General features: G+C 44.9%; 1 protein-coding gene across 1 annotated transcript; it reads right to left on the bottom strand.

The window, feature by feature from the left end:
• Nucleotides 1–19,325: 19,325 nt before the first annotated feature.
• Nucleotides 19,326–43,424, bottom strand: MRPL58 (mitochondrial ribosomal protein L58). Its single transcript, XM_069752151.1, has 6 exons — nucleotides 43,223–43,424; nucleotides 39,822–39,855; nucleotides 35,965–36,024; nucleotides 22,350–22,432; nucleotides 20,586–20,755; nucleotides 19,326–19,623 (listed from the first exon to the last, which is right to left on the bottom strand). The coding sequence occupies exons 1-6, from the start codon at nucleotides 43,358–43,360 to the stop codon at nucleotides 19,539–19,541; spliced, it is 570 nt and encodes a 189-aa protein (XP_069608252.1). The 5' UTR covers nucleotides 43,361–43,424; the 3' UTR covers nucleotides 19,326–19,538.
• Nucleotides 43,425–55,395: the final 11,971 nt, after the last annotated feature.

The raw sequence follows: 55,395 nt of genomic DNA, 5'->3' as shown, positions 1-55,395 counted from the left end.
GGCTGGGCGGCTGCAGCTGACATATATATATATATACTACAGCAGCCGCCCAGCCCAGGCCCCCAGCACAGCCTGTATAGATACAGTGTATATAATATATATACAGGACAGGTGCTGGGGGCCTGGTCTGGGTGGCTGTTGAAGTATATACACCGCACAGTGCCTCTCCCCTGTATATATACACTGCACAGTACCTCTCCCCTGTATATATACACTGCACAGTACCTCTCCCCTGTATATATACACTGCACAGTACCTCTCCCCTGTATATATACACTGCACAGTACCACTCCCCTCTATATATACACCGCGCAGTACCTCTCCCCTGTATATATACACTGCACAGTACCACTCCCCTCTATATATACTCCGCACAGTACCACTCCTCCTGTCCTGTATATATACACCACACAGTACCTCTCTCCTGTATATATACACTGCACAGTACCACTCGCCTCTATATATACTCCGCACAGTACCTCTCCCCTGTATATATACACCGCACAGTACCACTACTCCTGTCCTGTATATATACACTGCAGAATTTACAATAGCTATCACTCATGTAAGAAGTGAATTATGGCATTGGACTATACCTATATTTCTCTGCTGTATCTGGGCATCATGAATCGTGGTATGTGTTAAAGGGGGGGGGCACTGAGACTCTTTCGCCCGGGACCCTTAAAAACCTGGAACCGGCCCTGCCCATGGAGTATATAGCACAGCCCATGGAGTATATAGCACAGCCCACGGAGTATATAGCACAGCCCACGGAGTATATAGCACAGCCAACGCAGTATATTGCACAGCCCACGTAGTATATTGCACAGCCCGCGTAGTATATTACACAGCCCGCACAGTACCATGCATGCAGTATATAACACAGGCCACGTAGTGTATAACACAGGCCACGTAGTGTATAACACAGGCCACGTAGTGTATAGCACAGCCCACGCAGTATATTGCACAGCCCGCGTAGTACATTGCACAGCCCGCGCACTATATTGCACAGCCCGCGCAATACAGTGCACAGCCCGCGCAGTACATTGCACAGCCCGCGCAGTACATTGCACAGCCCGCGCAGTACGTTGCACAGCCCGCGCAGTACGTTGCACAGCCCGCGTAGTATATAGCACAGCCCATGTAATATATAGCACAGCCCACGCAGTATATTGTACAGCCCACGTACAGCCCACGTAATATATTGCACAGCCCACGCAGTATATAGCAATGTGGGCACCACATCCCTGTTAAAAAAAAGAATTAAAATAAAAAATAGTTATATACTCACCTTCCGTTGGCCCCCGGATCGAAGCGGTTACCGACGCTCCTCGTGCGCTCCAGTCTGAAAAGTGCATTGCGGTCTCGCGAGACTGCTACGTCATCATCTTGCGAGACAGCAATGCATGGAGCGGTCACTGGGGCATCGCGAGGAGCGGGAGAGGCCTGTTCCTGATCCGGGGGGGGGGGGGGATGGCGACGGACGGTGAGTATCTAACTATTTTTTATTTTTTTTAACATTAGATCTTTTTACTATTGATGCTGCATAGGTAGCATGAATAGTAAAAAGTTGGTCGCACAGGGTTAATAGCAGCGTTAACCGAGTGCGTTACACCGCGGTCAACGCTGCCATTAACCCTGTGTGAGCGCTGACTGGACGGGATTATGGAGCGGGCACTGACTGCAGGGAGGAAGTAGCGGCCATTTTTCCACCGGACTGTGCCCGTTGCTGATTGGTCGTGGCTGTTTTGCCACGACCAATCAGCGACTTGGATTTCCATCACAGACAGAGGCCGCGACCAATGAATATCCGTGACTGACAGACAGAAAGACAGACAGAAAGACAGACAGACGGAAGTGACCCTTAGAGAATTATATAGTAGAAGAGAAAAGTCAGGCGGCCGTATAACTTGGACGGGGCTTGCATCACAATCCTCGGACTGGCTGGCCGCTCTCCCGACCTGAGAGTGGCAGTTGCCTAGAAATAAATGCTGTTATGCTCGGGAGAGCCGCTGGACAGTCCGAGCATTGCTTTGTGATCCCTGTCTGACTCTTCCTTTAGGATGCTTTAGCACAGCAGCCTGTTGTGAATTCTGTTGTCGAACTCCCTCCTGTGGTCATGAATGGTACTTCGGCGAGTTCTGTCCATGGACTCCCTCTGGTGGCTGTGAGTGAAGCTGCTGCTTCTGAGGTTCCTTACACAGGTGACATGGTTTATCCTTTGGTTGGCTGCTCTATTTAACTCCACTCAGATTGTTACTCCTTGCCAGCTGTCAATGTTCCTGCATTTGTTCAGTTCGCTCTTGGATCTTTCTGGTGACCCATCTTCTCCAGCAGAAGCTAAGTTCCTGATAGTTATTATTTGTTCATTGTTTCCTTGTCCAGCTGGTTATCATGATTTTGTCTTGCTAGCTGGAAGCTCTGGGATGCAGAGTGGCATCTCCGCACCGTTAGTCGGTGCGGAGGTCTTTTTGCACACTCTGCGTGGTCTTTTGTAGTTTTTGTGCTGATCGCAAAGATACCTTTCCTATCCTCTGTCTATTTAGTAAGTCTGGCCTCCCTTTGCTGAAACCGGTTTCATTTCTGCGTTTGTGACTTTCATCTTTACTCACAGTCAATATATGTGGGGGGCTGCCTTTTCCTTTGGGGAATTTCTCTGAGGCAAGGTAGGCTTTATTTTCTATCTCTAGGGCTAGCTAGCTCTTAGGCTGTGAAGAGGCGTCTAGGGAGAGTCAGGAACGCTCCACGGCTATTTCTAGTTGTTGTGATAGGATTAGGGCCTGCGGTCAGCAGAGCTCCCACATCCCAGAGCTTGTCCTGTGTGAGTTTAACTATCAGGTCATGCTGGGTGCTCCTAACCACCAGGTCATAACAGTACAGCTGGCCAAAAAGTATTAATGCATCTCAATAGAGGGATAAGAGAAGCTCTGAGACCATTTTTTTTCTTTGCACTGTGTTTTGTCTATCTTTTCCCCTAAACCTTTGGGTGGTTCAGGACACAGGTGTAGGTATGGATATTCAAGGTCTGTCCTCTTGTGTGGATCATCTCACTGCAAGGGTACAAAACATTCAAGATTTTGTGGTTCAGAATCCTATGTTAGAGCCTAGAATTCCTATTCCTGATTTATTTTCTGGGGATAGATCTAAGTTTCTGAATTTCAAAAATAATTGTAAACTGTTTCTAGCTTTGAAATCCCGCTCCTCTGGTGACCCCGTTCAACAAGTAAAAATCATTATTTCTTTGTTGCGTGGTGACCCTCAAGACTGGGCATTTTCCCTTGCGCCAGGAGATCCTGTATTGCGTGATGTTGATGTGTTTTTTCTGGTGCTTGGATTGCTTTATGATGAACCAAATTCAGTGGATCAGGCAGAGAAAATCTTGCTGGCTTTGTGTCAGGGTCAGGATGAAGCGGAGGTGTACTGTCAGATGTTTAGAAAGTGGTCTGTGCTTACTCAGTGGAATGAGTGTGCCCTGGCGACAATTTTTTTGATAGGGTCTTTCTGAAGCCCTTAAGGATGTCATGGTGGGATTTCCCACGCCTGCTGGTCTGAATGAGTCTATGTCCTTGGCCATTCAGATCGATCGGCGCTTGCGTGAGCGCAAAGCTGTGCACCATCTGGCGGTATTCTCTGAGCATAGGCCTGAGCCTATGCAGTGTGATAGGACTTTGACCAGAGCTGAACGGCAAGAACACGGACGTCGGAATGGGCTGTGTTTTTACTGTGGTGAATCCACTCATGCTAAGCGCACTAAGCAGTTCGCTAGGTCTGCCACCATTGGTACAGTACAGTCTAAATTTCTTTTGTCCGTTACTCTGATTTGCTCTCTGTCGTCCTATTCTGTTATGGCATTTGTGGATTCAGGCGCTGCCCTGAATTTGATGGACTTGGAGTTTACCAGGCGCTGTGGTTTTTTCTTGGAGCCCTTGCAGTATCCTATTCCATTGAGAGGAATTGATGCTACGCCGTTGGCCAAGAATAAGCCTCAGTACTGGACTCAATTGACCATGTGCATGGCTCCTGCACATCAGGAGGATATTCACTTTTTGGTGTTGCATAATCTGCATGATGTGGTCGTTTTGGGGTTGCCATGGCTACAGGTCCATAATCCAGTGTTAGATTGGAAATCTATGTCTGTGTCCGGCTGGGGTTGTCAGGAGGTACATGGTGATGTTCCATTATTGTCAATTTCGCCTTCCACTCCTTCTGAAGTCCCTGAGTTTTTATCAGATTACCGGGATGTATTTCAAGAGCCCAAATCCGGTGCCCTACCTCCTCATAGGGATTGCGATTGTGCTATTAATTTGATTCCTGGTAGTAAGTTTCCTAAGGGCCGTCTGTTTAATTTATCTGTGCCAGAGCACGCCGCTATGCGGAGTTATATTAAGGAATCCTTGGAGAAGGGTCATATTCGCCCGTCGTCGTCACCATTGGGAGCAGGGTTCTTTTTTGTGGCCAAGAAGGATGGCTCTTTGAGACCTTGTATTGATTACCGCCTTCTTAATAAGATCACAGTCAAATTTCAGTATCCTTTGCCGCTGCTGTCTGATTTGTTTGCTCGGATTAAGGGGGCTAGTTGGTTCACCAAGATAGATCTTCGAGGGGCGTATAATCTTGTGCGAATTAAACAGGGCGATGAATTGAAAACAGCATTTAATACGCCCGAGGGCCATTTTGAGTACCTGGTTATGCCATTCGGGCTTTCTAATGCTCCATCTGTGTTTCAGTCCTTTATGCATGACATCTTTCAAAGAGTACCTGGATAGATTCATGATTGTATATTTGGATGACATTTTGGTCTTTTCAGATGATTGGGAGTCTCATGTGAAGCAGGTCAGAATGGTGTTCCAGGTCCTTCGTGCGAATTCCTTGTTTGTGAAGGGGTCAAAGTGTCTTTTTGGAGTTCAGAAGGTTTCATTTTTGGGTTTCATTTTTTCCCCTTCTACTATCGAGATGGACCCTGTTAAAGTTCAGGCCATTTATGATTGGACTCAGCCGACATCTGTGAAGAGCCTGCAGAAGTTCCTGGGCTTTGCTAATTTTTACCGTCGCTTCATCGCTAATTTTTCTAGTATTGCTAAACCGTTGACTGATTTGACCAAGAAACGTGCTGATGTGGTTAATTGGTCCTCTGCGGATGTAAAGGCTTTTCAGGAGTTGAAGCGTCGTTTTTCTTCTGCCCCTGTGTTGTGCCAGCCAGATGTTTCGCTCCCGTTTCAGGTCGAGGTTGATGCTTCTGAGATTGGAGCAGGGGCTGTTTTGTCGCAAAGAAGTTCTGATGGCTCGGTGATGAAACCATGTGCCTTCTTTTCTAGAAAATTCTCGCCTGCTGAGCGCAATTATGATGTTGGCAATCGAGAGTTGTTGGCCATGAAGTGGGCATTCGAGGAGTGGCGACATTGGCTTGAAGGAGCTAAACATCGCGTGGTGGTCTTGACGGATCACAAGAATTTGACTTATCTCGAGTCTGCCAAACGGTTGAATCCTAGACAGGCTCGATGGTCGCTCTTTTTCTCCCGTTTTGATTTTGTGGTTTCATACCTTCCGGGATCTAAGAATGTGAAGGCTGATGCCCTGTCAAGGAGTTTTGTGCCTGACTCTCCGGGTGTTCCGGAGCCGGCGGGTATTCTTAAAGAGGGGGTAATTTTGTCTGCCATCTCCCCTGATTTGCGGCGCGTGCTGCAGAAGTTTCAGGCTGATAGACCTGACCGTTGTCCAGCGGAGAGACTGTTTGTCCCTGATAGATGGACTAGTAGAGTTATCTCTGAGGTTCATTGTTCGGTGTTGGCTGGTCATCCTGGAATCTTTGGTACCAGAGATTTGGTGGCTAGATCCTTTTGGTGGCCTTCTTTGTCACGGGATGTGCGTTCTTTTGTGCAGTCCTGTGGGACTTGTGCTCGGGCTAAGCCCTGCTGTTCTCGTGCCAGTGGGTTGCTTTTGCCCTTGCCGGTCCCGAAGAGGCCCTGGACGCATATTTCCATGGATTTTATTTCTGATCTCCCTGTTTCTCAGAGGATGTCGGTCATTTGGGTGGTTTGTGATCGCTTCTATAAGATGGTCCATTTGGTACCCTTGTCTAAATTGCCTTCCTCCTCTGATTTGGTGCCATTGTTTTTCCAGCATGTGGTTCGTTTGCATGGCATTCCAGAGAACATCGTCTCGGACAGAGGTTCCCAGTTTGTTTCGAGGTTTTGGCGGTCCTTTTCTGCTAAGATGGGCATTGATTTGTCTTTTTCTTCGGCTTTCCATCCTCAGACTAATGGCCAAACCGAACGAACTAATCAGACTTTGGAAACATATCTGAGATGCTTTGTTTCTGCTGATCAGGATGATTGGGTGTCCTTCTTGCCTTTGGCTGAGTTCGCCATTAATAATCGGGCCAGCTCGGCTACTTTAGTTTCTCCTTTTTTCTGTAATTCTGGTTTCCATCCTCGTTTCTCTTCAGGGCAGGTTGAGCCTTCGGACTGTCCTGGTGTGGATACGGTGGTGGACAGGTTGCAGCAGATTTGGACTCATGTGGTGGACAATTTGACATTGTCCCAGGAGAAGGCTCAACGTTTCGCTAACCGCCGGTGCTGTGTTGGTCCCCGACTTCGTGTTGGGGATTTGGTTTGGTTGTCATCTCGTCATGTTCCTATGAAGGTTTCCTCTCCTAAATTTAAGCCTCGTTTCATTGGGCCATATAAGATTTCTGAAGTTCTTAATCCTGTGTCATTTCGTTTGGACCTTCCAGCTTCTTTTGCCATCCATAATGTGTTCCATAGGTCGTTGTTGCGGAGATACGTGGCGCCTATGGTTCCCTCCGTTGATCCTCCTGCCCCGGTGTTGGTCGAGGGGGAGTTGGAGTATGTGGTGGAGAAGATTTTGGATTCTCGTGTTTCGAGACGGAAACTCCAGTACCTGGTCAAGTGGAAGGGTTATGGTCAGGAAGATAATTCCTGGGTTTTTGCCTCTGATGTTCATGCTGCTGATCTAGTTCGTGCCTTTCATTTGGCTCATCCTGATCGGCCTGGGGGCTCTGGTGAGGGTTCGGTGACCCCTCCTCAAGGGGGGGTACTGTTGTGAATTCTGTTGTCGAACTCCCTCCTGTGGTTATGAATGGTACTTCGGCGAGTTCTGTCCATGGACTCCCTCTGGTGGCTGTGAGTGAAGCTGCTGCTTCTGAGGTTCCTTACACAGGTGACGTGGTTTATCCTTTGGTTGGCTGCTCTATTTAACTCCACTCAGATCGTTACTCCTTGCCAGCTGTCAATGTTCCTGCATTTGTTCAGTTCGCTCTTGGATCTTTCTGGTGACCCGTCTTCTCCAGCAGAAGCTAAGTTCCTGATAGTTATTATTTGTTCATTGTTTCCTTGTCCAGCTGGTTATCATGATTTTGTCTTGCTAGCTGGAAGCTCTGGGATGCAGAGTGGCATCTCCGCACCGTTAGTCGGTGCGGAGGTCTTTTTGCACACTCTGCGTGGTCTTTTGTAGTTTTTGTGCTGATCGCAAAGATACCTTTCCTATCCTCTGTCTATTTAGTAAGTCTGGCCTCCCTTTGCTGAAACCGGTTTCATTTCTGCGTTTGTGACTTTCATCTTTACTCACAGTCAATATATGTGGGGGGCTGCCTTTTCCTTTGGGGAATTTCTCTGAGGCAAGGTAGGCTTTATTTTCTATCTCTAGGGCTAGCCAGCTCTTAGGCTGTGAAGAGGCGTCTAGGGAGAGTCAGGAACGCTCCACGGCTATTTCTAGTTGTTGTGATAGGATTAGGGCCTGCGGTCAGCAGAGCTCCCACATCCCAGAGCTTGTCCTGTGTGAGTTTAACTATCAGGTCGTGCCGGGTGCTCCTAACCACCAGGTCATAACAGCAGCCATGCTGAAGCAAGACCTGTGCTTCCCCTTTACTTATGGACATAAATACCCATAGTGCCTTCTGTTTCGTAAAATGAGCTGCTTTCTACTTTGGCATTGATGAGAAATCTTTAGGATAGGCCAGTATCAGACTGGCAAGCTTCCAGATGCCTGGCACCCTCATCGCACAGCTCTGGCCAGATGTAGACTGAGTACACAGTGGAACACCAACCGCTCCATACACTATTTAGCAGCCACTCCTATTCATGTGTATAGGGGTTGATCATCACTACACTACCTGGGACCTGCCACTAAACAGTATCCAGAGCTGTGACATACCACTCTCTATTCAGTTTACATCCGGCCACTACTGAGAAGGCAAGTTGATCAATGGGTGCGCCTGTTGTCAGACCATTACCAATGTGTTATAGTCATGTCATATTCAAGGGATAGGTTATCAATATCATGGTAGTTGACAATCTATTCCAATTTTTGGCATTGGAGGTCTTTTCCTCAGCAGAACCTCATTCACACCTAGAACTATGCAAATTACAACTGAGTTTTAGTAACTGTTTTTCAAAGTTGGAAAGTTTCCTAAATAACCAGACTACCTTTTTGTTTCAGGGATGCTCATAAGTGTGTCAAACATTTAAATCCAACCTTTTCAGATTCAATAAACTTACACTGCGGCACCAAAACATTCAAACATGAAACATGAAAATTGAACTGCATTACTACATTAGAAATATGAAAAAATTAGAGCATTTAGCGTCTAAATTGGCCAATTTATGTGTACCTGGTAGCCACATTAAGGCATCTCTCGTTTACCAGGACCTAGATCTTCCTTTCCTTGCTGAGAATAAACATCTTCATCTGAATGGGAACCTACTGTGAATCATCTTCTTAGACTAAAATCTCTCTGTGGAGGAGTAATGGAGCTGCTGCGATTAAAACACCTGTGGAGTATATACTCGAGTATAGGCCGAGATCTTCAGCCCACTTTTTTGGGCTGAAAGTAACCCTCTCGGCTTATACTCAAGTCATACCCAGGGGTCTGCAGGGGAGGGGGAGCAGAACTATAATCATACTCACCTGCTCCTGGCGCGGTCCCTGCAAGTCCTTGGTTCCCCGGCACCGGCAGCTTCTTCCTGTAGTGAGCGGTCACATGGTACCGCTCATTACAGTAATGAATATGGACCCGACTCCACTCCCATAGGGGTGGAGCCGCATATTCATTACTGTAATGAGCGGTACCATGTGACCGCTCACTACAGGAATAAGCTGCCGGCGCCGGGGAACAGACGTGCAGGGAAGCACCAGGAGCAGGTGAGTATGGCGGGGCAGTGTGCGATATTCACCTCCTCCCCGTTCCACCGTTGGCGCCGCTGAGTCTTCTGCGTCCTCTGCAGTGACGTGCAGGTCAGAGGGCACGGTGATGCGATCAGTGCGCCTCGCCCTCTGCCTGAAAAGTCAGTGCAGAGGACGGGGAAGACACAGCGGCGGTCGGCGGTGGAACGGGAAAGGTGAGTATAGCAAGTGCCGGGGGCCTGAGAGGTGAGTATGTCATTTTTTATTTTTTTAATCGCAGCAACAGCACATGGGGCTAATGTCTGTATGGAGCATCTTATGGGGCCATGTGCAGTGTTATATGGGGCAAATATCTGTATGGGGCCATGTGCAGCATTATATGGGGCAAATATCTCTATGGAGCATCTTATGGGGCAAATAACTGTATGGGGCCATGTGCAGCATTATATGGGGCAAATATCTCTATGGAGCATCTTATAGGGACATAATCCACATTTGTGGAGCATTATACGGGGCGAATGTGTCTATGGAGCATCTTATGGGGTCATAATCAACATTTGTGCAGCATTATATGCGGCATATTTTAATATGGAGCATCTTATGGAGCCCATCATAAACTGTATGGAGCATTATATGGGGCATATTTTGTATGGAGCATCTTATGGGGCCATCATGAACTGTATGGAGCATTATGTGGGGCTCCTGATTCAATATGGATATTCAAAAACACAAACTACTGATGTCTCAATTAATTTTACTTTTATTGGTATCTATTTTTATTTTTGAAATTTACCAGTAGCTGCTGCATTTTCCACCCTAGGTTTATACTCAAGTCATTAAGTTTTCCCAGTTTTTTGTGGCAAAATTAAGGGGGTCGGCTTTTACTCGGGTCGGTTTATACTCGAGTATAAACGGTAATTTAAAAAAACTGACCATCACATACAAACATAGACTAAGTGTGAACAGGTGCTGAACCTAGATTCACCAACTCGTATACAGTTAAATAAATAAGGCAGCACACTGCGACGCCAAAACATGCAAACATGAAAATGGAACTGCATTAGAAATATGAAAAAATGAGAGCGTTTAGCGTATAAATTGGCCAATTCATTAAGGTATCTCTCGTATACCAGGACCTAGACTTTCCTTTCCTCGCTGAGAATAAACGCCTCACAGAGAGAGAGATTTTAGTCTAAGAAGAGGATTGACAGTAGGTTCCCATTCAGATGAAGACATTTATTCTCAGCGAGGAAAGGAAAGTCTAGGTCCTGGTATACGAGAGATGCCTTAATGTGGCTACCACGTACACATGAATTGGCCAATTTATTTATTTATGTTTCATGTTTGTATGTTTTGGCGCTGCAGTGTGCTGCCTTATTTATTTAACTGTATACGAGTTGGTGACTCTAGGTTCAGCACCTGTTCACACTTAGTCTATGTTTGGATGTGACAGTCAGTTTTTTTAAATTAGTATTCATTAGCCTTCTGACTGAGCACTCCACCTCTTAGCCACAGGTGTTTTCATCGCAGCAGGACCATTACCCCTCCACAAAGAGAGAGATTTTAGTCTAACAAGAGGATTCACAGTAGGTTCCCATTCAGATGAAGACGTTTATTTTCAGCGAGGAAAAGAAAGTCTAGGTCCTGGTATACGAGAGAAGCCTTAATGTGGCTATCAGGTACACATGAATTGGCCAATTTATACGCTAAACGCTCCCATTTTTTCATATTTCTAATGCAGTAATGCAGTTCCATTTTTTCATATTTCTAATGCAGTAATGCAGTTCAATTTTCATATGTTTCATGTTTGCATGTTTTGGCGCGGCAGTGTGCTGCCTTATTTATTTAACTGTATATGAGTTGGTGTCTCTAGGTTCAGCACCTGTTCACACTTAGTCTATGTTTGGATGTGACGGTCAGTTTTTTAAAATCAATAAACTTACAGATTTGGTTGCCACACATACCGGTTCATTTTCCATATACCGTATATATTCGAGAATAAGCCGACCCGAGTATAAGCCGAGGCACCCAATTTTACCACAAATAACACATATAATTCTCCATAAAGTTGATGATGGCCCCATAAGATGCTCCATACAAAAATATGCCCCATATAATGCTCCATAAAGTTGATGATGGGCCCCATAAGATGCTACATACAAAAATATGCCCTATATAATGCTCCATAACGGGGTCCTCAAGCTACGGCCACATGCGGCCTGCCGAGGACATTTATTCAGCCCCTGGGCCCAGCCGACATTGAACTTCACTACAGTTCAATACCGGCTGGCCCTGTAATTGCGGGTGGAACGACGAAGCGGCGAAGAAAGGCAATGCACGGCCCTCCGTATGCAGCACAGACCACGTGATTTTCATCAAGTCCCCTGCGTGGCCTGATGACGTCGGGTCCGGACTATGCTGCCTATTGGGGACTGTGCTGCCTATCGGGGACTATGCTGCCTATTGGAGACCTGTGCTGCCTATTGGGGACCTGTGCTGCATATTGGGGACTATGCTGCCAATTGTGGACCTGTGCTGCCTATTGGGGACATTTACCTGCCTATTGAGGACTACACTGCCTATTGGGGACCTATGCTGCCTATAGGGGACTATGCTGCCTATTGGGGGCATTTACCTGCCTATTGAGGACTATGCTGCCTATTGGGGATCTGTGCTGCCTGTTGGGGAATATGCTGCCTATTGGGGACATTTACCTGCTTATTGAGGACTATGCTGCCTATTGGGGACATTTACCTGCCTATTGGGGACTATGCTGCCTAGTGGGGACATTTACCTGCCTATTGAGGACTATGCTGCCTATTGGGGACATTTACCTGCCTATCGGGGACTATGCTGCCTATTGTGGACCTGTGCTGCCTATTGGAGGTATTTTACCTGCCTATTGAGGACTATGCTGCCTATTGGGGACCTGTGCTGCCTTTTGGGGACTATGCTGCTTATTGGGGGGATTTACCTTCCTATTGAAGACTGTGCTGCCTATTGGGGACATTTACCTGCCTATTGGGGACTATGCTGCCTATTGGGGACATTTACCTGCCTATTGAAGACTATGCTGCCTATTGGGGACATTTACCTGCTTATTGGGGACTATGCTGCCTATTGGGGACATTTACCTGCCTATTGGAGACTATGCTGCCTATTGGGGACACTTACCTGCCTATTGAGGACTATGCTGCCTATTGGGGACCTATGCTGCCTATTGGGGACATTTACCTGCTTATTGGCGACTATGCTCCTTATTGGGGACATTCACCTGCCTATTGGGACATGTGCTGCCTATTGGGGACATGTACCTACCTATTGGGGACTATGCCGCCTATTGGGGACCAATTTTTGGCATTGGAGGACTTTTCCTCAGCAGAAACTCATTCACACCTAGAACTATGCAAATTACAACTGAGTCTTAGTAACTGTTCTTCAAAGTTGGAAAGTTTCCTAAATAACCAGACTACCTTTATTTCAGGGATGCTCATAAGTGTGTCAAACATTTAAATACAACTTTTTCAGATTCAATAAACTTACAGACTTGGTTGCCACACATACTGGTTCATTTTGCATATGCCATATATAATCGAATATAAGTCGACCTGAGTATAAGCCGTGGCACCCAATTTTATCACAAATAACTGGGAAAATTATTGACTCGAGTATAAGCCTAGGGTGGGAAATGCAGCAGCTACTGGTAAATTTCAAAAATAAAAACAGATGCCAATAAAATTACATTAATTGAGACATGGGCCCTATAAGATGCTCCATACAAAAATATGCCCCATATAATTCTCCATAAAGTTGATGATGGCCCCGTAAGATACTCCATACAAAAATATGCCCCATATAATACTCCATAAAGTTGATGATGGGCCCCATAAGATACTACATACAAAAATATGCCCTATATAATGCTCCATAACAGGGGTCAAGCTATGGCCACATGCGGCCCGCCGAGGACATTTATCCAGCCCCTGTCCCAGCCGACATTGAACTTCACTACAGTTCAATGCCAGCTGGCTCTGTAATTGCGGGTGGAACGACGAGGCGGCGAAGAAAGGCGATGCGCGACCCTCCATATGCAGCACAGACCACATGATTGTCATCAAGCCCCTTGCGCGGCATGATGACGTCACGCCGCTTGTGCCAGAAGAAGACAGAGTTGAGAGGGCGCCTCTTCAGAGCAGCAGAGGACATAGGTGAGTACTGGAATTTTTTATTTTTAAACGCAGGGTCCAGGCTATGCTGCCTATTGGGGACTATGCTGCCTGTTGGGGACTATGCTGCCTATTGGGACCTGTGCTGCCTATTGGGGACTATGCTGCCTATTGGGGACCTGTGCTGCCTATTGGGGACCTGTGCTGCCTATTGGGGACATTTACCTGCCTATTGGGGACCTGTGCTGCCTATTGAGGACTATGCTGCCTATTAGGGACATTTACCTGCCTATTGAGGACCTGTGCTGCCTATTGGGGACCTATGCTACCTATTGGGGACTATGCAACCTATGGGGGACCTATGCTGCCTATTGGGGACTGTCGTGGTTAACACCATGCTGCCAACACTATGTTACGAATCCCAACAATATGTAAGGGATCCCGGGGAGGATATCTTTATTGTCCCCACTACTCACACCAATTTGTCACGAACCGGGGTTGTTTGGATGCCCCTGGTTCCTTCTGAAGGGGATTTATCTATATCCCACTTCGGAACTTGCAGCTCTCTGGCACCCCCCTTCCCCTCTTGTCAGACTAGGTACTGCACCTATGGTAATTAGTCGCCAGAAAGGCTGCCTGCTATGTACTGGCTATTGGGCACGCTACAGCGTGCCACCAGCACCGATTAACGGGTCTGGAGCCAACCCAAATCAGTAGCGTAATTCACCTCAGAGGACACACAGTCGTATAAAGCATGAAGATACAAGCTAGTAAAATTATATATTTTACTCCATAAAAGATAAGCCGTATTTACAAAATATTAAAAAGATATTATAAAGAAGACGAATCAGGTGTACATCGAAATGACAAATAAAAAGGATTAAAACAGAAATTAACACTCACATATTGCTTAGAATCAGATCATTCGAGGCTAACCATGCTGGTGGGAGGAGCCAGACGTCACATTGCATTGAGGCTCTTGTTGCAGCAGCTTCCTAGGTCAGAATGAAGGCTGGGCTGAGTGCAGTAAAGGTACCGTCACACTCAGCAACTTTTGAATGATAACGATAGCGATCCGTGACGTTGCAGCGTCCTGGATAGCGATCTCGTTGTGTTTGACACGCAGCAGCGATTTGGATCCTGCTGTGACATCGCTGGTCGGAGCTAGGCCAGAACTTTATTTCGTCGCTGGATGTGTTCACTGGTAACCAGGGTAAATATCGGGTTACTAAGCACAGGGCCGCGCTTAGTAACCCGATATTTACCCTGGTTACCATTGTAAATGTAAAAAAAAAAACCCACTACATACTCACATTCCGGTGTCTGTCACGTCCCTCGCCGTCAGCTTCCCGCACTGACTGTGAGCGCCGGCCGTAAAGCCGGTGACGTCACCGCTGTGCTCTGCTTTACGGCCGGCCGGCGCTCACAGTCAGTGCAGGAAGCTGACGGCAAGGGACGTGACAGACACCGGAATGTATGTAGTGTTTTTTTTTTTTTTTTTACATTTACAATGGTAACCAGGGTAAACATCGGGTTACTAAGCGCGGCCCTGCACCCTCCCGTAGCTGCCAGGGTGCACATTTTGGTAAGAAAACTTATAACAATCATAGCTGGGCTTGAGAACCTAGCAGAATAATGGCACACACATCACTCATCTTAGGCTACTTTGACACTAGCGTTTTTTGATGTACGTCGCAATGCGTCATTTTGGAGTAAAAACGCATACTGCAAAGTTGCCCGCAGGATGCGTTTTTTTCTCCATAGACTTTCATTAGCGACGCATTGCGACGTATCGTCACACGTCGCATCCATTGTGCAACGGATGCGTCGTGTTTTGGCGGACCGTCAGCACAAAAAATGTTCCATGTAACGTTTTTTGGTGCGTCGAGTCCACCATTTCCGACCATGCATGCGCGGCCGGAACTCCGCTCCCTCTTCCCCGGACCTTATAATGGGGCAGCGGATGCGTTGTAAAACTGCATCCGGTGCCCACGTTGTTCTTTTTTTCGCAATTTGCATCGGTACATCGGGCCGACGCTAGTGTGAAAGTAGCCTTATATTGAAATTAGCTTTCTAGTGATTCCAAACTCGGACTAGCTATTCCACACGGTTCAGGAGAAATCCATTTCTCAGGTTCTTTTGGTGCTAGAATTTAGCAAAAGGCGGTGTAGCGAAGCTCTATCAAAGCACGTTCCAAATATGTATGTCATATTTCTATCATACACTGGTGTCGCATTATGGCTTCTTTAATATCTCCCCCACATACAGCAAGCACATGGGTTTTTAGACAAAGACATTCCTTGCTAACTAACATTCCTACAGGAGAGAGTGTAGTGTTTGAATTACACACATAGCAGCAGGCAGAAGCGTGTGTCTTGTAAAGCTAGGCAGACTAAAACATGGCATATTCACATTATCGTGACAGGGACATTTGCCTGCCTATTGGGGACTATGCTGCCTATTGGGGACATTTACGGTACCTGCCTATTGGGAATATTTGCCTGCCTATTGGGGACTATGCTGCCTTTTGGGGACATTTACCTGCCTATTGGGGACTATATATAGCCGGAGAAACAAGGAACAATGGTGGAACAATTACCACCAAAAATAGTCATAAAAATGACACATAAACAGACAAAGAGACAGGAAAAACCCCAGGGACACCAATTGATAAAGCGGTGGATTGAACACGCGAAACGCGCGTCAGGGTCATCTAACACCGGCCCAGTGTCCCTTTACCTTTGCCCGTGGTAAGTGTTCTCCCTCCTTAGGGTTTTTTTTTGTGATCGGATGTAGTGATTTGACTATCCCCTCCTTTGTAGGAAGTCTCCTTACCATAAGCTATACTACTGCACAAGCACTTTAATACTATTAATAATCGGGCAGTTGCAATTAGTGTCCCTGTGGTTTTTCCTGTTGGCTTTATTGTTGGACTTTCAATAAAATATATATCTTTTTACTTAAATATATCTGTTGACTCATATATATATATATTTATATTACACACACACACTTTGGAGTGGGTATCTATCTAATGGGTTACTTATAGCCCTGGTTTTGGCATGAAGATGTCACTGAGGTATTTGTGCTTGCTATTGGGGACTATGCTGCCTATTGGGGACTCTCACACCACACCAGTCTGAGCCTGAGGTAAAAGCGGAGTTCCGCCAATATGGGCACTGGGGAGGCTTAACGGATATGGACTGAACAGACTGCATTGATGGGCAGTGCAGTCTCTATGTCTCTGTGTGGGCGATTTTTATTGCTGGTATATTGTTTTTGTAGCGCTGTATTTATATTGGCATTTTACTAATAGCAATTTGGAATCCCTAAGAAACAATGATATCAAGAAAGAGAACAATTGCTTCACCGGACATTGACCATCTCATTAGCCAAAAGCAGACCCATAGTTCCCATTGAAATACCAGTAAGTTTGTTTATTTAACGTTACTTGTTCTTCATTTTAAATATTGTACAGTGGGGCAAAAAAGTATTTAGTCAGTCAGCAATAGTGCAAGTTCCACCACTTAAAAAGATGAGAGGCGTCTGTAATTTACATCATAGGTAGACCTCAACTATGGGAGACAAACTGAGAAAAAAAAATCCAGAAAATCACATTGTCTGTTTTTTTAACATTTTATTTGCATATTATGGTGGAAAATAAGTATTTGGTCAGAAACAAACAATCAAGATTTCTGGCTCTCACAGACCTGTAACTTCTTCTTTAAGAGTCTCCTCTTTCCTCCACTCATTACCTGTAGTAATGGCACCTGTTTAAACTTGTTATCAGTATAAAAAGACACCTGTGCACACCCTCAAACAGTCTGACTCCAAACTCCACTATGGTGAAGACCAAAGAGCTGTCGAAGGACACCAGAAACAAAATTGTAGCCCTGCACCAGGCTGGGAAGACTGAATCTGCAATAGCCAACCAGCTTGGAGTGAAGAAATCAACAGTGGGAGCAATAATTAGAAAATGGAAGACATACAAGACCACTGATAATCTCCCTCGATCTGGGGCTCCACGCAAAATCCCACCCCGTGGGGTCAGAATGATCACAAGAACGGTGAGCAAAAATCCCAGAACCACGCGGGGGGACCTAGTGAATGAACTGCAGAGAGCTGGGACCAATGTAACAAGGCCTACCATAAGTAACACACTACGCCACCATGGACTCAGATCCTGCAGTGCCAGACTTGTCCCACTGCTTAAGCCAGTACATGTCCGGGCCCATCTGAAGTTTGCTAGAGAGCATGTGGATGATCCAGAGGAGTTTTGGGAGAATGTCCTATGGTCTGATGAAACCAAACTGGAACTGTTTGGTAGAAATACAACTTGTCGTGTTTGGAGGAAAAAGAATACTGAGTTGCATCCATCAAACACCATACCTACTGTAAAGCATGGTGGTGGAAACATCATGCTTTGGGGCTGTTTCTCTGCAAAGGGGCCAGGACGACTGATCCGGGTACATGAAAGAATGAATGGGGCCATGTATCGTGAGATTTTGAGTGCAAACCTCCTTCCACCAGCAAGGGCATTGAAGATGAAACGTGGCTGGGTCTTTCAACATGACAATGATCCAAAGCACACCGCCAGGGCAACGAAGGAGTGGCTTCGTAAGAAGCATTTCAAGGTCCTGGAGTGGCCTAGCCAGTCTCCAGATCTCAACCCTATAGAAAACCTTTGGAGGGAGTTGAAAGTCCGTGTTGCCAAGCGAAAAGCCAAAAACATCACTGGTCTAGAGGAGATCTGCATGGAGGAATGGGCCAACATACCAACAACAGTGTGTGGCAACCTTGTGAAGACTTACAGAAAACGTTTGACCTCTGTCATTGCCAACAAAGGATATATTACAAAGTATTGAGATGACATTTTGTTTCTGACCAAATACTTATTTTCCACCATAATATGCAAATAAAATGTTAAAAAAACAGACAATGTGATTTTATGGATTTTTTTTTCTCAGTTTGTCTCCCATAGTTGAGGTCTACCTATGATGTAAATTACAGACGCCTCTCATCTTTTTAAGTGGTGGAACTTGCACTATTGCTGACTGACTAAATACTTTTTTGCCCCACTGTATTTGTTCCGTTTTTTTTTTTTTACTTCAAAATAAGATATGTGCAGTGTGCATAGGAATGTGTTAATAGTTTTTTTTTTAAACTATATTCCGGCCCTCCAATGGTCTGAGGGAACGTGAACTGGCCCTGTTTAAGAATTTTGAGGACCCAGGCACTATAAAGTTAATGATGGGCCCCATAAGATGCTCCATAAAAAGATATACCCCATATATAATGCTCCATGAAGTTGATGATGGGCCACATAAGATGCTCCATACAAAAATATGCCCCATATAATGCTCCATAAAGTTGATGATGGCTCCATAAGATGCTCATATAATGCAGTTTATGCTGATCATGTACCCTATATTGCTGCTGCAATAAAAAAAAAAAAAAAAAATGACATACCACTCGTCGCTGCCCGCTGCTCCTCAGCGTCACCCCTCTCTCTCACTGTCCAGGCAGAGGGCGCACACTAATCACGTCATTGCGCCCTCTGACCTGAACGTCACAGCCAGAGGACCCGGACGACAGCGCGGCGGTGGAACGGGGACAGGTGAATATCGCAAGTGCCCGGAGCCTGAGCAAGCGGTGGCACAGGCACCTGGCCTCCAAAGTGCGCTGGTGTCCCCTCCTGCTCAGGACCCTGGCACTTGTCCTGATGCCAATGCCGACCGCGGGCCCTGTCAGCAGCCACCAGAATATTTACCGAGGCTGCAGGGGAGCACGCAGACGATCTGGAGACACCGGGGACCTTCGCACTGCATCGGAGAACAGGTAATTGGGACCATGACTCGATTATAAGCCGATCGGTGTCCTTTTCAGCAAAAAAAAAGGTGCTGAAAAACTCAGCTTATACATGAGTATATATGGTATCTGTTTTTTACCGACATTCACAACATACACAAAGCACAGTTTTCTATCCTTTGGACAAAGGTGACACCAGCATCTCATACATAAGTTTATTAAGTAGCTTTTATTGGCCATAAGTGTTACTCTAGGTGTGGATACCACATGCTAGATCACGGTATCATCCAGCATTCCTTGTGAATCAAATGATGTCTGCAGGAATTCAGGGCACAAGACAAGCCTCCATTATTATCATCATTTTGCCACAACTGGGAAAACCATGTTACAGAGAAATGAAAATATGTGAGCCTTGTCCTATAGTCAGTCCAAGCTTATACTACGACTCTGCTTTACTGAAGAATTCATCTTCTTCTGCCGCAGGCGTTCTCTGTTTGCATTTTCCAACCTGCAGATAAAATAAGATGTAACAATTACATAAAGGAGAGCTAAATAGCATGGCTGTTTCCTGGAATCAAATGCTGTTTGGCATAAAAATAAAGAAGAGAACATAGACCTGTGTAGAAGAAACACTTATACTAAGTGCTGATATTGACCAGTTCTCAACTGATCAGAATAAAAACACCTGCTGGAAGTCGCCACAGCAGAAATCCCATCCCATCAGACATCCGAGAAACAGGGTCCATTTGTCCGGACAGTAATGCACGAATTGGCTGCAGGTCCCCTGGTCTGAATGTGACAGCCTCATACATGCCTAGGAGGTTACCAAGTTTAGGTCAGGAGACCCACAACCAATGCGTGCAGTGCAGACCGTACACTGACCATGTTTCTCAGATGTCTGAATTCGGCTTAAGTGCAATATTAGATGGTCCTATTTTATGTTTTATATCAGAATTACTTTTCTGGCCGTTTGGCTACTAGGAGAACAGATCTTTAGTGGTAATATGCTGCCCTTTCATGCAGCATACTAAAAAGGTGCATTTACATCAGTAGAACAGTGGTGTTAAATAATTGCAAATCATCAACATGTTTGCTATTTGGCAATCGGTTAATAACCGGTTTGTACAAGCAGACCACGACAGATTAATCATCAGTTATAGATCATTCTGTACGCATGGGCTGCTATTGTTCTCAGCAGCACAGGTTCTGTGTACAAAGAATGTGCTGCCGAGATGGACATCTTTTAGGCAAATCAAAAGACGAATGAGCGTCTAGACCATTTGTCAGGTGATTGGCAGCCTGTTTCCATAGCGTGATCGATTGTCCAAAGTTTAGGGTTCCTAGAAATGCTCATTCCCGATAATGGTGCAGTGTAAAAGCACCTTAAGCAGACAGATTGGCTTGAATAGAAACAGATACCCCCACATGTAAGCAAAAATCCATTTCTAGTCCTCTAACGAGTGAAAATACCTCATTTGCCGTAGTTCAGCATCTTTTTTCGACACAGGTTTTGGCTTCTGGTTGGCTTCAGAAATCATAGACCGGATTTTATCTAGGCAATCAGCCAAGTTTCGCATTTGGTACCGGCTCACTTCTGATGTGACAATTAGTTCTCCATTGCGGTTTATGCGGTTCTTATTCTAGATAATACAGGAATGGAATAAGCAATGAAGCACAATTATCCCAAAATGCTGATATATACAGAACTTAAAGGGTTGTCTTTGGTGCTGCCCATTCACTTCTACATTGCACACAAGAAAGTAGCTGAAATCACAAAACATTAAGGTGACCACATACATAGGATGAACACCAGCCAAACACGCAGATTTCTATGGGACAAGAAAGCCATCTAAAACCTATCGGGATGTCCTGGCTCTCCGTCGATAACAGATGGTGGGAAAACTTGGACTGCACATGTTGGATTATGTCATGCACACTCATTTTTTATTATGTTGCTATGCCATCACCAGAGGTCACCCACAATGGCTCATTCCTCACTTCCTATATAAAAAACTGAAGGTGAGAATTCCCACATATACTATTCCTCCTAAAAATTCCAGAGCAGCAGCAGATATATACCGTATATACTCGTGTATAAGCAAAGTTTTTCAGCACATTTTTTGTGCTGAAAACACCCCCCTTGGCTTATACACGAGTCATTGTCCAGAAAGCCAGCGGGGGAGGGGAGCAGCGAGTGACAGAGGCAGGAGTCCGAGTCTGAGGCTGTAACTGTGCAGCTGCTAAAGAGAAATTAATATTCATTTCTCTTATAGCGCATAGTGACACCCTCTGCCGTTGGCTTCCAGAAGACATCCTACTCACCCTCCTCTGTGCCTGCGCATCATCTTGTTGGTCCCGGCAGTTCTTCCTGTGCTGAGCGATCACATGGCACCGCTCTTTAAGGTAATGAATATGCGCATGTCTCCACTCCCATAGGTGTGGAGCGCATATTCATTACCATAATGAGCGGTGCCACGTGATCGCTCAGCACAGGAAGAACTGCTGGAAGCCGGAACCAGATGGTGCAATGGCGTGGAGGAGGAGGGTGAGTAGGATGTTTTTTTCGTAATAGGAAGCCTGCATACTGGGATGGGGGGGAAGCCACACACACACAATGACGGGACGGGGGTGAGCCATGCATGCATACAATGGGACCTGGGAAGCTATACATACAACGGCGGGACTGGGGGAGCCATGCATACAATGACGGACTGGGGGAGCCATGCATACAATGATGGGATGGTGTGGGGGCGGGGTTGGTGGGTGGTTAGAGCCACATATACCAGGACAGGATGGGGGGGTGAGCCAGGCACACACAGGTACAGGACGGGGGGAGCCACACATACCAAGGCAGGACGGGGAGCGCCCCGCATACCGGGACAGAACAGGGGTGAGCCATGCATGCCAGGACAGGACGGGGGGAGCCACGCATACCAGGACAGGGCGGGAGTGAGCCACGCATACCAGGAGAGGACAGGGGTGAGCCACACATACCAGGACAGGACGGGGTGAGATACGCATAGCAGGACAGGGATGAGGGGACAATGCACACCCGGCTTATACTCGAGTCAATAAGCTTACCCAGTTTTCCGTGGCAAAATTAGGTGCCTCGTCTTATACTAAGTATTTATGGTAACTCACATATGACTGAAGTGTCTGTGTGAACAGCAGTTAACATACCATCTTTATATTTGTCCAATATCTAAACAGTCCAACCATCCAAGAACCACTTACCTGGACAGAGACCTTCTCCCTCACCTCTTCTGGAATCCAGTCAGCTGAGGACAAGTGGAATCGTATTTCAGCCTTTGTGTTAACTGTGTAAAGTTATGAGACACCAAGTTACACAGAAAATTGCCAGAATTATAGCATTCAGTTCTCCAATTATGTGATCAGCAGCCTGACCCTCTCATAAGACAGAAGTAAAATACCATTTTCACAAACTTTTGACACCCATCACTAGCATAAAGGAATGGAAGTGCTCAGCTGAGCCCTGCACTCCTCCGAGGCTCAAAATTAAAAGTGTGAAAAAGTCTCTGTGGAGCAAAACGTTCATATACTGCCACTTTATTTATGGATCAGTGGGGACTTGGCATTTTGGATAGCTCATTTATCTAAATAAAATCTAGCTGCCATTGGAACCTATCAGCATGATGCTATCATGATCCTGACAATGACAATGGCAACTTTAGGATTAAATGTCCAAGATTGGGTGTTACCTGTAAAACACAAAGGACACAACATGTGGATGGTGCTGGGGCTGCTTCTATGTTTGCACCTTTGCTGCGGTGCCATGGCCAGCTTATCACAGGTAGTCCTTTAGTACATTGGATCTCTGTTGGTCTTTAGATCCGTGATAATTTATTTAGACATACAGTACAGATCAAAAGTTTGGACACACCTTGTGAATGTGCAATTTTCATAGTCATCAAAATACAGAAAAATCTTTAAATGAGAAGGTGTGTCCAAACTTTTGGTCTGTACTGTAAATTAGATAGAAATACAGACCTGCTGTAAACGTCATATTCTACCTGGTCTCCGAGATGATCACGATTAAGATCTGGGACAGTGACGTTCAGAGAACCAATCTATGATTATATAACCCTTGTAACATGCCACATTGTCCTGCTGAAAGTGTCCTTCTGGAATACGGCAAACAACTCCCATAAAGGGATTGACCTGGTAAATCACGATGCCTAGGTAAGCCACACCGTCAAAGCATCCATCAAAAGGTATCAGAGGGTCCAGAGAGTGCCAAGAAAACATGCCCACTACCATCACTCCACCACTAACCTGATACCTGACAGGAAGGGTTAATTGGAACAACAAATCTATTGATCAGACCACACAGTTTTATTACACTGCTCAGTAATCCCTTTTGTGCCCTCTTGTGCTCACTGGAGTCTTGCCGTTTTATTTCCCTAAGTCGGTAATGGCACTAGCTGATTGTTGTTAGATCCCATCTGTGCAGATCTAGTTGTATGTCGGATATGTTTGTTGCAGCACTAGCATTGTATTTGGCTGCAATTAACTACTCCGTGCACTAGCTGTTTGCCAGAACGATTCTCACTATGCTTTAGCCCCTTTTGTCAAGTTGGTTACATACACAGGATCCCCATTACTTGGGCGTTTATCCTTGCTCACACTATTCTCGGTATATTCTTGATTCTTTTTAACCCCTATACCCCCAAGGTTGGTTTGCACGTTATTGACCGGGCCAATTTTTACATTCTGACCACTGTCCCTTTATGAGGTTATAACTCAGGAACGCTTCAACGGATCCCAGTGATTCTGATATTGTTTTCTCGGGACATATTGTACTTTATGAGAGTGGTAAAATTTCTTTGATATTACTTGCATTTGTGGAAAAAACGGAAATTTGGCAAAAATTTCGAAAATTTCGCATTTTTCCAACTTTGAATCACAGAGATATGTTACACAAAATACTTAATAAGTAACATTTCCCACATGTCTACTTCACATCAGCACAATTTTGGAACCAAATTTTTTTTTGTCAGGGAGTTATAAGGGTTAAAATTTGACCAGCGATTTCTCATTTTTACAACACCATTTTTTTTTTTTAGGGACCACCTCACATTTGAAGTCACTTTGAGGGGTTTATATGATAGAAAATACCCAAAAGTGACACCATTCTAAAAACTGCACCCCTCAACGTGCGCAAAACCACATTTAAGAAGTTTATTAACCCTTCTGGTGCTTCACAGGAATTTTTGGAATGTTTAAAAAAAATGTTTTATTTTACCAAGGGTAACAGGAGAAATTGGACCCCAAAAGTTGTTGTGCAATTTGTCCAGAGTACACCGATACCCCATATGTGGGGGTAAACCACTGTTTGGGCGCATGGCAGAGCTCGGAAGGGAAGGAGCACCGTTTGACTTTTTTCAAAGCAGAATTGGCTGGAATTGAGATCAGACGCCATGTTGTTTGGAGAGCCCCTGATGTGCCTAAACAGTGGAAACCCCCCACAAGTGACGCCATATTGGAAACTAGACCACCTGAGGAACTTATCTAGATGTGTTGTGAGAACTTTGAATCCCCACAAAAATGATTTTTTAGCCCCCAGTTTTGTGTTTTCCCAAGGGTAACAGGAGAAATTGGACACCAAAAGTTGTTGTCCAATTTGTCCCGAGTACCCTGATACCCCATATGTGGGAGAAAACTACTGTTTGGGCACACGCCGGGGCTCGGAAGGGAAGAAATGGTGCTTTGGAATGCAGACTTTGATGGAATGGTCTGCGGGCGTCATGTTGCGTTTGCAGAGCCACTGATGTGCCTAAACGGTGGAAACCCCCCACAAGTGACCCCATTTTGGAAACTAAGTTCCTTGGGGGGTCTATCTAGATGTGTTGTGAGAACTTTGAACCCCCAAGAGTTTCACTACAGTTTATAACGCAGAGCCGTAAAAATAAAAAATCATTTTTCTCCCACAAAAATTATTTTTTAGCCCTTGAATTTTTATTTTCTCAAGGGTAACAGGAGAAATTGGACCGCAAAAGTTGTTGTCCAATTTGTCACGAGTATGCCGATACCCAGGGCTGTATTCAGAGTTTCTTCTGCCCTAGGCACTTTTAGTGCTGCCTCCCCCTTTGGTAAGTATGACACTATCGGCAGTGACTTTGGCAAAAATCACTGATATGAAAGTAGCCTTTTGCAGCAGATCGGGCAGTTTTTCCGCATCTGCCGCGTAACGGATCACTTATGGCAACACTGCGTTCGGCTTCATTCATTTCCTATGGGATTTGTGGACATTGGCGGCACTTGCCGCGATCCGGCAAATGCGGTATCATACATCCCAACTTTTGAAGGGAAAGAGGGATAAAAGTTTAGGCTACGCCTCTGACCACACCCATTTCACAACTAGTCACACCCATATCCACGTCCCAACCACACCCATTTAGTACTGCTGATCACACTGTTTCATAAACAAAAAAAAAATATGGCCACACAGTGCTCCATGCTGTATAACGACCCCACATGATGCTCAATACTGTATAATGGCCACACATGATGCTCCATACTGTATAATGGCCACACATGATGCTCCATACTGTATAATGGCCACACATGATGCTCCATACTGTATAATGGCCACACATGATGCTCCATACTGTATAATGGCCACAGTGCCCCATACTGTACAATGGCCCCACATGATGCTCAATACTGTATAATGACTGCACAGTGCTCCATACTGTATAATGACCCCAAATGATGCTCCATACTGTATAATGGCCCCACATGATGCTCCATACTGTATAATGGCCCCACATGATGCTCCATACTGTGTAATGGCCACACATGATGCTCCATACTGCATAACGGCCACACATGATGCTCCATACTGCATAATGGCCCCCTCCCATCTTGTATGCATGGCTCATCTCCCCCCCCATCCTGTGTGCGCATGGCTCTGCTCCCCCCCTCCCATCCTGTATGCATGGCTCATCCCCCCCCTCCCATCCTTCATCTCACCCTCCCTCCCATCCTGTATGCATGGCTCATCTCACCCCCCCTCCCATCCTGTATGCATGGTTTATCTCACCCCCCCTCCTATCCCGTATGCATGGCTCATCTCCCCCCCATCCTGTATGCATGGCTCATCTCCCCCTCCCATCCTGTATGCATGGCTCATCTCCCCCTCCCATCCTGTATGCATGGCTCATCTCCCCCCTCCTGTATGCATAGCTCATCTCACCCCCCCACCTCCCATCCTGTATGCATGGCTCGGCTCCCATCTTGCATCTCGCATGGCTCGGCTCCCCGTCCTCCTTCATCCTCCCCCCCCCGTCCTCCCTGTCTGTCATACTCACCTTTACCGCACCCCACCGGACATCCCTCCATCTCTCTCCCGACACAGCACCTTCTTCGTGTGGTCATGTGGTACCGCTCATTAAGGTCATGAATATGCATCCATATTCATCACCTTAATGAGCGGTACCACGTGACCACTCACACAGGACGAGCTGCCGGAGCTGAGACCAGGCATTGCTGGAGTAGGGTGAGTATGACGTCTTCAAGGAGGCAGGCAGGCAGGCGGCCGGTCGGGAGGTGACCCCAGACTTTAAAAAAAAACAGAAAAAAAACTTGCTCAGGTGCCGCCCCCCGCATTGTCCCACCCTAGGCACGTGCCCTCAAATGCCTAGTGGCAAATACGGCCCTGCCGATACCCCATATGTGGGGGTAAACCACTGTTTGGGCGCACAGCAGAGCTCGGAAGAGAAGGAGCACCATTTTACTTTTTCAACGCAGAATTGGCTGGAATTCAGATCGGACGTCATGTTGCGTTTGCAGAGCCCCTGATGTGCCTAAACAGTGGAAACCCCCAATTCTAACTTCAACCCTAACCCAACAAACCCCTAACCCTAACCACACCACTAACCCTAATCCCAACCCCAACACACCCTTAATCCTAACCACACCCCTAACCCTGACACACCTCTAACCAAACCGTAAACATAATCCAAACCCTAACCCCAACTTTAGCCCCAACCCTAACCATAACTTTAGCCCCAACCCTAACCCTAACAGGAAACCGTTTTTTACGTACCGGTAATAGGATTTTACAGAGTCCACGACAGCACCCACAACGAGAGAGGGAATCCGCCCACCTTCCGGACAGGAACCTACAGGTTAAAAAGGGGCGGTCCCCCTCGCCCTCCAGTTTGTGTTCCAGAGTACAAGGGATACCGCTAATGCATCAGTACATGACAATATTATCTTAAACATTACTAAATACCACCACCTCTATAGAGTGATCTCTAAGGCACACCTTCCAACAGAGTGCAAGAATAAGTAATTAAATACGGGGGGGGAATGTATGGGTGCTGTCGTGGACTCTGTAAAATCCTATTACCGGTACGTAAAAACCGGTTTTCCTATCGCCACGACAGCACCCACAACGAGAGACTTTCAAAGACTATTTAACTGGGAGGGACCACAGCACTAAGTACTGAACGGCCAAACTGTAAGCTGGAATTAGCGGATAGATCAAGGCGATAGTGCTTATAAAAGGTGGAAGGTGATGACCAAGTTGCCGCCTTACATATCATTTCAATGGGGACATCTGCCTTCTCCGCCCAGGATGATGCCATGGCCCGAGTGGAGTGCGCCCTGATGCCTTCTGGTGGTGTTACTCCCCTGGCAGAGTAGGCAAGACATATCGCTTCTCTAATCCATCTAGCGATAGAGTTCTTCGTGACACCAGAACCCTTTTTCCGATTCTGGAAAGAAATAAACAGAGCCCTACTCTGTCTCCAGCTTTGTGTCCTATCCAGGTATTCTAATATCGCCCTTTTTACATCTAGGGTATGATATTTTTTCTCCTCTTCTGAACCTGGATTTTCATAGAAAGATGGTAAATAAATCTCCTGACTTCTATGAAATTTAGTTGCTACTTTTGGTAAATATGCAGGATCAGGCTTTAAGACAATCTTATCCTGGAGAACTATTAGATAGGGAGGATCTACTGATAACGCATGTATATCACTGACCCTCCTGGCAGACGTTAATGCTAAAAGTAGAGCCGTCTTTAAAGTTAAATTTTTTATCGAAATAGAGTCTAATGGCTCAAAAGGAGGTTCGGTCAACGCTTCAAGCACCAAATTTAGATCCCAAGGGGGTATTCTTACAATATGGATTGGGTTAGAACGCTGACATGCCTTAATAAACCTAGCAACCCATCTATTACCAGCTATATCACTGTTATATAGAGCTCCCAAGGCTGAAACATGAACCCTTAGAGTGTTGATTGCTAAACCCAATTCCCAGCCTTTCTGAAGGAATTCTAAAATAGCTGAAATCGGAGCCTTGTCTCCTAATGGCTGCTGATAAAACATAAGGAATTTTTTCCAAATTTTTGTATAGATCTTTGTAGTAACTTCCTTCCTGCTTTTCAACAAGGTAGTAATTAAAGCATTAGAGAACCCTCTCTCCTTCAGAAGCTCCCTCTCAAGTTCCAAGCCGTTAAGTGAAGAGTCTCCAAATTTGGATGACGAAATGGACCTTGAGAGAGGAGTTCCGGAACTACTGGTAGCACCCAGGGATCGGTCACAGACATTGTCCTGAGGAGAGAAAACCAAGGCCTCCTGGGCCAGAAGGGGGCAATTAGGATTACTCTGGCTCCTTCCTCCCGGATCTTCCTGAGAACTATCGGAATCAGACACATAGGGGGAAAGGCATATGCCAGCTGGAAGTCCCAACGGACACGAAGGGAATCCACTATGAATGGTTGGTCTGCTATCTGTAAGGATGCGAACCTCCTGACCTTCCTGTTCTTCCTCGTAGCAAATAGATCTATTATCGGCAATCCCCACAAATTGACTATTTGATCGAATATGTGTTGGTTTAGGGACCACTCTCCCTGACGAAGGGAATGGCGACTGAGATAGTCCGCCTCTATGTTGAGTACCCCTTTTATATGAACTGCCGACAGAGATTGTAAGTGATTCTCGGCCGAAGACAATATCTGTGCTGTAGTGGTCATTAGGGATCGAGATCTTGTCCCCCCCTGATGATTGATGTAGGCCACCAGTCATATTGTCTGTTTGTATCTGTACATGTGAATTCCTCAGGGATGATAGTAAGCAAAGAAGAGCCTGTTTGACTGCAGTAAGCTCTCTTAGATTTGAGGAATTCTGGGACTCTTGAATCGACCATCGCCCTTGGGTTAGAATGTCTCCCATATGGGCTCCCCAACCGAACGGACTGGCATCTGTTGTAATTACGTTGTCCGGAGTGATGGTCCAGAGAACTCCTTTTGACAAATTTGCCAGATTGAGCCACCATCTCAGATCGTGAAGAGTGGCGGGTGATAGACTGCACTTTCTGCTCAGAACACCGTGAAGATCTTTCTCTGCTTGAAGAACCTCGTATTGAAGCATTCGGGTATGAGCCTGAGCCCATCTCACCGCCGATATACACGCAGTCAAAGATCCTAGTAGAGACACTGCGTCTCTTAAACTTAAGTTTGGAACTTTCCTTACAGCCGTGATCCTTTGAATGATCTTCTGCTTCTTTTCTTCTGGTAGGAAGGATGACTGATCTTCTGAGTCTAGAAGAACTCCTAAGAACATTTGACGTCTTGTTGGCTCTAGTTTTGATTTTTTCCAGTTGATTATCCATCCGAGTTCCTGTAGGGATGATATTATGGCATTTACCCTAGCCGTACACTGAGCAATTGAATTTCCGACTATTAAAAAATCGTCTAAATAGGGCACTACAAGGGTTTCCTTTTCCCTGATATGGGCCATTACTTCCGATACAACTTTCGTAAAAACTCTAGGTGCCATGGACAGGCCAAAGGGCATTGCTAAAAATTGAAAATGTTTAATCTGATGGTTTACCCATACCGCCATCCTGAGGAATTGCTGGTGATTTCTGTGAACTGGAAGATGGTAGTACGCATCTTTTAGATCCAAGACAGACATGTAGCACCTAGGAAACAAAAGCTTAGTTGTTGATTTAATGGATTCCATCTTAAAAGCGTGGTACTGAAGATATTTATTCAATTTACGTAAATTTATGATAGTCCTAAAGGACCCATCAGGTTTAGAGATTAAGAATAGCGGAGAATAAAAGCCCGTCTTCTCCTGATGTTTCGGTACTTCTTCAATAACTCGCTTTGTAAGCAATTGTTGAATCTCTAATTCTAAGGCCTGTTGTTGGGCCGGAGTGTCCAGTGATGTTATAACAAAATGTTTTGGGGGAGTTCTCAAAAATTCTAATTTTAATCCTGACTCGACTACTCCCATTATCCAGGCGCTAGAAGTTATCCTTTTCCATTCTGCTGAGAAGAACCGTAGTCTTCCCCCTACTGGCAGATCTGTTCTATCTATAATTACGCCTACGTCTTGAGAAGGACGAAGGGTTTTTATAGTATCCACCTTTCTTCTTTTGGTCCGACGTCTCCCAGTCACGATTATATCCCTGCTGGTCTGACTGGAATTTTCTGAAGGGCATGCGTCTCCGGAAGGCATTCCTAAAAGTGTGATTAAATGTTTTAGGAAAACCCTTCTTTCTGTCTTCTGCCTTTGCAAGGATGTCATCCAGCACCGGCCCGAATAGGTACTCACCCCTACCCGGAATGGAGCACAATTTGGCTTTTGCCTGAGCATCTCCCTTCCAGGTCTTTAACCAAAGTGCCCGTCGGGCTGCATTTGAGAGACCCGCCGATCTTGCAGCCAATTTCAGGGAATCAATCGAGGCATCCGCTAGATAAGCCGCTCCTTCTCTGACCTGAGACAGGGAGTTTAACAATTTATCCCTGGGTACTTTTGCTTTAAGCTGTTCCTCCAGCTGAGTCACCCAGACCATTACTGATCTTGCTGTACAGGTGCCTGCGATTGCGGGCTTAAAGGCTCCAGATGATGCTTCCCACACCTTCTTAAGGAGCCTTCCTGTCTGAAGGATCTTTAAGGAGTCCTACATCCTCTAATGGTAGCGAGGCTGTTTAAGAGGTAGAGGCTACTGCCGCATCTACTTTTGGGATCTTCATCCACTGGGATAAGGTGTCATCCTCAAAGGGGTACCTTCTTTTTGCGGCCGAAGGTAAGAACCCTTTATCCAGCTTGTCCCACTCCCGTTTGACCAAATCTTTAATGGTATCTACCACCGGGAAAGCTTTGCGACTTCTCTGGCTCAGCCCTGCGAACATGATCTCCTGGGTTGTTTTCGGTTCTTTACTCTCAGCCACACCCATAGTCGCACGGACTGCCTTAATTAATTAAAGTCTCCATATTATCGGTGGCAAAGCAAGGCCTTCCCTCCTCATCTGAGGAGGATGGTGATGAACTCTCCGAGCACTCGCCCTCTTGCAACGAAGGGCTGGAATCGGATACCATTTCCATATTACTCTTCTCATGCCGCTTAGATTTAAGGGAAGATTTTATTTCTTCCCTAATTACTTCCCTCAAATCCGATACACGGAGGGGGGCCTCTTCCTCTAACGTACGGCATATACACGTCTGACATAATTTCTTTACATAGGTGTCAGGTAGTGGCTCCGTGCATAACGCACACTGCTTATGTTTAGACTTTGAGACCTTCTTCCCCTATAACAAAGCATAGTATAGAAGACAATTGTATCAGCCAGTGGCTCAGATATAACACTCACCACTGCTGATGAAATTAGAGTACCGGTTTCTGAGGGGGTGAGGTGCGACGTGACGTCGGGTTGTCAGGGTCCTGCTGCCCGCGTGCCACATCTCCATTACGAGATCCCCTGCTCCTCCTCTGATCTCCTAACTGTCGGTGTTCGGCGTCTCCTGTGGAAGACATGTTGCAGCACACCACTCACCAAGCGCTGCCTTCTTTTCAAAGGTCCCGCGCTCCTCCTCCCGGCCTCCTCCGGAAGTCGTTAGATCACTTCCGGGTCATAAGCGCCGACCTGCTCCCGCAGCGTCGCGCGTGTGTGGACGACCCAGGGCGGCGTGCCTTCCCCCGGGAACGCCACTTCGAACGCTCGGCCATGCCGCTCCTTGCCAGACGAGGGGGGAAGCTGAACACAGGACTTCCCCCGACACTGCTTCCGGGCCCCCGACTCTGCCGTTCTCACCTGGACACCGCACAGAGGCTTGGCGGACCCGGGTAGGTGAACGAGACCTGTAGGCTCCCGCCGTCCGGACAGGAACCCAAACTGGAGGGCGAGGGGGACCGCCCCTTTTTAACCTGTAGGTTCCTGTCCGGAAGGTGGGCGGATCCCCTCTCTCGTTGTGGGTGCTGTCGTGGCGATAGGAAACCTGGAAGTAAATACATTTTTTATTTTATTATTTTTACTTAACTAAGGGGGTGATAAAGGGGGGTTTGATTTACCATTTATAGCGGATTTTTGTTTGGCAGCTGTCACACACTAAGACGCTTTTTATTGCAAAAAATAGTTTTGCATCACCACATTTTGAGAGCTATAATTTTTCCATATTTTGGCCCACAGAGTCATGTGAGGTCATGTTTTTTGGGGACGAGTTGACGTTTTCATTGGTGCCATTTTAGGGTACGTGACATTTTTTGATCGCTTTTTATTCCGATTTTTGTTAGGCAGAATGTACAAAAACCAGCAATTCATGATTTTTTTTTTTTTTTGGGGGGGGGGGGGGGAGCGTTTATACCGTTCTGCGTTTGGTAAAATTGATAAAGCAGTTTTATTCTTTGGGTCAGTACGATTACAGCGTTACCTCATATCTTTTTTTATGTTTTGGCACTTTTATACGATAAAAAGTATGTTAAATAAAAATTAATTGTTTTTGCATCGCTTTATTCTGAGAGCTATAACTTTTTATTTTTTCGCTGACGGTGCTGTATGGTGGCTTGTTTTTTGCGGAACAAGATGACGTTTTCAGCGGTACCATGGTTATTTATATCCGTCTTTTTGATCGCGTGTTATTCCACTTTTCGTTCGGCGGTATGATGATAAAGCATTGCTTTTTGCTTTTTTTTTTTTTTTTTTACAGTGTTCACTGAAGGGGTTAACTAGTGGGACAGTTTTATAGGTTGGGTCGTTACGGACGCAGCGATACTAAAGGTACCGTTACACTAAACGATTTACCAACGATCACGACCAGCAATACGACCTGGCCGTGATCGTTGGTAAGTCGTTGTGTGGTCGCTGGAGAGCTGTCACACAGACAGCTCTCCAGCGACCAACGATGCCGAAGTCCCCGGGTAACAAGGGTAAACATCGGGTTACTAAGCGCAGGGCCGCGCTTAGTAACCCGATGTTTACCCTGGTTACCATTGAAAATGTAAAAAAAAACCAAAAAAACAAAAAAAAACAGTACATACTCACATTCCGGTGTCTTTCACGTCCCTCGCCGTCAGCTTCCCGGACTGACTGAGCGCCGGCCATAAAGCACAGCGGTGACGTCACCGCTGTGCTTTACGGCTGGCGCTCACAGTCAGTGCGGGAAGCTGACGGCGAGGGACGTGACAGACACCGGAATGTGAGTATGTAGTGTTTTTTTTTTTTGTTTTACATTTACAATGGTAACTAGGGTAAATATCGGGTTACTAAGTGCGGCCCTGCACTTAGTAACCCGATATTTACCCTGGTTACCAGTGAACACATCGCTGGATTGGCGTCACACACTCCGATACAGCGATGACAGTGGGTGATCAGCGACCAAAAAAAAGGTCCTGATCATTCGCAGCGACCAACGATCTCCCAGTAGGGGCCTGATCGTTGGTCGCTGTCACACAACGATTTCGTTAACGATATCGTTGCTACGTCACAAAAAGCAACGATATCGTTAAAGAAATTATGTGTGACGGTACCTTAAATATGTGTGCTTTTATTGTTTGTTTTTTTATTTACATAAAGAAATGTATTTATAGGAGTAACTAGATGGTGGCCTGATTCTAACGCATCGGGTATTCTAGAATATGCATGTCCACGTAGTATATTGCCCAGCCACGTAGTATATTGCCCAGCCACGTAGTATATTGCCCAGTGACGTAGTATATTGTACAGCGACGTAGTATACAGCACAGAGCCACGTAGTATATTGCCCAGTGACTTAGCATATTGCCGAGCCACGTAGTATATTGCCCAGTGACGTATTATACAGCACAGAGCCACGTAGTATATTGCCCAGCTACGTAGTATATTGCCCAGCTACGTAGTATATTGCCCAGCTACGTAGTATATTGCCCAGCTACGTAGTATATTGCCCAGCTATGTAGTATATTGCCCAGTCACGTAGTATATTGCCCAGTCACGTAGTATATTGCCCAGCTACGTAGTATATTGCCCAGCTACGTAGTATATTGCCCAGCCACATAGTATATTGCCCAGTCACGTAGTATATTGCCCAGCTACGTAGTATATTGCCCAGCTACGTAGTATATTGCCCAGCTACGTAGTATATTGCCCAGCCACAGGTTAAAAAATAAACACACTCACCTTCCGATCCGAAGGCCCCTTGTAGGGCGCGGCTGCCGCCATCTTCTGTTCCCTGGATGCATTGCGAAATTACCCAGCTGACTTAGCGGTCTCGCGAGGCCGCTAAGTCTTCTGGGTAATTTCGCAATGCATCGCCGGGAACGGAAGATGGCGGCCGACTCGGCGGACAACGGAGGGTGAGTATAGCAGGTTTTTTGTTTTTTTTAAATTATTTTTAACATTACATTTTTTTTACTATTGATGCCGCATAGGCAGCATCAATAGTAAAAAGTTGGGGACACACAGGGTTAACAGCGGTGGTAACGGAGTTCGTTACCCGCGGCATAACGTGATCCGTTACCGCCGGCATTAATCCTGTGTTAGCGGTGGCTGGAGGGGAGTATGCGGGCGCCGGGCAGTGACTGCGGGGAGTAAGGAGCGGCCATTTTCTTCCGGACTGTGCCCGTCGCTGATTGGTTGGAAGTGACCCTTAGCCAATTATATAGTAGATATTTTTTTTCTTCTTCATTTAGGAATTTTTTTTTTACAGTGTTTTCCTTTTATTTTTTTACCTTTTTCACTTAGTCCCAGGGTGGGACATCACTATATATTGTCAGATCACTGATCTGACACTGTACACAGCACGGTGTGAGATCAGCGATCTGACAGGCAGTGTTGCAGGCTTGCCACTTCCCTGCAGGACCCAGCGGCCATCTTGGATCCGGGGGCCTGCAGTGAGGAGGATGTAGGAGACCCTCTCAACAACGCGATCACATCGCGTTGTTCTGAGGGTCTCAGGGTAGCACGCAGGGAGCCCTCTCCCTGCATGATGTTTCCCTATGCCGCCGGAACACTGCGATCATGTTTGATCGCAGTGTTTCGGGGGTCAATGTGCCGGGAGCAGTTCGTGATCGCTCCTGGCACATAGTGCCGGATGTCAGCTGTGATAATCAGCTGACACCCGGCCGCGCTCCCCCCGTGAGCGCGGCTGATCGCCCATGACGTACTATCCCGTCGGTGGTCTGACGGGCCCAGTCCGCCTCAACGGGATAGTATGTCAGATGTCAGAAAGGGGTTAAAATGCTGACGCTGGCAAATCTACCACTCATAACTATTGCTTGATTTTCCCATTTTATCCGCATGATTTTCTGCTGCACTCCAATTTGGGGTCACTTGTCTAATTTCTATACATGGAAACTCCAACTGGAAAAGGGCAGATGCCATTAATAAAGTGGCCATTCACTGTAACTGCAGAAGAATGCACAGACTGTATCGGTCAGGGGATACATTACAGCCACAAGGTCTCTGCACCAGAAGTCTAAAAAGATGCAATACAAAATTCAGCCATGTCATTCATTTTTGTAAAGACTATTCCTAGGAGTTTTGCATGTGTCAGTGGAAATCTTCATTTTGGGTCAGTCTGTATCATTTTTCTAGATTTTGTGTACGTGCGCTCACCTTTGTTGACGTTCTGTCCCCCAGGACCACTGCTCTTGCTGTATGAAATGGTGAGGCGATCTGAAAACATACATTTGTACATTTTGTTACAAAGAGCATTAATCTGTCAATAATATCTGACATGCGACAAACATCCTCTTGGGCCATTTACCAGCAATTTTGAAGAAAATTTTATTAAATGCCTAATACGCAGTATTAAACATTTAGGCTATGCTTCACACTGGGCGTTTTTGCAGCATTTTTTTTGCTGCTTTTTTAATGCTAATTTTCAGCTGCATTTGACAGTACCAGCTATGTCTATAAGATTTAAAAAATCTCATACACACACATTGGTTTTTTTGTCATCGGTATTTTGTGCTTTGCACCTTTTTTTTGGACATAGAGCATGTCACTTCTTTCAGCGTTTTTCACCCAATTAATTGAATGGAAAAAACGCATAAAAAAAAAAAAAAAACGCACCAAAACCTGTGCTTTTGCCACAGCTTCTTTCCTGCCAAGCACTCAGGTTTTGGTGCAGAACAAAAAATGCAGCAAATACATCAAGAGTGAACTTAGCCTAAAGGTACATGTGGGGCTTATGATGCGGCAAGTGACAAAAACTGCAATGAAATGTGGAATTGGCAGCAATCCTGGTATTATAAAAGAAAATGGTGAAGTATATAGGATAAGCACTGACACTGATTTATAGTGGGGCTTGTTATGTATAATCATAGCGTTTATCGACTTGATGGAAGAAACAGCCTTGTGCTATTCTTCTCATCTAATCTGACAGTGTTACAATAGAACGATGCTTTCAACTGCGTCTCCAAAATAAATGTGAACAGAGCCCTAGAAACACTCTCCTAGGACATGGCCTACAGAAGGTAGTGCAGCAATAGCACATATAGAAGCACAAGTTGAAATCAATGGACCAAAAATGCATGTTTAAGTGTCATTTACTTACACTGCACAGGATAGATGATAAATATATCATCGCTGTGGGATTCTCACTGAGAAGAATAGGTGTCCCATATCCGCTATGTACATAAAGCAGTAGTGTGAATGTGTGACCATCGCTCTGTCTACTTTCTAAGGGTATGTGTACACGTTGCAGATTTCCTGCAGAACTGCAGCTTTTTTTTTCGCGCAGAAACGCTGCAGATCTGCAAGTGATTTACAGTACAATGTAAATCAATGGCAAAATAAAAATGCTGCGCTAATGGTGCGGAAAAATCTACACAGAAAATGCAGCAGATTCAAAAAAGGACCATGTCAATTCTTTGTGCAGAACTGCTGCATTTCTGCACCCATTCTATAATATAATAATAATAATAATAATTTTTATTTATATAGCGTCAACATATTCCGCAGCGCTTTACAAATTATAGAGGGGACTTGTACAGACAATAGACATTACAGCATAACAGAAATACAGTTCAAAACAGATACCAAGAGGAATGAGGGCCCTGCTCGCAAGCTTACAAACTATGAGGAAAAGGGGAGACACGAGAGGTGGATGGTAACAATTGCTTTAGTTATTCGGACCAGCTATAGTGTAAGGCTCGGGTGTTCATGTAAAGCTGCATGAACCAGTTATCTGCCTAAGTATGTAGCAGTATAGACACAGAGGGCTAATAACTGCATAAAGTGAATGAGAACATAATGCGAAAAACCTGATTATGTTGTATTTTTTTTTTTTTTAAATAGGCCACATAGGGATCTTTAGGTTAATGCATTGAGGCGGTAGGCCAGTCTGAACAAATGAGTTTTTAGGGCACGCTTAAAACTGTGGGGATTGGGGATTAATCGCATTAACCTAGGTAGTGCATTCCAAAGAATCGGCGCAGCACGTGTAAAGTCTTGGAGACGGGAGTGGGAGGTTCTGATTATTGAGGATGCTAACCTGAGGTCATTAGCGGAGCGGAGGGCACGGGTAGGGTGGTAGACTGAGACCAGAGAGGAGATGTAGGGTGGTGCTGAGCCATGGAGTGCTTTGTGGATGAGGGTAGTAGTTTTGTACTGGATTCTGGAGTGGATGGGTAGCCAGTGTAATGACTGGCACAGGGTAGAGGCATCGGTGTAACGGTTGGTGAGGAATATGATCCTGGCAGCAGCATTCAGGACAGATTGGAGCGGGGAGAGTTTGGTAAGAGGGAGGCCAATTAGTAAAGAGTTACAATAGTCCAGACGAGAATGAATAAGTGAAACAGTAAGAGTTTTTGCAGAGTCGAAAGTAAGAAAAGGGCGAATTCTAGAAATGTTTTTGAGATGCAGATAAGAAGAGCGAGCCAGTGATCGGATGTGGGGGGTGAATGAACGCTCAGAATCAAGGATGACCCCAAGGCAGCGGGCATGTTGCTTTGGAGTAGTGGTGGAACCGCACACGGAGATGGCAATGTCAGGCAAAGGTAGGTTAGTAGAGGGAGAGAACATGAGGAGTTCAGTTTTTGACAGGTTTAGTTTCAGATAGAGGGAGGACATGATGTTAGAGACAGCAGTAAGACAATCACTGGTGTTTTCTAATAAGGCAGGCGAGATATCAGGAGCAGTAGTGTATAATTGGGTGTCATCAGCATAGAGATGGTACTGGAAACCAAATCTACTGATTGTTTGTCCAATAGGGGCAGTATACAACGAGAAGAGGAGGGGCCTAGGACTGATCCTTGAGGAACCCCAACAGTAAGGGGAAGGTGAGAGGAGGAGGAACCAGCAAAACATACAGTGAAGGATCGGTCAGAGAGATAGGAGGAGAACCAGGAGAGAACGGTGTCCTTGAGGCCGATGGAGCGGAGCATAGTGAGGAGGAGCTGATGATCCACAGTGTTGAATGCTGTAGAGAGATCCAAGAGAATTAGCATGGAGTAGTGACCATTAGATTTAGCGGTTTGTAGGTCATTAGAGACTTTAGTGAGGGCAGTTTCAGTAGAGTGTAAAGAGCGGAAGCCAGATTGAAGAGGGTCGAGAAGAGAGTTATCTGAGAGATAGCGGGTAAGACGGGAGTGGACCAGGCGTTCGAGGAGTTTAGAGATAAAGGGAAGATTAGAGACAGGTCTATAATTAGCGGCACAGTTTTGGTCGAGGGATGGTTTTTTAAGTAATGGATGTATGATGGCATGCTTAAATGAGGAAGGAAAAATACCGGAAGTGAGAGAAAGGTTGAATATTTTTGTTAGGTGAGAGGTGACAGCCGGGGAAAGGGACTGGAGGAGATGTGACGGAATGGGGTCACTGGTGCAAGTGGTCGGGCGAGAAGATGCAAGGAGCCTGCTTACTTCTTCTTCTGTAACTGGTTCAAAGTGAGAGAGTGAACTAGATGCAGTGGGGGAGGGAGGACAGTGCATGGTATGAAGAGATTGGGAGATGATTTCCTGTCGAATGTGGTCAATTTTTTCTTTGAAGTAATTGGCCAGATCGTGAGCACGGAGATCCGTGGTTGGGGCCTGCTCTCTTGGGTTGTATAATAGAAATCTGCAGGGGTAAAAAAAAAAAAAGGAAGAAATCTGCACAAAGATCTGCAAAGTGTGCACAGACCAAAAAAAGGTGCAGATTCTGACCTGCGTTTTCTGCCAAGAAATTCAGAATCTGCAAAGGAAATTCCACAGACAAATCTGCAACGTGTGCACATAGCCTAAGGGAGCGTTGGTTCTGCATGTGCACGAGCTATCCCACACAGGTGAAATGAGCAATGGTCACACACAAGCACTACAGCTTCCTTCACATGGGCCCCCTGTTCTCATGAACGGTGGAGGGCCCAGCAATCATACAAATAAGGATCGGTCATTTATGTTTGTGTTATTACCCCACTAACAGCCACATCATACAGGATAACCATACGACCCAATTACATAGTGCAAACCACTAAAAGAAAAACTATTTACCTACAGGAATGTCTATGAGATCCGGTCTTCTTACCTGTAGTAATGATAATAAAAGGAAAAATGGTAGAGTGAAATGAAAGGTTTTAAGCAAAATATACCATACTAACCTTGTGCTTTCATTGCCTAATTACTTGTAGCACACATGAATGGAGAGAGTTTATCAAAGTAAAAGAAAAACAATATCATGGGGTATTTCATATGCATTTCCATCAGAGCAAATCCAATTTGGATAATCAAAATGTGAAGACGTGTTTCCAAAGTTATTAACGAAGCTGAAGTTGGTTTCTTATTCGTTCAGTTTCTTATTCGGAGCTGAAGTTGGTTTCTTATTCGTCAGTTTCTTATTCGGCAATTTTTTCTTTTCTGTTTTTTATAGGTTTAACAACTAAAAATAATCATCACAATAATAACATACAATGCGGTGAGGTGCCTTAATGTGAATACGCTTAAAAACTGCTACAAAAACAATAAAACTGGCACAAAATGGGCATCAAAGTGGGCACCAAAGAGCACTGAAGAAAGGGTTAAATGCATTTGGGCCACTAATCTCACACTGCAGACACATAGAACAGGGCGCCCCACATCCAAACCAGTTATTTCCAGCCTGGCCCAAATGGGTTCTGGGCATCAGAACTGGCATCAAATTGGGCAGACAGTAAATTTTGGACATATGAATAAGTAACTGATGTTTTTAAGGGGTTAAATGCCTTTGGGCCACTGATACGACACTTAAAATTCACAGACAGTGATGCCCTGCATCAAACCCAGGTCCCTTCAGCCTGGCCCAAATGGGTTCTGGGCACCAGAACTGGCATCAAAGTGGGCAAACAGACCATTTTCACAGATTTGAATAAGTAACTGATGTTTTTAAGGGGTTAAATGCCTTTGGGCCACTGTTCTGATGCACAAAATACACAGACAGTGATGCCCTGCATCAAATCCACGTCCCTCCAGCCTGGCCCAAATGGGTTCTGGGCACCAGAACTGGCATCAAAGTGTGGCAAACATCCCATTTTCACAGATTTGAATAAGTAACTGATGTTTTTAAGAGGTTAAATGCCTTTGGGCCACTGATACGACACTTAAAATACATAGACAGTGATACCCTGAATCAAACCCAGGTCTTTTCAGCCTGGCCCAAATGGGTTCTGGGCACCAGAACTGGCATCAAAGTGGGCAAACAGCCCATTTTCACATATTTGAATAAGTAACTGATGTTTTTAAGGGGTTAAATGCCTTTGGGCCACTGATACAACACTTAAAATTCACAGACAGTGAATGCTGGGCATCACTGTCTGTGTATTTTAAGTGTCAGATCAGTGGCCCAAAGGCATGTAACCCCTTAAAAACATCAGTTACTTATTCAAATCTGTGAAAATGGGCTGTTTGTCCACTTTGATGCCAGTTCTGGTGCCCAGAACCCATTTGGGCCAGGCTGGAGGGACGTGGATTTGGTGCAGGGCATCACTATCTGTATATTTTAAGAGTCGTATCAGTGGCCCAAAGGCATTTAACCCCTTAAAAACATCAGTTACTTATTCAAATCTGTGGAAATGGGCTGTTTGCCCACTTTGATGCCAGTTCTGGTGCCCAGAACCCATTTAGGCCAGGCTGGAGGGACGTGGATTTGATGCAGGACATCACTATCTGTATATTTTAAGTGTCAGACCAGTGGCCCAAAGGCATTTAACCCCTTAAAAACATCAGTTACTTATTCAAATCTAAGAAAATGGGCTGTTTGCCCACTTTGATGCCAGTTCTGGTGCCCAGAACCCATTTGGGCCAGGCTGGAGGGACGTGGATTTGATGCAGGGCATCATTATCTGTATATTTTAAGTGTCAGATCAGTGGCCCAAAGGCATTTAACCCCTTAAAAACATCAGTTACTTATTCAAATCTAAGAAAATGGGCTGTTTGCCCACTTTGATGCCAGTTCTGGTGCCCAGAACCCATTTGGGCCAGGCTGAAGGGACCTGGGTTTGATGCAGGGCATCACTGTCTGTATATTTTTAGTGTCAGACCAGTGGCCCAAAGGCATTTAACCCCTTAAAAATATCAGTTACTTATTCAAATCTGTGAAAATGGGCTGTTTGCCCACTTTGATGCCAGTTCTGGTGCCCAGAACCCATTTGGGCCAGGCTGGAGGGACCTGGGTTTGATGCATGGCATCGCTCTCTGTGTATTTTAAGTGTCAGACCAGTGGCCCAAAGGCATTTAACCCCTTAAAAACATCAGTTACTTATTCAAATCTGTGAAAATGGGCTGTTTGCCCACTTTGATGCCAGTTCTGGTGCCCAGAACCCATTTGGGCCAGGCTGGAGGGACGTGGATTTGATGCAGGGTATCGCTGTCTGTGTATTTTGTGCATCAGATCAGTGACCCAAAGGCATTTAACCCCTTAAAAACATCAGTTACTTATTCAAATGGCAAAAATTGACTGTCTGCCCACTTTGATGCCAGTTCTGATGCCCAGAACCCATTTGGGCCAGGTTGGAAATAACTGGTTTGGATGTGGGGCGCCCTGTTCTATATGTCTGCAGTGTTAGATCAGTGGCCCAAAGGCATTTAACCCTTTCTTCAGCACTCTTTGGTGCCCACTTTGATGCCCATTTTTGTGCCAGTTTTATTGTTTTTGTTGCCATTTTTAAGTGTATTCACATCAGGGCTCCTCGCTGCATTGTCTTTTATTATTGTGATGATCATTTTTTGTTGTTAACCCTATAAAAAACAGAAAAGAAAAAAATGGCGAATAAGAAACTGACGAATAAGAAACCAACTTCAGCTCCGAATAAGAAACTGAACGAATAAGAAACCAACTTCAGCCTCGTAAGTTATTAAGGGAGCGGTATATGATTATAGAAGTAGCGTCACTCCTGTCCAAGTAAATGTGCTGAGCTGCAACCCCAGACAAGGCCCATAGACAAGGATGGCGCGGTCATAGGGAAGGAAGCAGCCACTATTGGCGATCATCTATACGCGATGAGGTCATGGCTGCATGGACAGACTGTGGGTTGACTTCCACGTAGGACACCATGACAGATAATAAATAGGAAGGATTAGGGGTAGTTCTTTGCTAGGAAACTAGATGTGAAAAGGGGTGAGGGCCCCAAGCTGTAGACCACCTGATGGAAATACTCCTCCTAAATACTGATCTTTAACCATCTCGTCGAAATACAGTGTGGCAATTGTAAGGAAAGAAGTGCGGCAGTGTAGAGCAGTGTGGTCATCTCCTGAGGTAAGCAGTGGCCACATTCTGGAGCCTGCTACCGTCTAATACACAAGATACAGATTGTATAATGTCACCACAATGATGGCAGCCCCTGGAGGTCACTGACAAGTCCGCACACGCCTCCCATTGGTGGGAGCAGCTGTCAATCACACACCGTGCAGCGCCCGCTCACCTCTGACGTCCGGTTACTACTCTCTGGATACAACTTATCTAAACTATAGGCGCTCTGAAAGCAGGACGAGGACCGGACACTAAGGGGGCCGAGGGCCCGAAACACCGACAACCGAGGCAACCAAGCGGCGGTCGCCATGATGACTGTAAAAGCTCTTCCTGTCCGCGGTGCAACAGCATTAATCTTCCGTCTGGAAAGAAGACCTACGAGCGCTCAGTTCCGCCCCTCAGAAGAGCTGCTGTGGAAAGGCGGCGCCCAGTCAGGAAATGAAGCTGTTGTCCATAGCAACTTGTCAGCTTGTATTTTATTGCAGCAAGTTAGAAAGTGAAACTGTAGTCTGATTGTTGCTATGGGAAACTGTTCTTATTGTGTCTGTTTTAGTTGTGTCTATAAGGCACACACGTAATGCCAGTTTATTAAATAAATATATCCTTCCTGGTTATAGTGTACTGAGATTCTTCAGCCCATACTGCTGAAAATGGTAGAGTGGGACAGAGCCCAGCCTTGTGCAAGAAGAGGTGTAGGGTGTGGGCGTGCGGCAGTCACAGTGGAAGTACTGTGGGAGTATGGCGGTCACTATAGCAGGGGCTAGCTCACACTGACCCTCCTGAGTATACAGCCACATTCACACGTTCAGTATTCGGTCAGTATTTTTCATCAGTATTTGTAAGCCAAAACCAGGAGTGGAACAGTCAGAGGAAACGTATAATAGAAACACGTCACCACTTCTGTATTATCACCCACTCCTGGTTTTGGCTTACAAATACTGAGGTAAAAAACTGACCAAATACTGAACGTGTGAACGTGGCCTATTAGAAACACGTCACCACTTCTGTATTATCACCTATTGCTGGTTTTGGTGTACAAATACTGAGGTAAAAAACTGACCAAATGTCCTACAAAAAATACGCAGCAATCTCATATTTGTGATACTTGTTTATAACAGGAATTCCGAATTCATCACAAAGCTTAAAGGGGTTGTGTCCCGTCTTTAATTTCAAGTCTGCAGTCACTCTGTGTGACTGCAGACTTGCAAGTCCTCACATTGCACACACTTTGTGCTGTGAGGATTCTCTGGCCCCGAGGACGGTGGTTATGTGCCGCAAGCATGCAATATGTGTACTCCTCGTCACATTCCAACTAAACTATTTCCAGCCTCACTCAATACACTTGCTGTGAGCGAAGCCGTGACCATCTAGTCAGATTGTGGCCAGGGGTATGCATATAGCCGCCATTTTTGCCGTCGGCATTAGAGAATCCTCACAGCGTTCACTGTGCGCGCTGTGAGGAATCACAAGTCTGCAATCACATAGAATGTCTATAGACTTGTAGTTTAAGATCAGACAACTTCTTTAAACGCAAGGGGTTTAAAAGGATTTGGTTTTTTTGCACACTAATCTTTTTATTGATACAATTCTGGGATATTATGAGGACTTGAGAGCTTTTCATTGCATTTTTTTAAGGGAGCTGTAGCAACCAAAAAATTGCAGTTCTGGCGTTTTTATTTAATTCTCTTTACAGTGTTTACCATATCAGTAATTACATTTATATTTTTATAGATTTGACTTTTACGGACACAGCCATACAAAATATGTTTATTTTAATTATTAAAAGGGGAAGGTTATTTTTTTTTCACGTTATTTTTTTGGTCTTCATTTTTACTTGAACCAAAGATGGTTTGATTGCTTCTTCTGTATTTTTCAATACTACAGTACTACAGTATATAGTTAAAAAGACATTCTCCTGTGATGCTCAGCCACAGGCTCAGCTTCATAGGAAGACTAATATGACATCCATCGAGGACTGCAGGCAGCAGACCCCCAACTACCATGAAAACCCATTAACCCCCCCGTGATCACGGCACATGGGCTTGATGGGAGTCAGTACACGTGCAACCATGGAGTAGTGCTAATCAATTGCCACAGTCAATAAATGACAGTGGCATTTAAAGGTTGGTTTGGTAAAATTGATAAAGCAGTTTTATTCTTCGGGTCAGTACGGTTACAGCGATACCTCATTTATATCATTTTTTATGTTCTGGCACTTTTATATAACAAAATCAATTTTATATAAAAAAATAATTATTTTTACGTTGCTTTATTCTGTGAGCTATAACTTTTTTGTTTTTTCGCTGATGACATTGTATGGCAGCTCGTTTTTTGCAGGACAAGATGACGTTTTCAGCGGTACCATGTTTATTTATATATGTGTTTTTGATCACATGTTATTCCACGTTTTGTTTGGCGGTATGATGATAAAGCATTGTTTTTTGCCTTTTTTTAACAGGGTTCACTAAAGGGAACTAGTGGGACGGTTTTATAGGTCGGGTCGTTACTGAAACGGCAATACTAAATATGTGTACTTTTATTGTTTTTTTTTATTTACATAAAGAAATGTATTTTTTGGAAAAATATATATATTTTTTCTTTTAGGAATTAAAAAAAAAATATTTCTACACATATAGGGTGGGACATCACTGTATAAAGTCAGATTGCTGATCTGACATTTTGCAAAGCACTGTGTCAGATCAGCGATCTGACAGGCAGTGAGGAAGGCTTCACAGGTCCTTCTTTCAGCAGGCACTGAGAAGGCACCTCCCTGTAGAACCCGGAAGGGCCCCGCGGCCATCTTGGAGCCGGGGGCCTGCAGTGAGGAGACCCTCGGAACAACGCGATCACATCGCGTTGTTCTGAGGGTCTCAGTGAAGCACGCAGGGAGCTCTCTCCCTGCACGATGCTTCCCTATGCCACTGGAACGCTGCAATCTTGTTTGATCGCCGTGTTCCGGGGGCTAAAGTGCCTAGTGTGGTCCTTGACTGCTCCTGGCACATAGTGCTGTGTGTCAGCTGTGATAATCAGCTGACACAAGGCCGCAATTGGCCGCGCTCCCCCCGTGAGCGCAGCTGATCGCATATGACGTACTATCCCTTCGATGGTCACACGAAGCCAGAACACCTCGAAGGGGTAGTACGTCGGATGTCAGAAGATTTAGAAATTGGATTAGAGTTTTTAGGAGACTTTAATGATATGGACAGACTCTTTTGGGTGGCTGAGGACATGAATTTGTTCACAGATGCGTCTGGATCAGTTGGGTTTGGACCTTATCAGAATGGTAAATGAAGTTGTTAGATGGCATTAGCCTTGGGTGGCTAACGGAGTAACAAAAACCATGGTGTTGTAGAAGCTTTTCTCTGGTACTTTGGGGTAGCAATTTAGCTAACTAGTGTATTTTCCTTAGATTGGACAATAAAGGATTTGCAGTCAATTGTTTATCCCCTGCTGTAGTTTAGTAATAAAGTTGCTGAGACATTTGGTTTTGTCCAAGAAAAAAAGACAGCTGACAAAACATCAGAAAAAAAGATGCACGCTCCAAGTCCACAGACCCAATTGGACGTAGTAACTCCAAAGTAAATTATGGAACAGCATCCAGTCCAGGTGAAAGATTGGAAAAAACGTTATTCCGCCATCATACAACGTTTCGACCAAATGGTCTTTATTAAGTATACTTGATAAAGACCATTTGGTCGAAACGTTGTATGATGGCGGAATAACGTTTTTTGCAATCTTTGACCTGGACTGGATGCTGTTCCATATTTTAATTTGGTTTTGTTGTGTCTTCAGTGGAATATTTGGATGAAGGCTCTGCATATTGAAGGCAGATCTAATGTAATATCTGATGCTCTTTCTCCTTTTCAGTTTGTCAACCTTCAATTTCATTTTCTTCAACCTCGTGCAGGAGGCCGAAAGAATAGGTGTTGACTGTCGGGAGTATTGATGGGGCTTAATTTGGTCCTGATAATGAATCTATTGGAGCGTTCAGTGGTGGCATCAACATCAAAAGGGTATGTAGCAGAGCGGGAGCAATACACATCCTTTTGCATTCTTAGGAATTGTGAATTGTTTACGAGTTCAGAACAATTGGCATTGGCGTTTTGTATGCCTTTGTGTTAAAAAGGTTTAACTTACTCCATGGTAGTAAAACACTTGGCAGGAATATAGATTTTCTTAAAAAATTTTGGTGCACGACCTTTAAATAGTTATTTTATAGTGAAGCAAGTGTTAAGGAGTTGTAGGAAAAATCACTGTGTTCAGGATGACAGGCATCCTATTACCCCGGCCATTCTGAGGGATGTTTGTGCAGTTTCAATGTCTTGTTGCTTTAATGAATTTGAGGTTGTGCTTTTTTCAGCAGCTGCTTCCTTAGTATTTTTCGGTGCACTGAGGATTGGGGAACTGCTCTTGATGGGTAAGCTAGGGTCAGAAGGTTTGAGGTTGCAATTAGTGATGAGCGAGTATACTCGTTGCTCTGGTTTTCCCGAGCACGCTCGGGTGGTCTCCGAGTATTTGTGACTGCTCGGAGATTTAGTTTTCCTTGCCACAGCTGCATGATTTGCATCTACTAGACACCTTGATTACATGTGGGGATTCCCTTGTGAAGGAACAAATTATGAAAGATTCTCCATTTTGTGCTTTGACTCCATTTTCTTGTTGGTTAAATATAAATTCTGTTATTTACTTAGGTAGAAGGCTACAGCTGCTATGAAGTAACTCTGTCCTGTTTCTCACGAAGATAACATTTTGTTATTCAACTAGTCTATGGTTTATAATTGTATACATATTAATCCAAATGACCTAAGCAAAAGGCTTGTTCACATTCCGTAACAACAGCTGAACTACAGTACCACCAAAGAAAATAAACTGATGGCACAAGGAATGTAAAATATAACAAATTTTATTATACCAATAAACAAAAGTTAAACATATATCATAACTGTCTAGGTACCTCAGGCACAGCTAGAGGTCACTAGGAGCAGGGCACCAATCACAAAAACCATGTAGGTATATGACAGAATATGACAGACACAGAATTTTTTGGACTTGTTAATTAAAGACAGAGGAAAATCTTGTTTAGTTGTCACATACTCACTTTCCTCTGCCAGTGCTTCAAGGGTGGGGGTAGGTTGCGCACTAGGACGCGGGCACATCACAGGTAATATACCAATGTACAATTACTATGTCGGTTATGTTGGCAGTATCTAGGCAGTATTTAGGTAGTGTTTTTTGACACATGACTAGTGAACCTCGGCTGTTTCACCACTTAGGCTTGTGCCAGTGGTTTTAAACTGAAGGGTAGTATTAGGAGGCTCTGGTTATGTTTGTTGTTTTTTGTAAAGCCATATACTAGCCATAGATGTATTCCGTGTCTGTCATATTCTGTCATATACCTACATGGTTTTTGTGATTGGTGCCCTGCTCCTAGTGACCTCTAGCTGTGCCTGAGGTACCTAGACAGTTATGATATATGTTTAACTTTTGTTTATTGGTATAATAAAATTTGTTATATTTTACATTCCTTGTGCCATCAGATTATTTTCTTTGGTGGTACTGTAGTTCAGCTATGGTTTATAATTGGTATAAAGACCTTGAGTGTTCTAACTCGAGCTGAGCTAGATAAGAGTCTCGTGGGTGTATCGCTATACAAGACTGAGGCATCTGTTAATATGTTTTTTATGCCAAAAAGACACGACCATATCTGTAGTTTCCATTTTTCCTGTATTCTCATGGGTTAAGTTTTTCCTGTATTCTTATAGGTTAAGAACTGTGAGCATGTGCTTATGCTGATTGGTTGAAGTATAATTTCTATGACTATGAAAACTCATACACAATAAACGGGGGCCCAGAGATCTGCTCGATCCCCCATACAGAGGCACGAGTCTCCGTCTGGTCATTTTCAGTTGCCGGCAACGCCCTGTAGATTAATCTGGAAATCACTGAGTCAACCGTGAAGGATCACTTTAGATCCTCCCTCAACAGCTTGGCGCCCGTAACGTGGGGCCCCAAACAGGAACGCCTCTGCTCCCCGGAGGACAACCAGACAAAGGACCCTCGGAGCGGACACAGGCACTGGAAAATTGGGACTGATCATCCCCCACAACAACCACGGTAAGTTGGCAGTTATACTGTCCAGACTGACCGTTTGGTGTGGTTTTCCTGTGTTTGTGTTGCAAAGAGGATCTGAGGTTTGTCCCCGATGGTGGGGTGATTTTTGGGTGGAATCATATAGAGGTGTAGTTCCGTTGGGAGCCCAGTGCTCGAACCGTACCTCATAAGGCACGGACACCCCGTATTGACCAGTGATGTAATTCTCTTTATAGTCAAAATATCCTGAATTCCTGATCATTGTTAGAATCAGGCGCGGTGAGGTGATCGAAGATTGGGTAGGATACGTAACTCAGGAATATATAGAAGTATACAGTATATATATCCAGAGGTGTCCGGAGGGAAGTTTAAGACGCCCTCCTCCTTTCGCTGAGTACCGCGTTTTTGGGTTGTCCCAGTGGGGGACAGAGAGACCCATGAAACAAACCGTAAGGCCGCTCGGTATTGTGCACAAGCAAAGTAAGGATATTTAGCTCTAAAGGAGAATCATGTTTCCATGGAAGTAAGAGAATACTTTGAATTTGTGTGTTGAATCTGATATTGTTAGCCCAAAGATTAGGAAAATATTCTCAATCATAGGTTTTTCTATGGTGGTCTGGATTTTCATATGAATTGTGTGATGAAGGTTTTGTAGAAATTAATTAAGTCTGAGAACTGCTGTATTCCGTTACTGTGTGTAGATTTCCAAGACACCCGATGGGAGGGGGGAGTCAAACAGCTGCACTATTGTTTTTCTTCTTTCTGTGTTGAGGAATGCTGTGATGTTCTTATCTGTTCCGTGTCTCTGGTATGGAGGGGGCAAATCGCTGCGGTCTCTCTGAATTTTCTATCCTTGTGTAGTATGTGCTGGGAGATCTGTGTTTTGTTTGAAGCAATAGTACAATATTGTATTGAATTAGAAAGAATTATTGTAAGTTTAAAGTAAAATTTGGTGTCTTGTTTTAGAAGGAAACTTGTAAGTGATAGTTTGGTTATCAGTGTAATTGAAAGATTGGTAAAAGATTCATCTGTTTCAAGTTGAATGGTTGATATATTGCTAATTAAGGATTAACAGAGAAAGTGAATTCGGATTTGTTTTTGTTACGTTGAAAAAGGAAAGTTGTCTATTACTATGACAAACTGGATGTTTGTGATACAAGAAGGAACTGAGAAAGTGATTGAGGGTAATGTGTTAGAAAGACAAATAATTAAAAATAATAATCTGAAACAGGGGGGCTCCCTGTTAGGTAATATGGTCCCTCCCCAGGAAATCAAGCCTCTTCTCCCGACTGTAAGATCTGTGACCCTTAACCCCAAAGCTCCAATATATCCTGGGTTGCCAAAACTCAGTGCGCCCCCACCCTATAATCCTGCCGGGTGGATTTGTGATGTATGCAGAGTTACTAATTCTCAGTGGAGACAGGTCTGTTACAATTGTGAAGCAAGGAGACCCGGAGTTGTAGCCCCCACTTTTCCCTTGCTAAACGCTGACGGCACTTATTATCAGCCACCGCCAGCACCAGTCCCTGGTATGCTTAGTATTGCTAGTGGTTATGAGTATCCACCCCCTCCTACTTTAGTTACCCAATTCAGAAACATCCCCATGGCCTTCTATAGACAAATAGCAGTGAATCGAGAGATTTATTCCACTCCCCGGAGAGATCTGTTACACTTACTCCATGTGAAGGCTGGAAAGGGGTATTTTCCAATTATTGAGGGTGGCATAATGTATAATGTGAACGGGGGAACCTATGAGAGTGGTGTTGATTTCTGTAATGCTTTAAAGGTTTGGGCACAAGATAGACTAGCGGACCAAGCTACCTCCCTCACAAATGTCACACAGGACAAGGGGGAGACTGCCGAGAAGTTCTATGGGCGTCTTATGGTAGTGTTTTAAGATCTGGGGTTTTCACTGTATAATAAAGCCCATTCACACCTTATTGCAGTAGCTTTGATATCCGGCCTTAAATCTGAATTGAAAGAGGCAATAATGTCAATGAGACCCGATACTGAGACTTCCATTCTGGACGATGCATTGAAAAAAAAAAAGTAGTACAAAGTTTCCAGAAGAACTTAACCCATTCTGTATCAGCAGTGAAATTAGAGGTTAAATCAGCAGCTGCAGTGATTTTTTTACTCGCTCTCTAGCCCCAACCGCAGCCTCAAGGACACAGCTCCGTTCCTTATCAGTGGCCCAAGCAAAAGACTTTAGCTCCTGCCCTCCTCCCACCTTACACAAATCCAGTCCCATACTCCAATATCCATTTCAACCATATGTCTGGGAATCTCCCTCCCAAGCCCCGCCATGTCAATTCTCAGATCAAGAGTTTGTTTTAACTAGAGTAGATGGCAGACCCAATAAATATACTCTCACAAAACCCATCCCTGTGGGACCTTTCCCTGAAGTTACTGCTAAGTTCGTAATCTCTCCCTCATGTCCGGTAAATTTACTGGGGGCAGATTTATTATCACAGTTCCGCTCCAGAATATAATTCTAAGATGATGGTCAAATGGTATTTACGTTATATAACCACTATGCAGATGAACACAATGAGATCTGTATCTTATATGCCCTTTCCACAGTGATGATGGCCCTGATAGGCCCAGATCCACCCCCAATAATGCCTGTAAAACCAGTAAAAGTGTTTCTCAAACCTGGTGCCCCTTTTCCCAAAGTCCATCAGTACCCTTTGAAATATGATCAGGAGCAGGGCCCCAAGGGGCAAATACAAACGTTACTCGATAATGGTGCCCTGGTACCCTGTGTTTCCCCATGTACCACACGCCTTTGTTTCTCGTTAAGAAAAAGACCCCACCCGGCTAACCCCCTGTGTACCGGCTGGTACAAGACCTACGGGCAGTTAATGCAGCTACTGTTCTAGAAACTCCGGTGGTGCCTAATCCACATACTCTTGTCCCAGATACCTCAGGATGCTGCTTGGTTCACAGTTATCGACCTCGCCAATGCCTTCTTCAGCATTCCATTACACCCAGATTGCCAGTTTCTGTTTGCATTCACTTATCAGGGACGACAATTGACGTGGACAGTTATGCCACAAGGGGCCCAAAACAGTCCCAATCAGTTTGCAAAAAAAAAAAAAATATGGGCGAGTGTCTTTTACCCTGGCAGCTAGAATATCCTTATGTCACGCTGCTTCAGTATGTGGGTAATCTTTTGTTGTGTGAACGAACAGAGCAGGAAGCCATTGTTGCCACTGTTAGCCTCCTCAAGTATCTGGCAGATCTGAACTGTCGGGTTTCGGCCTCGAAACTTCAGTTCTGACTTGGTCAAGTGATATTTTTGGGTCACTGTCTCCTTCAGGGTGCCAGACACCTCACAGAAGAAAGAAAAAAAGCCGTCAGCTCCCTTCCTTTCCCAAAAGATGAGACTGAACTCCAGCGTTTCCTTGGACTATGTACTTATTGTCGTCAGTGAATACGGGACGTATCCCGCACAATGCTACCCCTCTACAATGCCCTGAAAGACGGTTCAAGATATGCTGATGATTTTGGCAGATTCCACACCGGATACACTGTTACTACGGAAGACACCGCAGTGCACGAAGCTGCACTCCCTCCCTCACTGTCAGCACAAGAAGTAGAACTTCAGGCTCTGTCTACTGCATGTGTTCTGGCCAAAGACAGGCGGGCTAATATATACACGGACTCACAGTATGCATTTGGTATTGCTCATGATTTCGGAGCCCTATGGGCTAATCGAGGGTTTATTACTACTGCCGGGACTCCAGTGAAGAATGCTGAAGCTGTTAAAACCCTCATGGACTCAATCAAATTACCTACTCAGGTGGCCATTATCAAAGCTAAGGAGCACGGTCCTAGGAACAGTCCACAGACTGTTGGTAACGCCTTTGCGGATATGCAAGCAAAAGCTGCTGCTCTCCTACCCGTTGAACAGACCATACCAGCTATGGTGACCACACGCTCTCAGCGTAAACAGTTACAAGAAACACTAACTCTACAGGAACCTGATGATCCACGACAGACTGAGGTTTTTTGTCGGACCCCACGAGACCACTTAATGACGATGCAGAGAATGTTTCCAAAGGAAGAAGTGAAACAATGGAAGCTGATGGAGCATGTATGGACAATGGTCTCTGGAAAAAGGACCAACTTGTGTGTTTCCCTAAGCGGATGTACCCTGCTATTGCCACGTGGGCACATGGGCCCACATATCGAGGAAAAAAAAAACAGGCCCTTGACCTGGTACAAAAATTCTACTGGGCTCCAGGTATTTCTACAGTCCTGACAGCACTCAACCGTGCATGTAACATCTGTCAGATCTGCAATCCCGGTCAACTTCAACGTGTACCCCCAAAGCACCTTGCTAAGCCCGACTAGCCTTTCCAAAGGCTCCAGGTGGACCACGTCACGTTGCCTAAGTCTGGAAGGTATGAATATTGTCTGGTGGTTGTCGACATGTTCTCCAGTTGGCCAGAAGCATTCCCCGTTACCAATATGACTGCAAAAACCACAGCAAAGAAATGGTGTTGGAAGTTATATGCAGATATGGTGTTCCAGAAGTTGTTGAAAGTGACCAAGGCCCGGCCTTTTCTTCTCATGTGTATCAGGAGGTTCTGACAATGCTTGGATCCACTGTAGCCCTCCATACTCCGTACCATCCACAATCCAGTGGGAAAGTTGAGAGGCTGAACGGCACACTGAAGGGACAATTGACCAAAATGATGCAGGAGACTACGGCTCCATGGCCAGAGCTCCTACCCATTGTACTGTACCACATTTGTACTGCCCCTATTGCAAAACATGGCCTGTCCCCATATGAGATACTGTTTGGTGCTAGGCCCTCAGTTGCAAATTTCAAGCCTCAGTAGTTATCAGAAGAAACTGACTGTGCTGTTCAATATGTTATTCAGCTTAGTAAAAATGTTGCTAACACCCATGTTTTAGTTTCTTCTTCCCTTCCAGATTCAGCAGAAACCGACACTTGTCACAATTTGAAGCCTGGTGGTTTTATGGTCGTGAAAAGCTTTGTCAGAAAACACGGACTAGAACCCTTGTATGACGGTCCCTACCAAGTCCTCCTCATTACTCCTATGTCAGTAAAGCTGGAAGGAAGGCCGACGTGGATCCATGTATCGCACTGCAAGCTGGTCAAACAGACTAGTAGCAAATAAGGGGACATAATGTTTTGGTTTTTCGTATTTCCATATAATAGTATTGATGACCGAATGGGACAGCCTAAATTCTCCAACATCCTTGAATAATAAGTTTGTACAATATCATGAAAGATTAGTAGTACAGATGGGTATAGCCAATAAAATTGTCAGTTCTATTTTCATTTACCCTATGATTACACAAATGAGGGATAAATTGCTTAGGGCCACAGACTATCTAGATGATCAAATCTGGGATATATTGGATATACTTTATACTACTGTTGCTGTCCAAAACCAACTTATCATAGTCACTAATCAACATACTGTAGTAGTGGACTACTTAACAGCAGCACAGTGGTATGTGTCAGATTATTGGACCCGCATGCTGTTATTATACAGATCCCAATAGTACTCTAAAGTTAAAGTTAGAAGATATTCAAAAAGTCAGAGATCAATATGATAAAGACAATGACCGTAATAAGGACAGTTGGTGGGCAGATATCTTCTCTTTTCTTAATCCAGCCATTGGTTTGAGGGACTTGGGGGCTGGATAGCTGGAATTTTACAAAGTTTGTTTCACATCGCTGCCTTTATCCTTGTCATGTATGTAATACTAAAACTTGTTCTTTGGTGTATTTCTGTATGTATTAGGAAATTCTGCACTAAGACAACTAATGATGAAACCAAAAGCGTTGCCACCCCTGCTCTTCTCTACACCGATTTCACAAAGTTACCTGATGAAGATGTTGAAGCCAAGCGGATGGCTATCTTCAAAGTATCCCCACCACCGTTATCGATAATTGTTATTCGTAAATTCTAGTATACAGGGGGGACGGGTACGCCGCTACAGCCATGGCTGGTAACATGGCACCAGTCATGTGAAGACCAGTACCCCTCGAGCTTATAGCTTGGGATAGTACCTCTGATGCTGGACATTAATTAACAAAATTTATCTAGGGGGGAATGTGAAGGAACAAATTATGAAAGATTCTCCATTTTGTGCTTTGACTCCATTTTCTTGTTGGTTAAAGATAAATTATGTTATTTACTTAGGTAGAAGGCTACAGCTGCTATGAAGTAACTCTGTCCTGTTTCTCACGAAGATAACATTTTGTTATTC

The sequence above is a fragment of the Ranitomeya imitator genome, chromosome 2, assembly GCF_032444005.1.
Source record: "Ranitomeya imitator isolate aRanImi1 chromosome 2, aRanImi1.pri, whole genome shotgun sequence".
Lineage (NCBI taxonomy): Eukaryota > Metazoa > Chordata > Amphibia > Anura > Dendrobatidae > Ranitomeya > Ranitomeya imitator.
Note: the sequence above shows the minus strand (reverse complement) of the source record. Positions and strands in the feature narration are given on the sequence as shown.

Excerpts from the sequence above, each read along its gene's own strand:
- MRPL58 (XM_069752151.1), bottom strand. The coding sequence starts at position 43,360 with ATGGCGACCGCCGCTTGGTTGCCTCGGTTGTCGGTGTTTCGGGCCCTC. Across the intron at positions 39,856-43,222 it reads GTAGTAACCGGACGTCAGAG|GTAAGAAGACCGGATCTCAT; the intron begins GTGAGCGGGCGC and ends TCATTACTACAG. Across the intron at positions 22,433-35,964 it reads GGGACAGAACGTCAACAAAG|TTAACACAAAGGCTGAAATA; the intron begins GTGAGCGCACGT and ends AACTTTACACAG.